Raw genomic sequence first — 72,089 nt, 5'->3', positions numbered from 1 at the left:
AGAAACTATAAAGGTTGGATGTATTGTTGGAGTCACGAATTTAAACTAAAACCTGGAGAGAAGAGAAACTATAAAGGATGGATCTCTTGTTGGAGTCATGAATTTAAACTAAAACCTAGAGAGAAGAAAAACTCTAAAGGTTGGATCTGTTGTTGGAGTCACGAATTTAAACTAAAAAATGGAGAGAAGAAAAACTATAAATGTTGGATCTGTTTGTGGATTTACTAATTTAACCTAAAATCTGGAGAGAAGAAGAACTATAAAGGTTGGATCTACTTTTGGAGTCACGAATTTAAACAAAAACTAATAAGAATAAAAAATAAAGGTTGGATCTGTTGTTGGAGTCACGAATTTAAACTAAAACCTGGAGAGAAGAGAAACTATAAAGATTGGATCTCTTGTTGGAGTCGTGAATATCAACTAAAACCTAGAGAGAAGAAAAACTATAAAGGTTGGATCTATTGTTGGAGTCACGAATTTAAACAAAAAACTGGAGAGAAGAAAAACTATAAAAATTGGAACTACTGTTGAAGTCACGAATTTAGACAAAACCTGGAGAGAAGAAAACTATTAAGGTTGGATCTATTGTTGGAGTCACGAATTTAAACTAAGAACTGGAGAGAAGAAAAAGTATAAAAGTTGGATCTATTGTTGGAGTCACGAATTTAAACTAAAATCTGGATAGAAGAAAAACTATGAAGGTTGCATGTGTTGTTTGAGTCACGAATTTAAACTAAAACTAGAGAGAAGAAAAACTATAAAGGTTGGATCTGTTGTTGGAGTCACAAATTTAAACTAAAAACTGGAGAGAAGAAAAACTATAAAGGTTGGATCTGTTGTTGGAGTCACGAATTTAAACTAAAAACTAGAGACAAGAAATACTATAAAGATTGGAACTACTGTTGGAGTCATGAATTTAAACTAAAAACTAGAGAGAAGAAAACTATAAAGGTTGGATCTGTTGTTGGAGTCACGAATTTAAACTAAAACCTAGAGAGAGAAGAAAACTATAAAGGTTGGATCTATTGTTGGAGTCACAAATTTAAACTAAAAACTGGAGAGAAGAAAAACTATAAAGGTTGGATCTATTGTTGGAGTCACGAATTTAAACTAAAAACTAGAGAGAAGAAAAAAACTATAAAGGTTGGATCTGTTGTTTGAGTCACGAATTTAAACTAAAAATTGGAGAGAAGAAAAACTATAAAGGTTGGATCTATTGTTGGAGTCACGAATTTAAACATAAACCTGGAGAGAAGAAAAACTATAAAGGTTGGATCTATTTTTGGAGTCACGAATTTAAACAAAACTGGAGAGAAGAAAACTATAAAGGTTGGATCTATTGTTGGAGTCACGAATTTAAACTAAAACCTGGAGAGAAGAAAACTATAAAGGTTGGATCTGTTGTTGGAGTCATAATTTAAACCAAAAACTGGAGAGAAGAAAAACTATAAAGGTTGAATCTATTTTTGGAACCACGAATTTAAACTAAAATCTGGAGAGAAGAAAAACTATAAAGGGATGATCTACTTTTGGAGTCACGAATTTAAACAAAAAAATTAAGAGAAGAAAAACTAAAGGTTGGATCTATTGTTGGAGTCACGAATTTAAACAAAAACTGGAGAGAAGAAAACTATAAAGGTTGGATCTATTGTTGGAGTCACGAATTTAAACTAAAAACTGGAGAGAAGAAAAACTATAAAGGTTGGATCTATTGTTGGAGTCACGAATTTAAACAAAAACTGGAGAGAAGAAAAACTATAAAGGTTGGATCTGTTGTTGGAGTCACGAATTTAAACTAAAAATTGAGAGAAGAAAAACTATAAAGGTTGGATCTATTTTTTGAACCATTAATTTAAACTAAAATAAGGAGAGAAGAAAAACTATAAAGGTTGGATCTCTTGTTGGAGTCACGAATTTAAACTAAAAACTAGAGACAAGAAATACTATAAAGATTGGAACTACTGTTGGAGTCACTAATTTAAACTAAAACCTAGAGAGAAAAAACTATAAAGGTTGAATCTATTGTTGGAGTCACGAATTTAAACTAAAAACTGGAGAGAAGAAAAACTATAAAGGTTGAATCTATTGTTGGAACCACTAATTTAAACTAATGTTTGGAGAGAAGAAAAACTATAAAGGTTGGATCTATTGTTGGAGTCACGAATTTAAACTAAAAACTAAGAAAAGAAAAACTATAAAGATTGGAACTACTGTTGGAGTCACGAATTTAAACAAAACCTGGAGAGAAGAAAACTATAAAGGTTGGATCTATTGTTGGAGTCACGAATTTAAACTAAAAACTGGAGAGAAGAAAAACTATAAAGGTTGGATCTCTTGTTGGAGTCACAATTTTAAACTAAAAACTGGAAAGAAGAAAAACTATAAAGGTTGGACCTGTTGTTGGAGACACGAATTTAAACTGAAAACTAGAGACAAGAAATACTATGAAGATTGGAACTACTGTTGGAGTTATGAATTTCAACAAAAATTTGGAGAGAAGAAAAACTATAAAGGTTGGATCTCTTGTTGGAGTCATGAATTTAAACGAAAACCTAGAGAGAAGAGAAACTATAAAGGTTGGATGTATTGTTGGAGTCACGAATTTAAACTAAAACCTGGAGAGAAGAGAAACTATAAAGGTTGGATCTATTGTTGGAGTCACGAATTTAAACTAAAAACTGGAAAGAAGAAAAACTATAAAGGTTGGATCTCTTGTTGGAGTCATGAATTTAAACTAAAACCTAGAGAGAAGAAAAACTATAAAGGTTGGATCTATTGTTGGAGTCACGAATTTAAACAAAAAACTGGAGAGAAGAAAAACTATAAAGATTTGAACTACTGTTGGAGTCACGAATTTAGACAAAACCTGGAGAGAAGAAAACTATAAAGGTTGGATCTATTGTTGGAGTCACGAATTTAGACTAAACCTGGAGAGAAGAAAACTATAAAAATTGGAACTACTGTTGGAGTCACGAATTTAAACTAAAACCTGAAGGGAAGAGAAACTATAAAGGTTGGATCTGTTCTTGGAGTCATGAATTAAACCAAAAACTGGAGAGAAGAAAAACTATAAAGGTTGAATCTATTTTTGAAACCACTCATTTAAACTAAGATCTGGAGAGAAGAAAAACTATAAAGGGATGATCAACTTTTGGAGTCACGAATTTAAAAAAAAAAATTAATGAGAAAAAAACTAATGGTTGGAACTGTTGTTGGAGTCACGAATTCAAACAAAACCTTGAGAGAAGAAACCTATAAAGGTTGGATCTATTGTTAGAGTCACGAATTTAAACTAAAAACATGGAGAGAAGAAAAACTATAAAGGTTGGATCTATTATTGGAGTCACAAATTTAAAATAAAAACTGGAGAGGAGAAAAACTATAAAGGTTGGATTTATTATTGGAGTCACGACTTTAAACTAAAAAATGAGAGAAGAAAATCTATAAAGGTTGGAATCTATTGTTGGAGTCACGAATTAAACTAAAAACTAGAGAGAAGAAAAACTATAAAGGTTGAATCTATTTTTTGAACCATTAATTTAAACTAAAATCTGGAGAGAAGAAAAACTATAAAGGCTGGATTTCTTGTTGGAGACACGAATTTAAACTAAGAACTGGAGAGAAGAAAAACTATAAAGGTTGGATCTCTTGTGGGAGTCACAATTTTAAACTAAAAACTGGAAAGAAGAAAAACTATAAAGGTTGGAAGTGTTGTTGGAGACACGAATTTAAACTGAAAACTAGAGAGAAGAAAAACTATAAAGGTTGAATCTATTTTTGTAACCACTAATTTAAACTAAAATTTGGAGAGAAGAAAAACTATAAATGTTGGATGTTCTTTTGGAGTCACGAATTTAAACTAAAACTAAGAAAAGAAAAACTATAAAGGTTGGACTACTGTTGGAGTCACGAATTTAAACTAAAAACTGAGAGAGAAGAAAACTATAAAGGTTGGATCTGTTGTTGGAGTCAAGAATTTAAACTAAAAACTGGAGAGAAGAAAAACTATAAAGGTTGGATCTGTTGTTGGAGTCACAAATTTAAACTAAAATCTGGAGAGAAGAAAAATTATAAAGGTTGATGTATTGTTGGAGTCACGAATTTAAACTAAAAACAGGAGACAAAAAAATTTTAAAGGTTGCATCTGTTGTTTGAGTCACGAATTTAAACAAAATTGGAGAGAAGAAAAACTATAAAGGTTGGATCTATTGTTGGAGTCAGAATTTAAACTAAACCTGGAGAGAAGAAAAACTATAAAGGTTGGATGTATTGTTAGAGTCACGAATTGAAACAAAAACTGCAGAGAAGATAAACTCTAAAGGTTGGATCTGTTGTTGGAGTCACGAATTTAAACTAAAAATTGGAGGGAAGAAAAACTATAAAGATTGGATTTATTATTGGAGTCACGACTTTAAACTAAAAAATGGAGAGAAGAAAATCTATAAAGGGACGAATCTATTGTTGGAGTCACGAATTAAACTAAAAACTAGAGAGAAGAAAAACTATACAGGTTGAATCTATTTTTTGAACCATTAATTTAACCTAAAATAAGGAGAGAAGAAAAACTATAAAGGCTGGATTTCTTGTTGGAGACACGAATTTAAACTAAAAACTAGAGACAAGAAATACTATAAAGATTAGAACTACTGTTGGAGTCACTAATTTAAACTAAAACCTAGAGAGAAAAAGCTATAAAGGTTGAATCTATTGTTGGAGTCACGAATTAAACTAAAAACTGGAGAGAAGAAAAACTATAAAGGTTGAATCTATTTTTGGAACCACTAATTTAAACTAATGTTTGGAAAGAAGAAAAACTATAAATGTTGGATGTTCTTTTGGAGTCACGAATTTAAACTAAAAACTAACGAAAAGAAAAACTATAACGATTGGGACTACTGGTGGAGTCACGAATTTAGACAATAACTGGAGAGAAGAAAACTATAAAGGTTGGATCTATTGTTGGAGACACGAATTTAAACTAAGAACTGGAGAGAAGAAAAACTATAAAGGTTGGATCTCTTGTGGGAGTCACAATTTTAAACTAAAAACTGGAAAGAAGAAAAACTATAAAGGTTGGAAGTGTTGTTGGAGACACGAATTTAAACTGAAAACTAGAGACAAGAAATACTATGAAGATTGGAACTACTGTTGGAGTTATGAATTTCAACAAAAATTTGGAGAGAAGAAAAACTATAAAGGTTGGATCTCTTGTTGGAGTCATGAATTTAAACTAAAACCTAGACAGAAGAAAAACTATAAAGGTTGGATCTATTGTTGGAGTCACGAATTTAAACTAAGAACTGGAGAGAAGTAAAACTATAAAAGTTGGATCTATTGTTGGACCCACAACTTTAAACTAAAAACTGGAAAGAAGAAAAACTATAAAGATTCCATCTCTTGTTGGAGTCATGAATTTAAACTAAAACCTAGACAGAAGAAAAACTAATAAGGTTGGATCTATTGTTGGAGTCACGAATTTAAACAAAAAACTGGAGAGAAGAAAAACTATAAAGATTTGAACTACTGTTGGAGTCACGAATTTAGTCAAAACCTGGAGAGAAGAAAACTATAAAGGTTGGATCTATTGTTGGAGTCACGAATTTAGACTAAACCTGGAGAGAAGAAAACTATAAAAATTGGAACTACTGTTGGAGTCACGAATTTAAACTAAAACCTAAAGGAAGAGAAACTATAAAGGTTAGATCTGTTCTTGGAGTCATGAATTAAACCAAAAACTGGAGAGAAGAAAAACTATAAAGGTTGAATCTATTTTTGGAACCACTCATTTAAACTAAGATCTGAAGAGAAGAAAAACTATAAAGGGATGATCAACTTTTGGAGTCACGAATTTAAAAAAAAAATTAATGAGAAAAAAACTAATGGTTGGAACTGTTGTTGGAGTCACGAATTCAAACAAAACCTTGAGAGAAGAAACCTGTAAATGTTGGATCTATTGTTAGAATCACGAATTTATACCAAAACATGGAGAGAAGAAAAACTATAAATGTTGGATCTATTATTGGAGTCACGACTTTAAACTAAAAAATGGAGAGAAGAAAATCTATAAAGGTTGGAATCTATTGTTGGAGTCACGAATTAAACTAAAAACTAGAGAGAAGAAAAACTATAAAGGTTGAATCTATTTTTTGAACCATTAATTTAAACTAAAATCTGGAGAGAAGAAAAACTATAAAGGCTGGATTTCTTGTTGGAGACACGAATTTAAACTAAAAACTAGAGACAAGAAATACTATAAAGATTGGAACTACTGTTGGAGTCACTAATTTAAACTAAAACCTAGAGAGAAGAAATACTATATAGGTTGGATCTATTGTTGGAGTCACGAATTAAACTAAAAACTGGAGAGAAGAAAACTATAAAGGTTGAATCTATTTTTGTAACCACTAATTTAAACTAAAATTTGGAGAGAAGAAAAACTATAAAGGTTGAATCTATTTTTGTAACCACTAATTTAAACTAAAATTTGGAGAGAAGAAAAACTATAAATGTTGGATGTTCTTTTGGAGTCACGAATTTAAACTAAAAACTAACGAAAAGAAAAACTATAACGATTGGGACTACTCTTGGAGTCACGAATTTAAACTAAAAACTGGAGAGACGAAAAACTAAAAATTGGATCTGTTGTTGGAGACAAGAATTTAAACTAAAACCTGGAGAGAAGAAAAACTATAAAGGTTGGATCTGTTGTTGGAGTCACAAATTTAAACTAAAATCTGGAGAGAAGAAAAACTATAAAGGTTGGATCTGTTGTTGGAGTCATGAATTAAACTAAAAAATTGAGAGAAGAAAAACTATAAAGGTTGGATCTATTTGTAAATCTACTAATTTAAACTAAAAACTGGAGAGAAGAAAAACTATAAAGGTTGGAATCTATTGTTGGGACCACTAATTTAAACTAAAATCTGGAGAGAAGAAAAACTATAAAGGCTGGATTTGTTGTTGGAGACACGAATTTAAACTAAAAACTAGAGACAAGAAATACTATAAAGATTGGAACTACTGTTGGAGTCACTAATTTAAACTTAAACCTAGAGAGAAAAAACTATAAAGGTTGAATCTATTGTTGGAGTCACAAATTTATACTAAAAACTGGAAAGAAGAAAATCTATAAAGATTGGATCTATTGTTGGAGTAACGAATAGAAACAAAAAAATGGAGAGAAGAAAAACTATAAAGGTTGGATCTCTTGTTGGAGACACGAATTTAAACTAAAAACTAGAGACAACAAATACTATGAAGATTGGAACAACTGTTGGAGTTTTGAATTTAAACAAAAATTTGCAGAGAAGAAAAACTATAAAGGTTGGATCTATCTCTCGTTGGAGTCATGAATTCAATCGAAAGCCTGGAGAGAAGAAAATCTATAAAGGTTGGATCTATTGTTGGAGTCACGAACTTAAACTAAAACCTGGAGAGAAGAGAAACTATAAAGGTCTGATCTGTTGTTGGAGTCACGAATTAAACTAAAAACTGGAGAGAAGAAAAACTATAAAGGTTGAATCTATTTTTCGAACCACTCATTTAAACTAAAATCTGGAGAGAAGAAAAACTATAAAGGTTGGATCTACTTTTGGAGTCACGAATTTAAACAAAAAACTAATGATAAGAAAAACTAAAGGTTGGATCCGTTGTTGGAGTCACGAATTTAAACAAAACCTTCAGAGAAGAAACCTATAAAGGTTGGATGTATTGTTAGAGTCACGAATTTATACAAAAACCTGGAGTGAAGAAAAACTATAAAGGCTGGATTTGTTGTTGGAGACACCAATTTAAACTAAAAACTAGAGACAAGAAATACTATAAAGATTGGAACTACTGTTGGAGTCAGTAATTTAAACTAAAACCTAGAGAGAAAAAACGATAAAGGTTGAATCTATTGTTGGAGTCACGAATTAACCTAAAAACTGGAGAGAAGAAAAACTATAAAGCTTGGATGTATTGTTGGAGTCACGAAGTTAATCTAAAACTTGGAGAGTAAAACTATAAAGGTTGGATCTATTGTTGGAGTCACGAATTTAAACTGAAACCTGAAGAGAAGAGAAACTATAAAGGTTGGATCTGTTGTTGGAGTCATGAATTAAACTAAAAAATGGAGAGAAGAAAAACTATAAAGGTTGGATCTATTTGTAAATCTACTAATTTAAACTAAAATTTGGAGAGAAGAAAAACTATAAAGGTTGAATCTATTTTTTCAACCATTAATTTAAACTAAAATCTGGAGAGAAGAAAAACTATAAAGGCTGGATTTGTTGTTGGAGACACCAATTTAAACTAAAAACTAGAGACAAGAAATACTATGAAGATTGGAACTACTGTTGGAGTCACTAATTTAAACTAAAACCTAGAGAGAAAAAACGATAAAGGTTGAATCTATTGTTGGAGTCACGAATTAACCTAAAAACTGGAGAGAAGAAAAACTATAAAGGTTGGAATCTATTGTTGGGACCACTAATTTCAACAAAAATCTGGAGAGAAGAAAAACTATAAAGGCTGGATTTGTTGTTGGAGACACGAATTTAAACTAAAAACTAGAGACAAGAAATACTATAAAGATTGGAACTACTGTTGGAGTCACTAATTTAAACTTAAACCTAGAGAGAAGAAACTATAAAGGTTGAATCTATTGTTGGAGTCACGAATTAACCTAAAAACTGGAGAGAAGAAAAACTATAAAGATTGGATCTATTGTTGGAGTAACGAATAGAAACAAAAAACTGGAGAGAAGAAAAACTATAAAGGTTGGATCTCTTGTTGGAGACACGAATTTAAACTAAAAACTAGAGACAACAAATACTATGAAGATTGGAACAACTGTTGGAGATTGCAGAGAAGAAAAACTATAAAGGTTGGATCTATCTCTCGTTGGAGTCATGAATTCAATCGAAAACCTGGAGAGAAGAAAAACTATAAAGGTTGGATCTATTGTTGGAGTCACAAATTTAAACTAAAAACTATAGAGAAGAAAAACTATAAAGGTTGGATCTATGTTTGGAACCATTAATTTAAACTAAAATCTGGAGAGAAGAAAACTATAAAGGTTGTGTCTATTGTTGGAGACACGAATTTAATCTAAAAACTGGAGAGAAGAAAACTATAAAGGTTGGATCTGTTGTTCGAGACACGATTTTAAACTAAAATCTGGAGTGACGAAAACCTATAAAGGTTGGATGTATTGATGGAGTCACGAATTTAAAAACTAGAGAGAAGAAAACTACAAAGGTTAGGTCTATTCTTGGAGTCACAAATTTAAACTAAAAACTTGGAGAGAAGAGAAACTATAAAGGTTCGATATATTGTTGGAGTCACGAATTTAAAAACTAGAGAGAAGAAAACTACAAAGGTTAGGTCTATTCTTGGAGTCACAAATTTAAACTAAAAACTGGATAGAAGAAAAACTATATAGGTTGGATCTATTGTTGGAGTCACAAATTTAAAAACTAGAGAGAAGAAAAACTATAAAGGTTGGATCTGTTGTTTGAGTCACGAATTTAAACTAAAAACTGGAGAGAAGAAAAACTATAAAGGTTGGATCTATTGTTGGAGTCACGAATTTAAAAAAAAACTAATGAGAAGAAAAACTAAAGGTTGGATCTATTGTTGGAGTCACAAATTTAAACTAAAAACTAGAGAGAAGAAAAACTATAAAGGTTGGGTCTGTTTTTGCAACCACTAATTTAAACTAAAAACTGTAGAGGAGAAAAACTATAAAGGCTGGATCTATTTTTGGAGTCAGGAATTTAAACAAAACGTGGAGAGAAGAAAGTTATAAAGGTTTGGTTTATTGTTGGAGTCACAAATTTAAACTAAAATTTGGAGAGAAGAAAAACTATAAAGGTTGGATCTGTTGTTTGAGTCACGAATTTAAACTAAAAAATGGAGAGAAGAAAAACTATAAAGGTTGGATCTTTTTTTGGAACCACTAATTTAAACTAAAATCTGGAGTTAAGAAATACTCTAAGGGTTGGATCTACTTTTGGAGTCACGAATTTAAAAAAACTAATGAGAAGAAAAACTAAAGGTTGGATCTGTTGTTGTAGTCACAAATTTAAACTAAAAACTAGAGCCAAGAAATACTATGAAGATTGGAACTACTGTTGGAGTTATGAATTTAAACAAAAATTTGGAGAGAAGAAAAACTATAAAGGTTGTATCTATTGTTGGAGTCACGAATTTAAACTAAAAACTGGAGAGAAGAAAAACTATAAAGGTTGGATCTATTTTTGGAGTCACGAATTTAAACAAAACCTGGAGAAAAGAAAACTATAAAAGTTGTATCTATTGTTGGAGTCACGAATTTAAACTAAAAACTGGATAGAAGAAAATCTATATAGGTTGGATCTATTGTTGGAGTCACAAATTTAAAAACTAGAGAGAAGTAAAACTATAAAGGTTGGATCTGTTGTTTGAGTCACGAATTTAAACTAAAAACTGGAGAGAAGAAAAACTATAAAGGTTGGATCTATTGTTGGAGTCAAATTTGAACAAAACACTAATGATAAGAAAAACTAAAGGTTGGATCTGTTGTTGGAGTCACGAATTCAAACAAAACTTTGAGAGAAGAAAGCTATAAAGGTTGGATCTATTGTTGGAGTTACGAATTTAAACAAAAACCTGGAGAGAAGAAAAACTATAAAGGTTGGGTCTATTTTTGGAGTCATGAATTTTAGCAAAACCTGGAGAGAAGAAAAACTATAAAGGTTAAATTTATTGTTGGAGTCACGAATTTAAACTAAAACTGTATAGAAGAGAAACTGTGAAGGTTGGATCTATTGTTGGAGTCACGAATTTAAACTAAAACCTGGAGAGAAGAGAAACTATAAAGGTCTGATCTGTTGTTGGAGTCACGAATTAAACTAAAAACTGGAGAGAAGAAAAACTATAAAGGTTGAATCTATTTTTGGAACCACTCATTTAAACTAAAATCTGGAGAGAAGAAAAACTATAAAGGTTGGATCCGTTGTTGGAGTCACGAATTTAAACAAAACCTTCAGAGAAGAAACCTATAAAGGTTGGATGTATTGTTAGAGTCACGAATTTATACAAAAACCTGGAGTGAAGAAAAACTATAAAGGTTGGGTCTATTGTTGGACTCACAAATTTAAACTAAAAACTGGAGAGGAGAAAAACTATAAAGGTTGGATCTATTGTTTGAGTCACGAATTTAAAAAAACTGCAGAGAAGAAAAACTCTAAAGGTTGGATCTGTTGTTGGAGTCACGAATTTAAACTAAAATCTGGAGAGAAGAAAAACTATAAAGGCTGGATTTGTTGTTGGAGTCACGAATTTAAACTAAAAACTTGAGACAAGAAATACTATAAAGATTGGAACTACTTTTGGAGTCAGTAATTTAAACTAAAACCTAGAGAGACAAAAACTAAAGGTTGAATATATTTTTGGAACCACTAATTTAAACTAAAATTTGGAGAGAAGAAAAACTATAAATGTTGGATGTTCTTTTGGAGTCACGAATTTAAACTAATAATTGGAAAGAAGAAAAACTATAAATATTGGATTTATTGTTGGTGTCACGAATTTAAACAAAAAACTGGAGAGAGAAAAAAATATAAAGGTTGGATCTGTTTTTGGAGACACGAATTTAAACTAAAATCTAGAGACGAGAAATACTATAAAGATTGGATCTGCTGTTGGAGTTACGATTTTAAATAAAAACTGGAGAGAAGAAAAATTGTAAAGGTTGAATCTGTTGGAGTCACGAATTTAAACAAAAACCTGGAGAGAAGAAAAACTAGAAAGATTGAATCTGTTGTTGGAATCACGAATTTAAACTGAAAACTGGAGAGAAAGTTTAACTTCAAAGAAACCGAACACACAATATTTACAAGGTTGAAAGATGTGTACCTGATGAAGGTGTTTTATTGAACAACTTTCAGAAGTAGGTTTTTCATCAGGTTATATTTACATGGATTGATACTTTAACAAAAACTGGAAGTGGGTCCAACATGCGAAATGATAAAATGTGTATGGTCATCTCAACAAGACATTGGTTTTTTATTCTGTTTTATTTTTAATATGAAATAAATCTCCTTCACTGGGTTTAATTATCTGTCCTCTAATGACTCATTAGTAAGTGTGAAGGTTTGTGATGCTGAAAACTGGATTTCGATACCCGTGGCAGGCACATCACAGAAATACCAATGCATAGAGTTAAACAACCCCGTATTGTTATGGTGTCATTGAGATTATCTGCCATTCAAATCAGGTCAAGGCCATTGGGTTTTTTTCAGTCTCAACCCTTGGGGAGACTACATATCTTTCTTACCTTCTTTCCCATTCTGTACAGTTGTTCATTTTCATTTCTGTAAATCGTAAAATATTGTATATACACGGAGGACCGGGATTTGCGTGGATTATCTATCGTTCCTAATAACTTGTTTGTTCTGTTTAATTTTACACAGAACAACTAAGAGTACCTGAGCTAGAGTTGTCAGCGCCATCTATCGTATACTCTTGAGCTACTCCCTTCCAACAAATAGAAGAGTAGAGTAATTCGGCGACTGGTGATAATCTGTAACATATTTTATGTAGAGGGTATCTGGGGCATCATTGGTGATGCAGTATCGATTGTAAAAAAGAAAGATGTAGTTAAGATGGAAATATTTCATAAAACACTAGTTTTTAAGGGTTTTGGTTTAATCACACGTCAAAACATGTTCTTACCAAACAACTCGGCAGACTTTGTCGAATTAAATATTTTGTATCTTACTATAACAAATACTTAATAAGATTGAATGATATATGTTCACACAGGAGTGTAAAACTGAAAAAAGTTTACGAACCAATAATTTTATGAAATATTGCGTTTGTTTTTAACGTTAAGCAAAACCATATAAATCCTCAAAACTGGGCCACCGCAAGGTTCTAAGATTTATTATAGCAGACATGACGAATTACACACTCAGACATTAAAGATTTTTTACAGTTGGCTGTGAAAAAAAAAAAAATTAAAATTTAAAATTAGTTTATTTAAAACCAGAAGAAAGATAAACAGAGTGTATTTTCTTAGAAAAATTAATTTTAAGCCCAAATTAATAATTACGTAAGCACTGAATTACGAGATGATAAGAAACATTATTACATGATTTCAGAAAAGATTTTTTGTTTCACTTCACTTAGCAGCCCGCGTCAACCCTCCCCTTTTTTTTAATTTCAAGAAACTTGTTCATTTTTTCTCTATATAAGAATTTTGTCAGATTTATAATTACCAGTCTTAAAACCTTATTCAGGAGAACACAGATTAGTATAGATGGCGCTTCTAGGATTTTTTTATTGAAGTACATTAGGAAACAAAAAATTAGTTTGAGGAACAAATAATATTAAAACGAATCTAAGTGGAAGACACAGTGTAAATAATTTAACTTTTTTTATTAATGAGAGCAAAGTTTTCTAATGGGGATCTGCCCCCCACCTCCAGCCAGGTAGATACACCTGTACTGAGTAGATCTATATTGGTGACTAATCTACTTGTTTCAAACCTTGTGGTGGATTCGAGGGTGCGAAGCGCACGAGTGAAAGAAGAGTATGAAGCCCCAGCCTTTCCGTAAACTTCAACACTTAGGTTTTGTTTGTTTTTTTGAATTTCACGCAAAGCTACTCGAAGGTTATCTGCGCTAGCCGTCCCTAATTTAGTAATGTAAGACTAGAGGGAAGACAGCTAGACATCACCACCCGCCGCCAACTCTTGGGCTACTCTTTTACCAACGAATAGTGGGATTGACTGTCACATTATAACGTCTCCACAGCTGAAAGGGCGAGTATGTTTGGTGCGACCGGGATTCGAACCCGTAAAACCTAGGTAGACGCTGTACTCTGTGGTAGCACGAGAAAGTAGGTTAATTTGCAATCGTAAGGTACTTTTTTATTTTCTGATATCTAATCAGCGTTTGTCTAGTTTTAATATTACGTGACTTTTAAATAAAAACGAATTATTTGGGGGTTGAAGTGAGTGGCTTGATTTTTGGCATTGTTAAACTATTTATGCTGAATAATATTTATATCTTCATTCTGTTACTTTTATAGATACATTTATTTAGACATTATGCATGCTGTATGAGTCCACCACCAGGTGAGGGTAATGCAGAAAAAAATTAACTTTATAAAACCATTCTATTTCAACTATTTGATTTTTATAAGGGTTTTACTATGTTTTAAGCAATATTTCGTGACTTATTCTGTCGCTTTTCTGAATAAATGTGTTTAAACATTAAAGTTTTTGTGTAAGTACATCACCAGGTCCCGCTAATACAAGAAAAATTGTCTTTATAAAATCATTCTATTTCAACTGTTTATGTGTTTAAAAGTTGTTATTTTTTCTGTTTTACAATGAATCTTGTGTTGTATTCGTAGAGTAACGAATTTAATGTAACTAAAATCCACCCATATCTTTTGAATGACAACTTTTACAATATCAAATTAATTAGTTAATAAGTTAGACAACTTAAACAATATTTAGTTGCACATTTTATTTCCAAACTATTTCAGCTATTCCAAGCTAAGAAGTTAATGTTAATGGAGATTTAAGTGATAAATTTATTTGGTGTTTTTTTTTTGTGACAGCTTTATACTCTTTCATTGTAAAAGCGCATCACGTTGAATGTTATCAACGTTAAATTTGTTTTAAGATTTTTTATTGTTTCTTGACTAAGATTTTATTCACTCGGCGGCGACCTATGGCGATATACTTACTTAGGTAAACTTGAATAAATTTTTGATTCGAATCTTATAGTTTTTATTTTAATATTTAAATTCTAAATTAATTATTTAACTCACACTTTCTTGTTAAAACGATCTTACTTTTTCACAAAAAAACACAAAAAGTTTCTAAATTGAACGTATAGAACTCTCAGTAGATAGCAGCACTGTAGCAAAAATTTAAAGCTTTCTTTGACTGGATTATAAGAATAATTTATATAATCCCAAATAATTTTTCTTCAAAAACTACGATACGTATTTTACTTTTAATATATTATTGCTTTAATTTGAATGAAATAAACCTACTTACATGAGTCTATACTTAGATTATAATACACAGGCCTCAAAGTAAGTTTTATTATCTTTTGCGTGTACTGACGTAGTGTAATACTTTCGTTGTTGTTGAATTAAGCAAAAATCTACACAATGGGCTATTTCTAGTCTGCCCACACGGGGTATCGAAAGCCATTTTTCACGTTGGCAGTCCACACACATACCGCTTTGCCACTAGGAGTAATATGTTCGTCCTGATTTTGTAACAAAATATTTATGACCCTAATTTAATAATACCTTATCTTTATTATACCTTGAACTATTATTTTTATTTTAGCATACAATCAAAATTTGTGATTAACCATCAGTTTTGGTAGTAAATAAATAATTTTAAAGTGGTCTTTTTTTTTTTTCTCTCGCTTGTCAGCAAAATTATTTTACGACTAGAACAAATATATATATATATATATATATATATATATATATATATAACTTATCTAAAATAGTACACATGTAGAAAAAGTAATTTCTAAAACAAAAATATGTTATTTTTGCAAACCACGCAATTATTTTTGATACACTGAGACCCGTTACAGTTTTAAACCTAAATCGTTTGATTAAATTAATATAATTGTTGTGTTAAAAGATTGTATTATAAGCATTAGCAATGAGAAATAAATTTACGTATTTTAGGTTAAAACAATTAAAGATTTGAACAAACTGCAGTTGTTTTAGAATTATTGTGCTAGTTTATTTTCCAACGTAATATTTATGTTAAACATTAATTATCACCAAATGACATTAGCATGTATGATTCCGCTCAAAATTTGCATTTTGGGATGTTTTGTTTGCCTCTCTCTGTCAATTTCAGCAAGGGTAGGAATAAATTTACGTAGAAGTTAGGTTAAATCTATTAAAGATTTGAACAAACTGCAGTTATTTTAGAAGCAGTGTGCAAGTTATAACTCCCAAGGTATCCGATATTTATTATTAAGAGCATTTATAAAAATATATACCTGTTAATATATACTATTTGAAATATTATTTAATTAACACTTATTAACACTTTAATGGTACTAGTTGAAAGTTTTGAAACATTCTAACATGCTGCAATTATTTGTTTTTATAAAGTCTTAGTTTAATTATATGAAAGACAATGTTGAAAATTCTCTCAGGGAATTTATTTTCGAAACAGTTTGCATGCACTGGAGACCTTGAAATTATATCAAATTGACGGTACTAGATGGCAGTTTGATTATTTCAAAGGTTCGTGTGCAAAAGTCCCACGTGTGAGGCGCGTTATCAGAAAGTGGCATTTCTTCCATTTTGAGACGATTTCGTTGAGGATTTGTGTGCGATTTCTTCAGGCAGGTAGATAGTTTTATATATTGATTTTACATTCGACAAAGAGCAACAAAAATATTTTTAAGTCGTTTAAATATGAAAAAGTATCTACTGAAGTAAAAATTAAAAAGTTGGCAATTTTGTTTTTATGTATAAACCGTAATTACAACTTAATCGTTTGGAACTGGAACTTTTTATTATATTATACCGATTTGGGCTTCACTAGGCCTATTGACTTTATATTAAGGCTTAACGTTTAAGTGATAGACCTGTAAGTTGTAATTTCTAAGGGTCTTTTGTTCGCTCACTTTTGTTTTGTATAATATACTTTAAGTGATAGCTAAGTTAATACAAGTTCAACAAGACTTAGTAATACTAATGAAATTGAAAGTATAGTATATAGTTTTATATTATAGTAATAATTTAACTATTCACTCACTGTAACTTAGTTTAACGTTGAAGTTAAACGAAAAGGATATTTTTATTTATCACTTTGAATAGCTCCGAATTTTGAATTTTTGGCTGATAATATTACTAAAGCACAGATAGTCCATTGTGTATCTGTGCTTAATTCAAAAAAATGAAACTATTATTAAAATTACTGTGCATTGCATTATGGTTAACACGTTAATTCCCCTTAAGTTAAAGGATGGGTTGATAACTTGTATGTTTAAAATAATAATTACATTAAGAATGTTTTCTAGTTAATGTAAATTTTCGCTTAGTTTTTTAATTAATACACATTAAAAGTAACTTTTTCTTACAATTGTTGATTTTTCCATACATTGTATAGAATTAACCTCTTGCATAGATTTGGCACTGTTTCGATGCAAACTTGATACATTACACTAAATCAGTCTGTATTTTATTCATAATTGATGTGTTTATATTGACAGTTGACAAGTTGCACATTCTTTAGGCCATTGTGGCATTACAGTCATGATTTTTGCCAGGTTGGTGGATCACCATTTTGATAAAGGGACAAATAATATCAAAGCAAATACAGTTGGATGTTTGTAGTTTACATAAGTCTACCCTATACATATGTTACTGTTGAAGCTGTTATGGAAATTCTTCAATTGTTTATCTTGTCAGTAACATGGAGAATCATTTAAACATAACATCAATGAGATATTGGGTAAAGTTGTAATTAATTGATCTTGATTCTTGTCCATACCAGCATCCTGCCAACTCGTGGACAGTTACATTGTGTTAAAAATTGTAAGACAACATTTACATGATATACAAAATGAGCTGAATGTGCATGGTTTAATTCCAGTTTTTCTCTTGCTTCCTGTGTTCTCCAGTTGATAGCTTCCAACCACAACATGCTTCTTTCAATATCTTGACTGGGTATCAAATAGAAGGAAAGTTTGGGTTTTTTCACTTGTTATAGTTATTCGTCATCCTTGCAGTTTTGAAATAAAATATCACTTACAAGTCTCAATAGTGGGCAAGTGTATGGAATGAACAAAACTTCCCCTTTGTCATGCTGTTTGCTTGCTTGGGTTTCTGTGTGTACATTGCATTGTGGGAGAACAAATTTTCCAGATGTTTGACTTATAGAACCTACCATGTCTTTGGGATATAATGTCTAAGGCCTAACAGTAACAAGAAGGCATGGTTATCAGATTTTAAGTAAATCCTGATTTGGAAGCTGACTTGGTGGAAATCCCACACAGCTTATGAAATGAAAGTTCTTGTGTGAACATTTCCTGAATTTACAAAAAAGTAAAGTTCCTGGTTTAAATTATCACTGGTTTGTAAAAGATGTTTTTTTGTTAATGGGACATTCACCTGCCAAACATTTGGCTTAACAGGTTTGTTTTAAAATGGAATTCAATATTAAGCCTTCTTTATCAATGCCTTGTGTGTACAATATGGCATATTTTGTAATAGTATACATTTATAATAGCCTCTATCTGAACTGTTAAGTGAATTTCCTGGTTAAAGTAATTGAAGTATTTGTAAATGTGTGCATGTGTGTAAATAAATAAAAGTTGAATATTTAGTAATAAAACATTTGATTGGTTTGTATAACATATTTGTTATGGTGTTAATATTTTTGTTAATGAAGTGATTATAATCATTTTTGAAAACAGTCATATGCTAATCTTACGTTCCCTTGTGTTTTCTAAATAGAAGTATATAATAGTAATTCATACTTGTATTGCAACTGGCTTGAGAAACACGGGTGTTTAAGAAATGCATAAGCAGTAAATATCTTGATAAAGGAAAAAATAACTTGTTTATAGCATACTATTTTTTTCTTTATCTTATATTAAGTTTTAAGACTGAAATTTGTTAAACCCAACATTTTTGTATTATGTCTTTGCGTATTTTAATGCTAGTCACTAAAGTTCTGTATTATTGCTATCTTGTTAATTGCTGTTGGTATATGCAAGAACAAAAATAAATTCATTGCTTTACCTGTTACACTTGTATATAGGTAAACTAATTCTATTGAAGATGAGACCTGACAGATATGTCATACACTATTAATAAAATGGTCATCTAATCTATCTGCTGAGATGTGAAACACTGTATACAGGCTTTGATGCTTTTAGTATGAGAAACATATCAATATGAAGGCATAACCTGAGTCACACTGGTGGAATGAAAAGATTGAAAATACGTGAGACTTGAGTTATGGAGGACAAGGTGCAGACTAGACATGTATAGTTGTTAATTAGTAGAATAGCTCATATAATGGTTTGTTTTTTAAGTTACAATTGTTTATTAATTTTTAGCTAAACATGGATGTGAAGACTTACACTTAAGTGAACATTCTTTCAACATTGTTTTAATTCTTATTTCTAATACCATTAATCTTGCACTGTTACAGCATTTTGTTGAAAAGAACAACTTGAGGAGTTATTGTAAGCGTCTTGTAACGCTTCCATTCTTATCTTGAAGTTTTTGCTCCAAGTGGAAATAATTCAACTAGTTAATCATTCTGTGCAACATTTCTTTATTTACAAGGTTTCAAAAATTTGGTAAATACACACTTGAAGGTTGAATGTTGCTTAAAGAAATAATTGGCAGTAATTTAAATTATGAAGATAGTTTTTATATTTTTCTTGATGCTGTGTTTCTGTTGTAACATTTATGTAATCTATAGTTATTTTTTTATAAGAAGTAGGTAACTATTTTATTGATCAAATAAAAACATAGCAAAAAATTAAAAGTTGGTAATATACATTTGATTGGTCTTACAAAAGGAATTCTTGTGACTTATTAAAAGGGATTCTGGTTTTTACATTATTTTACTATTTTTGGTTTGTTCTTTTGTCATTGATAGCAGAATTTTAAAATGGACATTAGTTTTATTGAGAAAAAAACCGTATTTGTAATCTTCCAGTGACTCGGTGTAAGCGTGAAGGCTTCTAACTCAAAAATTTGGAGTCAGTTAACCATGGTGGACAACAGAAATAATTATGTAGTTTATTTAATGAGAAGACAAAAATTAACAATTTGTGCCCACAATAAATAACAAGTGAGCGTTCTTTGTTTTTATGAAATGGTATGTTGCAGCAAAGTTTAAGAACTAAAATACATTAAAGGGAGGTATCACAGTTTCAAAATTTTATATTTTGTATTGCAGAGTGCAAAGTAATGCAGCCAAAATGTTTCCACTAAAATCAACCCTCTTTGACAGTTGTATTAAAACAGTATTATGATTTTATATGCATTTATATCTTATGAGAATAAAACGGTGGAGTAGGAGACTTAGTGTTGGTCTAATCTGAGAATCCATTTAAAGATTGTTACCTGAGGCATGTAGATTTAACAAATATTCCTTGGATTTAGTAAAGAGCAAGAGAAGAGCTAATACACATTTTCAAGAAAGTAATGTTAGTATAGGCAAATTCATTATTCTACAGTCCATCATGAGTTCCAGTGAGTGTTATAAGTGCCACCGTACTGGACATTTTGCTCGAGAGTGTACACAAGGAGATGCAAGAGGAAGTGGAGGAGGATACAGAGGACGTGGTGGTAATGGTGGTGGCGGTGGCTTTCGGGGTGGTCGTGGTGCCCAGCGAGGTAAAGAAAATGTTATAGTTTAAGGTGAAGCTATATGTCTACGAATCTCGCCTCTGTTTCAGTTAAATTAATGTACTTCAGAGTTTTTAAAACAAACAAGGGAAAATGTACAACATGGGAATATATTTAGGTAATTGAAGTGGCAGTTTTGTAACTGCAAGTAAGGTAAAGCATCAATTTAAATTTCTCGAATGTCCTTGTACTTGACTGAATAGTAAGATTACTTTCATAGATATTTTTGAGATTGTGTTCTGCACTTAGTCTGTTCAGACATTACTGATTTTTCCTTTTCTATATAGCTTGCTTGTGATTGGCTGTTATAGTTGGGGGACCTTTGTATTACATTTTCTCTATTTTTGTTTACAAATTTGAACTTTTGTTGGGTTGAAAATGATTTTTTACTTAAGTGGCTTTTGTCTGATTTGTTGGACAGGCCAATTTCAAAATACTTAAACAAGTAATAAAATCTAGGTTACTGGAATTAAATAAATCATCTATCAATATCAGAGTAAATTATAGTAAGAAGGGTGACTTAGTTTATGGTTTTACTGTCAATATTAAGATTTGATCCACTGTTTTCATACAGTTAAGATTAATTATTACTAACTTTATTACTGTTATTATTAGTGATTTAATTCATCACATTTTAAGTTAGACAACATTAAAAGAACTTTACTGACATACGTGATTCATCCCTAATGAACAACACTCCTTTTCCTATATTACGTGTAAAGAGATCAAAGAAACTAATCATTATAGAAGAACCTAAAAGGCTTATACAGTTTATTTCCACTATACTACCACAATTTTCATTATATCAACTACAGTACTATCATATTCAAGCATGAAAAGTACATCCATCACTAGCTGTAGCATTAATGTGTATTAGTGTTTTTGTTCACTACGAAGAGGTTGTGTCATTACCATAGCTAATTACCATGATTCATTGCATAAGTTTTGGACTTGGCTCTATATATATAAAATGTGTGACTTGTCTTCAAATTTTCTTATAATTAGGATATCCCAGATTTTCAAAACTACTGAAATATGTATGCTATGACAGAAGTCAGAATAATCAAAAATTATTTCAGTGAGTTAAGAAGTAAATTTACATGAAGTTTCTTTGGTCTTCAATGAGAAAAGAATAAGAAATGCTGAAAACAGCGAAAATGAGAAATTCAAGGTTTCTCTGAGATAGTGAAAAGTGCTTATCAGTTGGTAGTATAGCGTGTGAGGAAGTTAGGCTTAAAAGTGATTGGTACATTATTCAAATGTTGCAGATTGAGAAATTAAACATTTCATATTTATTGGTACGAGTCAGCTATTGAAGAAACTTAGTATTTTTTTTAAAACATTTTTTGAGGTTACTGATTGCGTAGATACTGGTAGTTTACAAAATGTTTTGATAATTAATGGTATATTGAATGGTGTTATAAGTGTAAGTACATTTGTACATAAAATGTATTTTATTGAAAAAGGGTAGGACCAAAGTATCATCATTGTACTTTGTGAAGGGATTTTAAGAAATGCCTAATTGTTAAATATAATCTTGATTTTATATTTTTGTTCATGCTCAATTGTTTTAATTGCACGTGTTAATTATTTCACATTTCAGTTCCTCCAAATATCGTGGAAGTTTTCAAATCGATAAGATAAATAATTGGTCACATAACTCAGTTCTTTTATAAATAATTTGATCAGGTGTACAACATTTATATATATTAAGAAGTCTTGTTACTTATGTTAATAATACCAGAGTTTTGTTTGGTCCAAGTTAATAAAGGAGGCTATTTTTCTTCAAAAAACTGAAACAATTCTTTTTGGTTTAGATGTATAATTTTGTTACTAAAATTATCGTTTTTGTTTTATTAGTTTCATGTTATAGCTGTGGAAGGACTGGCCACATTGCACGAGAATGCAGGGAACAGGATAAAACCTGCTATACATGTGGTAATCAAGGCCATATCTCTCGTGACTGTGAGCAAGATGACCGAAAAGTGAAAGTGAGTTACTCTGATTTTTTTTGATAATTACACTTGGTATTAAGGTATCATTTCAACCTTTTGCTACTTTAAAGATGGTCACTTTATCTGCTATACATGCTTTAACATTACCTTACAAAAGTTTGTATTGTTTGGAACAAGGAGGAAACGCATGTCATGGTCTTAAGACAATAAGTTGTGCTCATTCAGATATCTTGTGAATGCAGAATAGTAAGTGGTTCAAGAGGCACTTTTCTCTTTCATGTCCTCTCCTGAACACCATAGTATTGTTTAGACCTTATATAATGTTTGTTTTAAATATAGTTTAAAGTTTATATGAAACTTACCTATGATATCTGTTATAATTGGACTCGGGTTTTGTCTATTGTGAAATTTGATATTCTTGCTATCTAAATGTACATGCACTTCAATGGATGTAAGGGAAAAAGCAGATATAAATATACTTTAATAGACATTTAGTAAAATAACAACAAATGTTTAAAACTGTATAACAGAATACTGTAGAATAACAAATTTACTGTTAGTGTTGAATATTTGGTTCTACCCAAACCATACGAGTTAGGTGTTATCTCTTTCTCAGATATAGGCTGTACATTTTAAAGACTTAACTAATGTTTTTTTTTAAACAATTATATTTGGATTTCTTTGTGTGTGATTTACATTTTTTGTATTCTAAAATCTTGTATCTGAGGGTTAGGTTTGTTTTGAATTTTGTGCAAAGCTACACATGTATCTAAGGGAGTTGACACAAATCACATGACTAATGTTTTCTGGCTCTGTAAGCTAGTGATTAATAAATGCTAGGTTTTGTCAGTTATTACTTTCAGGAATTACATTTTATAAATCTAACAACCATTTTGAGAAAAATGATCTGTTTAATATTTGTGGTAGTTATTAATTTTTTTCCTGTAATATTAATTACTTCTGTTGACAGTAATATTTGAAAATTTATTATTTATCATCCAAAATAATTCTTATGAAATTTCTTTCTTAAAACATAAAATGTGTGATAGTGTTGAACTACAGACTTCACATTCCTATTTATCTGTTCCTTCCAAAGTAAACCTGGAAATATTAAAGTTTGAATGGGTAACATTTAAAATGCATCTACAATATAGAAATATCACATTGTTGGCCACCTATGGTTCACCAGTTTTATTGTAGCTGTTTAAAGAAATGTCTTTTGTTTCATGAGTGGAGAGAAAATTTGTAAAAGAACTACATGAATAGTTCTTATTAGTGTAAAGTTTACAGGTTATTCAAATGTGTATCAAAACCTTTTGTGCCACTAAGCCTAGTCAAATGTGCTCACTTTATGAACAATTAAAATAACACTGATCAATATTTGAAGTGTAAAACATCAGAATCAAAATCACGAACAAATCTTTAGTTAACTAATTAATTGCAAAATCTGATTTTTTTTTTGTTTAAAAGTTTTTTTCTAATGTTTCTTACAGTGAAACTTTGTGGAGATGCACATTATTAAAAGTAATTTAGTGATTTTTACAATCTACTATGTGAACTTGAGTTGGGTCTCCATTGTCACAGTAGGAGTATAAACCATTGAAAACAAATTACACAAGTTATTGTGTATACAATTGTTGATTTACAGTTTTAAGAGAAACTTTTAGAAATTGCGAGTATACATGTCATTATTGGACAAACAAACATTAAAATATAGTTGGGATGTCTCTTGTTCAAGGTCAACATTTATAAACTGGCATCTGAAATGATACTTGAAAAAACAGTTTGATATAATTAAATAAAACAAAAGAACAATCAAAACTTTTCAAACAAACATTCCTTGATCAGGAGAAATATTACAAAGTTATTGTAAAAGTTCAGTGTGACTTAGTATTCACAGCATTGAAAGTGTTTATAACTTTATAATTTATATACTAATGTCTTAACAGAAGGAATAATACCACAACTGACATTTGATAAAATAATAAAAAAAAGTTTACAAATGTACATATTAATAAAGTTCACTTATTGTTCTGGAAAGTTCATCATGTTCGTGGTACAAATTAAATGTAAAGCATTTTATAGAATATGACCATTTTCAATACTCATGTCCATGCACCATATTTTGGTAACTGCCATTAGTTTAAACAGTTATTATACTTAATGCAGGCTGTATAACAGTTTCATACATATATTGTGGCTTGTTGGCTGGGTCACACATGTTCTGATTAATTTATCATATAATGTTAATGTACTTTAATGTTGTAGTTTAACTGTGAAATGTCATGATAATTTATCTTGGGTACTTGGTTTAAACAATTGTTTTGTTTTCATTTACATGATTATAAAAAATTGGTTTACATATAAAGAGATAATGAAGTTTGAGTCCTAACGTGGTTTAAAGTACATAATAGTTGACAATGCCCTTCATAAAAAGTTTTTACTGTTGTGCCCGAAGCTCAATAAAAAAAAAAGATTTAACTGACCTAAAGGTCAATTAAACTTGATTATTGAGAAACCTAACATCATGATGAGTACATGTAACAATATTTAATAGTGTATTATTCATGTTTGTATGAGTGAACTTTAAATTAAAGGTTTTGGAGAGTTTTAATTGTTCTGTTACAGGAATATTTTTATAATATTTACATGTTTTTAACTTTCATTCAATACTTCTTAATACTTAGAATGTTCCTAAGTTGATGTGAACATTTCAGTGTTACGTTTGTGGCAAGAATGGTCACATTTCACGAGACTGCCGAGAAGGGGACAGGGATGACCGCAAGTGTTACAACTGTGGAGAGACTGGACATATAAGTCGTGATTGCCCAGAAGCAGTTGAAGGTGGTGATGTTGATAACACGGTCTGCTACCGGTGAGTACAGAGCTAAGAAACAGAGGTTTCTGTGATGTCCACACTTGGACACTTTAAAATATAGACATCTTAATAAAGGTATTATCTTTTATTTGAATGTCTTTTTATACATTGTTTTCTGGTTCTCAAATACAGGTTATAACCATGTCAGTGTACTTACTTCTTTAGCCAAGTTATATTTTTCTTTCATTCATTTAGAGTATTTTGGTTTTCTTTCCTTATAGATATAGTTAAGTAGCTGATAATGTTTATCATTTTGTCTATTTTATTTAGTGACCTGAATAATTAATGAAAATATCCAATAACAACAGCTTTTACAGTAACTAAGTTCTGATTTTAATCTTTTTGGCTCATGTTAGATCAGCATCAAATAAGAGTAACATTGACATTGGATATAAATTACCTGAGAATGACCCAGAGCTGTGGGATGAAGCATTGTAATTATTAGAATTAGAACTTAGTGTAAAAGTGCTTTTACTGCAATTTCAATATTATTAGGACCCATCATTCCATGGAGCAATAACAAGTGTTTTAGTTGTTATATATTTCCAAACTACTTGACACGTGAGAGTTTAGCATTTTTAAATGTGCTCAGATGATTTGTTTATAGCTAATATTGTTGAAAATCAGTTTACAACTTCCTTTAATCATAAAATAATCATTTTTGGATGATATTGTCTTAGTTTCATGCTATTAGTGGTTAAAAATCTTTTTTAATATTAAAATTAAGGTACAGTAGTTCAGAAAAATTCGGTGGGTGTTTACACACACACACACACACACACACACACACACACACACACACACGTGTAAGCTTTAGAGATAATAGATTAAGAATGGTAGAAAACTACTTCATGACACTTCAGTGTTAGCACGTTATATCACAAATTATTTGTTTAACTAGCTGAAACTTAAGATGTTTTGGTACCTAGTCTTTGTAATATGTTTTCCCTATAAATATATAACTAACTTGTTAAAACCTAAAAAGAACCTGTAAGTTAATATCTGCTTTTTAGTTGTCAGAATCTTTGATAAAATTTTGAAGTTTCAATCCCCCTTTTTTTAATTTTATCAAACTGGTAAAAGGGATCCAGGGAACAGAGGTAAAAACTATAGGGCTAAAATAAATAATCAGAACATTGCTTTTATAGTATTGAAATAAACATTTTAAGATAATACATACTTTTAAGCTGACCTTTGATGTAAGGCTTTGGGACAGTGACTTAACTATTAATAAGCACCAAAACCAGCTCTTCACCATAAACTTATGTTGGTCAGTGTTTGGTGATTATGGGCAGATGTGATCCATTATTAATTTTTAAACCTAGTGGAAACAATCACAGTATAGAAATGTTGTGAATTTGAAATTATGCATTAAAAGGTGTCATTAAAACATCTAATTGTTAATTGCAGTGGACCCATTATTGGTCATGACAATGCTTGGCCTCATTTTTTGTGTTTTACTGTCCAAAACTAAATGAATGTCAGTGTGCAACTTCACCTCATCCACCATATTTGTCAGTTCTTTTCCCTACATATAATCACGTTAAAAACATGTCAAAATGTTTAAAAAGGGAAAAAGTTGGCAAACCAAAGGTCAATTGAAAGTGCCTTCAGAAACTTCATTGCATCAAAGGATGTTCAGTTCTTTAAAGATGAAACTTATAAACTAACAACTTGTTGGTAGAAGTGTATTGAGCCTAAAGAATTTTATTTTTATTAAATGAATTAAACAACAAAAAGATATACTTGTTTCACATTCTCCTTTAAAAATCTAGCATTTCATATGCAACAGTCTGATAGTCAGACCCATTTGCCAAAACTGCCTCTTTCACAAATTGCCAGTAGTTGTCTCTGACATTTTATCCAATATTGTTTATAAGCAAAAACTTAATCTGTCAAATGATGTATAAAATTGCATTATTTTCAGTACACACTTATCTATTTTATTTTCAGTTTTAAAAGATGTGGTGAGATCTAGAAGGCTACAGAAATATTAAGATTTTTATGAAAAATATCTTCTGCCCATAGATCCTCAGTGTTCATATGTATTACATAGTTTATATTGTTTTGACACTTATTTAGGATTTGTTCTTTTAAATTTTTGGTAACTTTTTTTCATTTGAAAGTGTGGGAACTCTGTTTATTGTACTTTTAAAAAAGTTTAAATACAGAATGAAGCTGTTTATGTGTAAATGTTTTGAATTTATTTTTCTGAACCAGGTGCAATGAAAAAGGACACATTGCTCGTAACTGTCGATCCACTCAAACTGGCAGCAAGTGCTACAACTGTAATGAGTTTGGCCATATTGCCAGAGATTGTGAACTCTAGGCATAACCTCTTCTGCTTACCCACGTCACAGCCTCTTGGTCGTTTAGCACAGGTGAGACTCAGCCTCTAACACGCTAGTTGCAGGCCAGTCAAGACTGGTTGGTTTGTGCTCTGAATGTCTTGAATTTTGATGTTGGTGAGATGTTTATCTACTTTGGATTATCTTCTGTGTAGGTGTTACTACTAGGCCTCCCAGCAAAATATTAGAAATCTTAAGAAAAATGTATATTTTCAATCTGATCCTTTTTTTCTCTTACATTTGCTTAAAATAAGCTTTAAAACCTAAGTGTTTAGCCAAAATAATTGCTGCAGAAGTTTGAGTGCTTTAGTCATGATATTCTATAATTTTCTACCATGCTAAAATTTGTTATTGTAAACAAAGTACTGGATTTCTTCGCAGACGTTTTACACGTGGGTGGTGAAGTTTGCATTTATTATGAATAGCATAAAAGTTGCATATGTCTACATTTTTAGAGAAAAAATTTATTTCAAACAACTTGTTTGCTGTGGCTCACTGGGGGGCCTGTATTACAATTCTCAGCAGAGGTTGGCAGTGAAATCAGTAAAACATTACAGTTTCAAATTGAAAACTATTTCAAAATTTATTTTTTACATATAGAGCATTGATTTTTATTAGCTGGTATTTAAAATGTTTTTGAATTTCTAAATGAGAAAATATTATTGTGGATTTTTTCAAGAAGTATAGTTGATGATGACTTCAGAATATGTTGGAAACCTGTTATCAGAGTGGACTGAGCTGCCCTGTGGCTTTGTCACAGTGAAACTAGTTGGAGTTTAGATGTGTGAAGTTTTGTGGTGAAGGTTGTTGCCGTGGGAGAAAGGAGGTTTAACTTTTTTCCCCCTTCCTACACTTGTTTGGTGTTGATTTTTGTAATTAACTCAGAAATGGCTACCAACAAATTGCATGTAGTCCATAATTTCATGTTTATTTTTTATTTAATCTTAAACAGTATTCTCTGATGGTCTGCTGTTCTTTTCTGTAAGATGTAGTAGACCTTATCTTTGAGTTGTTAGGTGCATATCTGATATTGGAGAGCTGTATTCTCTTACTTTGGAACAGATATTTCATAAGAAGTTGTGTTAAGTGAAAGAACTGAGTATTGTACTATTTTTGATGAATGGTTGACAGGTAATCAGTTGGCCCTGACTTGTTCAATGGTCCTTGTGATTTTCTGTTATGCCTTAATTTTGAACCTGATGTAAAAGAATGTAATGCAAACTGTCTTATTGTATCTTATATTGTTTTAATGATTAAACTTGTTCAACAAATACAATGGAAAAGAAGTTCCAGTTATCTTTTTTTTGTGTGCTAATGGGTAAAAATACTTAGAATAATACTATACCAGTACTATAACTTAAAAGTAACGTATAGCATAGTGTTAAAACAGCTTAAAATTATTTATCACTGAAAGTCCATATTGTTTTGTTATGTCCAGTTCATCTTTATTTACTTAACATAGTAAGTTGTAATAACTAAATGAAAAACTATGATGATGGCTTTCTTCAGTAAATGAACATCTACCATTTGATGTATAAAGGTTATCAAATAATTTGTCAAGTATACCAAATCTAATTTAGATATCTTTAAAAATGCTAAGATAAAGTTGGTTAACACATTTAGAAAACTAATCTTTTTGATTCATATTTTGTTTAACAAAAACATATTTTAATTTTTTTCACTAAAACTTCAAAGTTTAATAAACATGGAATTAGTCAGCTGAAGTAAATTTGGTTAGCTGTTTCATTTTAATTTCAAATGTCTGGTTAGTCAAATGAAGTGGTTTTATCTTTGCTCTATGATGTATTTTTATGAGATTTAAAGTAAATTTGTTTGTTTATAAATTTAATTTTTTTCAAGATTCATTTTATCTTTCAACTTAAAATAGTTTGGTAATAACTGAAAAGAATGTTACATGTCTCAAGTCAAAGTCTACACTTTTTTTAACAGTTTAAATAAAACATTGTGTAAGTTTATTAAAGTTGGTAGTGAAATAGAAACTTTTAAACTGACTCTCAGCAGTATTTAAATAATAAGGAATATTAAAAGTTAATCCAAGTTCTCGTACGTTCTTTATTCTCATGTGATCAATAGATGTAAAAGCTAACTGGGATATTAACTGCAAATTTTAGTGTCGCCAGTTTCTTTTGCCCTGTCTTGTTTGTGATTTTTGAAATAAAGCCAACTTTGGATACAGTTTTACTATTTTCCTTTATGTGAAGAACTTCATGATACTATAGGAGAATGTCAGAAGTTATTGAGGTAGAAACTCGGTTATCTTTTTAATTAAAAATTTGGTTCACTGCTACTTCAAAACATTCTTACCATAGTAACGTTTACCACCAAAAGTTATACTATCTTATGTTGGAAAAAGCATGGAAATTAGCATGCATTTGATTTTTAAATACCATATTACATTGTATGGGGAATATATTCTGGGAAACATGCCTTTCTGAAGTAAAGTGAGCACTGATATTATTTCAAGTACATTACTGAAAATTAACATTTATTTCAGTTTTTTATTTAGTGTTTCTAATACAGCAGCTACAGTAGTTCTGGTCGATTTCTTTGGACAGACTATATGTGAATCAATATTTGAGTCCACTTGTTGATAGTGTGCACAGAAGTACTGTGTATTATAGATTTTCACAGCTGAGAAAAACTTTACAGTTTACTACCAGTCCATAGTAAGTTTTACAGGCTTTAGCCATGAAATTTAAAATCAGTTTATTCAAAAATGCTTTTGAATTTTTAGTTATGTGACTTAGTATTTGTTGATCATGGGATGTATTGCACATGCTCAGAAAGACCAGTATATATAGAATTGAGTTTAATAATAAGAGTTCCTGCTAAATATCCAATCTTATATGGATCTTGTAGAAACCACAATTCCGTAACAGCCATCACTCATACATTTAATGTTGACACAGCCATGTTGGTAATTATAGTTTCAATTTGAGGTTTTCATATAAGGCCCAAACGATGACTTATTATAGAATGTAAATTTAAAATAATGCAGTGTTGGTGGTGTGGATGCATATAGATACACATACACATGTAAAGTTCACTTAGTACAAGGAATGTTCTGTACATTCATATTTCATGCCAAAAATGGAAGGTAACTTCGACTGTGCTCAGGTTATTAGATTTCTTGCTGTTGTAAATATTAACCCATATTTAAAGTAAAAAGTTGGTGTTTTAAAGTACAGTTTTATCCTTAAAAAATGATGGTTAGAATGATTTAACCTTTTCAGTTCACACTTCAAAAAAATATTGGCTAGAAATGAAATTTGCAAAAAGGTTATTGAAGAAATTAATTCTTATTTTATAATTTCTAATTGTATAAAATGTGTAAAGGTTATTGCTTAACAGTTAATTTGTGTTTCTTTCATTAGTCTTAGAACTAACCAAGTGGCTTGCATGTACTCAATGGCTGGAGTTGTCAGGTATCATTACTGTAAACTAAGTTAATTTATTTACACGAACAAAACCACTATCAGTGTTTACATTTATAACATTTGGTTAAAAAAACTACCAATCATTAGGTGTAAAATAATTTTAGAAAACATGACTTCTGTGATGTTGGTTGCAAGTGTTAGACTTGATTGAAGAGTTCAGTAGAATACATCAACCTTTGAGATGTTTGAATGATACTTCAAGCTGCTTGTACAAAGCTTGATTAGATGAAATCGGTTGTGTTTATTAAATGTAGTCATAATTGAGACTATGTAAGTAGAATCATGAAATATAAAAATAAGGTTCAGCTCGAGTGAGGAAGAATTGAATGTGACGTGTGTTAGTTACGCGGTAATATTTAACTTGTGATTTTAGAGGAGATACGTTCACATGAGCGATTTTCTTAACAGCGACATGTTTAGTTTTATCTCGTGAATCAACATGTACCTTCCGGCTTAACACCAATATCGTATATCAGCGGTCTCCATTCGGCTTAGTGCGTATCAATATTATTAGTCGACTGAAATATATATATACAATGAAATGGTCACCTAAGTTTTCATAAATCGTGTGATCATTACAAGAATATCAGGCCAATGGTACTGCACATTCATCGTAAATAGAGAAATTACTAAATTTGATTAAGCGGAAGCCGCCATTGATCAAGTGGAAGCTAATTAATTACTAAATTATGTCTAAGTGACACTAAATGTGTGTGTGTGTGTATAAGCGCAATTCTATTTTGGCACGTCGCTGCTGAGATCCGAAGTTGAAATATGTATCTATATAGTAAATTTTTCTAGTATACTTACTCAACCACATTGTCATCGTGCGCTATTCTTTCCTCATACATTCCGCTCAAATATTTATATTTTCACTTTCTCAATATGTTTACTTGCATTAACGCTGTTCATAATGGCTACAGTTAGTCCAGTTTTAGTCGCGACAGAAAACTGATTTTTGCTGATTTAAGAAGTGTAATGATTTATATTTTATCTCTACAGTAGAGGCTACAGTTGCAAAGTAGCCAGATGGAGACCTCTTCCCCCTAGGCAGTATTAAATGTTGATAATGTGACCATTACAGAAACTGTCACGTCATCCCACTTTTTAGGACTGATTTGTGCTAATGACTCATGTTTTTATAATTCTTGGACGATGAATGTATCTGGGCTTGACAAATGTCTTCTCATGAAGATTTGTTGAATATTTTGCAAACCACAACAGTATGGACAATGTTTGTTATAGTGTGAACCGCCATTTTGAAAACTGGTGACATGCAAAGAAATGGGCACTTACTGGTCAGTATATCATAATTTTCAAGCAAAACTTTACATACAAATTACCAACTTACCACAAAAGTGTTTACATACTAGATGCAGCTGTTGATTCAATCTGAGCCACAAAATCAACGACTATACTATTTTGACCGTGCCGCTTTCCAATGTCCAGGTATGAATCCGAGAATAATTAATAATCGTTACATGCGAAATTGCTAGAAACGAACTTCAGATACGCTTGGCTATGTTTTATAAAAGTGGGATTCAACTCCTCCAATCCAGATTTCTAATTTTGTAAATATCGTGTGTAACCGTGTTTCTTAAATTTGGCAAACATTTCATCTTCATGATGGTAGGTCATAATTCCAGTGTGATTACAATATTTTTAAAGTTACAAAAGCACGTTATTAACATTGTTTATCCTCTCACTAGGGGCACCATAAAATGTAATACCCGTACTACTGATATTTATAATTATGAGTAAGTAAATTAAAAAAAAAGCATAGCATAATCACAGTTGTAGCCATTCAAAATAAATAATGTGGATGTTTAGTGAGCAATTTTCTTTTCAAAAATGATTTAAGTGTGGTGTTAATCCATTCCTTATCAAAGTAATATGAGTTGATAAATTTGCTTCAACCGTGTGGAAATAAACGAAGCCCACAACGCCACTTAGAGTAAATATTTTCATATCTAAATTATATTTAACTAGCTTCGACTCGGTGGCGGCCATTCATGGTGTATTGTGCAATTCATTTTAAAAAAGTCTGCGAACGAACTACGTCTTGCATCCGTTTTTTGACTCCATTATTAATTTGGCCAACTGACGTAATGTTTAAAGCCTAAGGTTCTTGGTTCACGTTCTGCTTATGTAAAAATGTGTTCTGCAGTTTGAGAATGTGCAATCAGAATGACAGTCCACAATTCGATCCTGCAATGACTGTACCAGAAGTGCTATTTGTAATTAGCTGTAATCGGCTTAAAATTGGGGATTACTGTAACTCTGGAAGAAATTCTGTAAAAAAAAAAAATTGTGACAGAATGTAAGCTTCATCACACAGTACTTGTGTTGCTGTAAGATTTCTAAACTAGTTCCACTAATTAAGAAGCGGTATAAATGTATGTACACACATTTATTCATGAATTAGTAGATCATCCATTCTATGGTGCTGATTTTCTATCATTCCGTGATAGAGAAACACCATGTTTTAGTTGCAGCAGGTGATATACAGTATTTCTGAAAACATTTTTTTTTTTCTTGACGAGAAACTCACTTGAAATAAAAATGTATCGCGGAACAGTTGGTATGGGTATTAACAATTTTACTAAAAGCAAAGAACGTTTCGACCTTCTTAGGTTACCAAAGTAGACTTGAAAAAATTTGTATAAATTATTTAAGATATGGATAGTTCATTAACTAACTTCATTTTTTAAACTTTTATATTTGCGCTCTCAAAAGTAAGAGTTGGGCGATCAAGGAAATTACAAATTGTAGAAGTAAGAGTAGTGAAAATGCAGATTAAAACTCTCGATGAGGATGGAAAATATTAGTCCCGTATCGGCTTTCCAATAAAGTTGTGTTAATCTATGTATAGATTTGTTTAATAAAGCGAAAAATTTATTTCAGACACTTAAGAGCATCGTTAGAATATAACAGAACCGTAATGAAATTTTATTTAACGAAACCTTAAGCAAGAACGTTTTTTTCAGAAGTTTAATTGCCGATAGATAGCGCTCCAGTCGGCCAAAAATTCTTTTAAAAATAACACGAGGACTAAAATTGTATCACGTACACTTCTCGTGTTGTTTAAATGTCTTGATGGCTCGCTGGTTAAGACACTTGACTCGTCATCTCAGGGTCATGGGTTCAAATCCCCGTCACACCAAACACGACCGCCATTTCAGCTGTGGGGGCGTTATAATATGACTGTGAATCTCACTATTCGTTGGTAAGAGTTGGCAGGGGGTGATGACTAGCTGCATTTCTAGTCCTACATTGCTATATTAGGGACGGCTAACGCAGAGAGCACTCGTGTAATTTCGCGCGAAATTAAAACAAATCACATATTTTGACAGTAAATTGTGATTCCATTAGAATTAATTCAATTCGAGCTAAACCTCTAAGTTTCCTCGCTATATGTGTACGCACACACTGAAGTAAATTTTTGCCAAAGTTACTTGTCTGGTACATCAGTCGAAAGTGTTTTTTTTTCTTTTAAACATAAACACGAAGTACACAGTTGTAGCTGTTGCTCATAGCATAACTTTTAGCTGAAAACGCCATCTCTTGACAGAATTGAAATTAATTTTAGCTTAGCTATCATATCGTTTCCTCTTTCTAAGCTTAAAACTCGTTACTGCATTTGGCTTCGAACATTTCTCTTTCATTTTCTGTATGTTCGTATTTATAATAATAAAAGAACTGAGTTAATTCTGACTTACTTTCAGAATAACACTCCTGATCAAAAGGAATAACTTTAGTGATTTCACTAGTTAAAGCACATTGCAACATTCCAATTTGTTGTTTTTAATAGAGCGTAATTAGTTTTCAGGTGATTTTTTTTTCGTATGTTCAGAATTCCACCTACCTTCACACTTGTGTTATGAATTGTGCTTTACAGTCAGTGTAGTGTACTTTTTCTCATATGAAGACTACACATAACAGGCATTATACTTATGGAACGAAGACTTGCTAGGACTAAATTTAAAGAGCAGAGCTATTTTTTTGTATTGTAAACTAGAACTCGACTGTAAGTGTCATTCTTTATATATAGAGAGAGATACTCTCTTTAGAAACAGTAACCACGATAAAACTGAAATAGAAACCTTTATAATCCGAGCACTTTCGAAAGGTGGACCTTTCTTCTTTAGGGGCAAACTTTTTGGAGCCATGTGTTTTTAGCACATCATGAATAGACAAGTAACCACATGTTCTGCTCTTCATCTAATGTACATACCTACTTGTCACAAAGAGCCATTATGTTGTGATTGTGATAAGTTATGAGCTGTTAGATGGACTCCACTAAAACAGGTTCAGTGTAATTACACATACCTTGAGTAGCTGAAACATTGCAACAAATATTAACATTATTTAACAAAATATTTTGTTGGCTGGTTGCAAGTTTCAACTTAGCACAAGCACCAACATAACTGTATAGTTGCTAGCACAAACTATGGCTTCTTAACTTACCACAATTGATTCTTCCAATCATAAATTAATACTGTATGACTGTGTATATACATAAACAATTTTAATACAAGGACACAGCATCTAAAGGTAAGCAGATAATGAAAGATGTAAGGTCAAAGGTCACTGAACAGTTTATTTATTCACATTATTAAGTACCCAGTATGCAGATTACCAGAATAATGACATCAAATGTTCATCTGAAAATGTAGTGCTTAGCAACACAAAAATAAAACATATTCTTATGCCCTTGGTTGCAGTGTTGTACATATTTTCAGCTGGATCAGTTCATAAACTAAGACACACTCACAAAATCATTGTAAAGAACATAAGTTTATAATATAAACTAATTAAGTAAAGATAACATTATGACCAAGTTTTGACAGAGGTCATTCATCAAGCTGTATGATTACAATACCTGTCCTTTGTGGATAATACTGTTCCAGTCATATCTAAAAATACACAGTTTTAACTGAAGAGTTGGGATAATGCAGTTCATGTTTGAAATTTACTGTTACAGAAATAGGCACACAATAATTCTGCCTCCATGAAACAACCTGTATTATTCAGGTGGCTGGTCTGATCAAGTCTAATCAGGTCTGTTCAAGCCTGTTGTCTTACATGACCTTGTTCTAATATAAAAGACTGATATATTTGAAGACAATTGTCAGTTCACCATCACTGTTTGGATCCCACAAAGTAAAAAATATTTTAAAATCATTAAAGTTTATGAATGAAGAATGTTCCTTCATAGTCATAATGTGTAGAACATGGTAAACAAAAAACTTTAAAACCACATGAAACCCTTCCATTATAGGATCATACTGCAGTTGGCAGCTATGCTACACAAATAGATGGATCACCCACAGCAGAACACCTTTAGACAATATCGGTGCTTGGAGTAATAGAAACATCGAAGACACCAAGTATGGCCAGCTGCTTCACCTACACTCTGCCTGAAGGATCACTGGCCTAGTGTGAACAGATAGAAAGTGAGGCTTTTTCAGCACTTGTATTTCTTCATCTGATGTTTGCCCAGGAAAGGAAAGCTGGTAGGTCTTGTACTGGAACATTGTGTGTCAGTGCTTTAACTCGCAGGTTTCTATCTTCAGTTAGTAATACAATTTCTCTGTAAAGTCGAAGCGGTGCATCTAGAAGAAGAAGATGTTTTTTTTATTGCTGTGAGAAATGTGTGTTACCATAACAAGATTTATATTCCGATAGCTTTGGACTAGTAAAAACATTAAGAATTGAAAACTTACAACACTGCAATGTTATCTTGAAGCCACATACATTCTTTTAGTTATGTTTACAGATATATGATTTCAAACCAAAATTCCATGATAGTTTAGGGGATGTATAAACATAGTAAAATAAAATAAAAATGTTGTCCTGCTTTATCCAACAACAGATAGAAGCAATCCATTAAAGCTAAAAATTCTGATGTTTCAAAATATTTTTAATCTAACATAATGGATGAAATACATATTACCATCAAATTTTCAAATGTACTTAGTTATCACTAGTCTATTTTTATAAACTTATGATTAACAGAAGTTTTATAAGAACAGTACTCCAAGTCCTCTGGAACTACTTTCTCCATCCATAGATGTGTTGAATCTGTATAACCATGATTAAATATGGTTGTCCAACACCACCTTTACACTGCAACAAGCTTCTGTGAAGGATGGTAACGTTCCAAGTCCTCTGGTACTACTTCCTCCACTTCTGGTTCTGCTCAATCTGTATAGCCATGATTAAACACCATATTTCCATTCTTCAGAGAAGGATGATAAGCTCCATCTGATATCAACATCTTAACAAACTTTTCACTCTTCCAAGAGAACATTAAAGTGACTAAAATGGAAGTCCATGGATGTACAGTCAACTTACTTCACATGTATGTTGAGAATGAAGAGAACATCAGATGCTGTGGATTTAAGACAAGTCACTTGATGCTGAACCACAGGGCTGTAACAAAGGACTGACCTTCAAAAGTTTAAGCCTTTGATAATGCAATTTGCATAACTTACTAATGGTATCATGATAGTCAACAGGTTTATTATATTGATTAAAAACCTTATTTTACAGTTAATTCTTATACATCCTATACCTATACAACCTCCTCATTGCATATCTAAAAGATGTTTAAATATCACTCTATATTGTATATGGTATTACATCTATTTTAACACAAACTGTTGTCAAATCAGCCATGTTGCTTGTGATACTCATGTGTGTGTGCACACATACACACACAGTAACTTTGCTTTGGAAGAACATCCTTCCGTGCTTAATTAAAGGAACAACAGACTACTTCAACAAAGCTTTGTTAAACAGTTACCATTCAAGTCAGGGTAATAAGACATAGCATTTTTAAAATTGATTTTACCATTATTTATTCACATTTAATAAGCATAACAATAAATTATTAGTGTTAAGTGTATATTTCATGTTTCATACACTCAGTATGTTTTATAGAAGTAAAGAATCACATAAATTAAGCATCTGTACTTTATCATAACGGTCTGATCCAATGCACTGAAGGAAATGCCATATGTAACATATTGGTGTGTTTTTACTGTTATTGTTTTTTTTAATACAACACCTTGTTTAAGTAGTGAGTGTTATATGAGTCAAAACACTGAATTTTCTACACAAGAAACATTTAATTTATAACTACTAAACAGTTTCTGTTATTTCTCTTATTAACTGATACCACTTGAATGTTGCCTGGTGAAAATTCGAATGCTCAAAATTATCTTCAAATTCCTGTTAATTAAATAAACCTTACAACACAGCCCTACTATGTTAATGTCATACTTCTGAGACACAGTGTAGAGAATTTCATCTCACATGATTTGTGTTGATTATTTCAGAAAGATAGTGACTAAATTTCACCTGTACTTTATTCTACACATTAGGAAATATAATTCCCACTATACTGGAATCCTGTGGCAACCATAAAGCATGATAAAATAAAATAAAAAACTTAATTCTCTACATCCTGCTGGAAAAACACCATTTGTTTTTCACGAACACCCTAATTGTCTAATGTTGCTATAAATCTATATTTCAAGTTATTTTTCATACATTCTCTCAACTATATGTTTGGAAGCAGCTTGTATACACTTGGTTCATACTTCTTCATAAAGGAAACTATCTTTGTACACAGTTGATTTGGATACAAGTATTCAATCATTTTCTGGGTGGTGGGAGTAAAAAAAGGAGTTCCTGGGTGATCAGACTGATAACTATAAATGTTGTTGTGGCCAAATGCTGTGTAGGTAAATGAGTGTTTATCTTCTCATTCTAGTGCTAGAGATGATCATACTTGAAATTAGAGGGCCACAATCTCTTTGAATATTTCACTATATGGCTGTGATGTAGCCTATCCTCAATGGACTGTACTGTCAGATGGTCAGAACTTTCCTGTGAACCAAATATGTCTGAAGTAGAACTGCATCTCATGTCTGCAGTAATGTGTTGCTGCATTAACACATACAAACCATTCTTTTAAAGTGTGGAGATCCCATCTCATATACACAACTTTTAAAATTGGTTGGCACGTAGATTCAACCATAAACTTATCTAAAACAAACCTTTCAATATGATGCTTTGAATTAAGTCATTAACATTCCTATGAAATGTTTTTAACTAAAGCTTTTCAAAACTGTTTTAATTCAGATAACCCTATCTTCTAACACAATAATTCCACTCCCTCTCTTTAGACACAACAGCTGTAATCACCACCCACATTTACCTGAGTCTCTTGGCATATAGTTTTCTGCTCTATCTTGACAGTAGTGAAGACAACAGGAGAGAATAAGGTCATCATTAGTACACTGAAATAAAAGTTAAGAATGTTAATACATCGATAACAGATTAGCACTTAAGCCTTTAAAGAAAAGTTTCCATAATACCATTTTTATAGAAAGAAAAAAAACAATCCTAATTAAACTGCTTGAAAATGGATTAAGTAATTTTAAAACGAATCATGTGGTTTACCAAAGGTATCTCTATTTGTGTAAACTGTAATTAATGAGCAGTTACTAAGAAAAATAATGCAAATAACATTGTAAGCAAACCTTTTTTTAAATATAAATCTATTGCAACATGTTGCATTTGAAGAATATTCAATCTCAAAAAAACTTATGCTCAACTCATTTACCGACCGATACAACACGAACAGAAGTTCTTAAACGAGGTGAACTAGAAATCAGTTTATACATCCAAAAAGCAACTAAATACAGTTCTTTTTACCTACTTCTGAGAATCAGAGATACTTCATGTTAAAAGAAGTTATAGAATTTCAAATGGCATCATTTATGACTTGTAGAAATATTAAACAAATGCTTCTAAAAACTAAGGACTAATATACTCATTTAATTTTTAATGAGGGTAATGCCCCTTAAACTAATTATCCTAGATGTTTAAGGACCCCTGGGTTCCGAGTAAGTTGAGCATACTTGTGATATGTATATTCCTGCACTTGCATGATGCCCTAAATAAAAACTTTGTTTTATCGATCAATACAGTGTAGCTCATAAACTTAAATTTCCATCCCACTGGTAACTCACATTAGTGTGGAACTGAATAGTAAACAATCAACTATTATTACCAAAGAATAGATTGTGTGGATCTAAATGACGTAACATCGAGCAAAGTCAATTCTATCTGAAACAGACTTACTTTGTTGTTGCTTGTGTCTTCACTACGGAAACTAATGGTGTCTAGAACTGATCCTTTTGACGTCACAGCTCGCAAGTGCTGGTCACGTGCAGCAAAGCTGGACTCCAGGAACATGATGGCCTCATAAGCCATCTTACCAACCAATCGGGTATTATCTTCTGTCTGGTCAGGTGATTCCTTTAACCCTCGACTCAACCCATCCAATTCGTTAATTACTAAATAAAATAAGAAATAATATATTACATTCACAGAAAGAGAGAGAGATAAGGTGAGACAAATCAAGTACACTATGAACTGCATCTGGAACTATACAAACATTGCATACACTGGCAGGTATTTTTAACAGTACCAGAAATAAATTTGGATTATATCTTGAATTACGGTCATATCACAGTTTTGATACGTACCCATTCTTCTAAGTTGGTGATAATTTCATATGACAAGAATTAAGAATTCGTAGTGTGTACTTTGAAGTTAACATGTAACAGTCACTGTCTTCCTGAGACAAAGTTATGGTTATATGTACAACTCCCACACAAATGTCACCTTATAAGACACACACAACACACATCTTGGCAGCAATGCATGTCAGACAGGCTTATGATTTAGCTATTGGATGTATATCCAGTGAAGAACTTCATTCAGTTCATATGTTGTTTAATTAACTTCTGTTTGAGTTGTACAGTTAAAGAAAATCAAATACAATAGTGAGGTAAGAAAGGTAGATACCATAAACAGCACAGTTGTCTCACAACACTTGTATAAGTTCATAAAATAATTTGTGCATGACATGAGTCTTAAACTTTTAATTTATCAGGATATTTAAAAAAATGACTCTATAAATCATTGTTGTCTCCTAGGAGCTGATTCCATTGGCATGAAGTTTACAGTTTAAATAAAACAAGAAGCTATGGGTTTTTGTTAACATAACTTTTTAAATTACAAGTTCTTCCAGCCATTACACACATAGCATTCTTAAATTTATCCACATTTCTTTACGTTAGTTCATAAGGTATGCTCTAGTTATTTCAGGCATAAATATCATAGCAAATCTTTCACTTGTCAATTATCTGTTATACTGTTTATTTCCCAATAAAGTTTACAGAATATGTAGATTATTAATTGGATAATTATCTAACTGGTTTTATTACTTGCAAAAGGCCAGTCACACTGCCTGAAAAATTGGTAAAATTACGTTATTTAAATATATCTGGTTGTTTAGCTATCAAAGTCACCATACATTAAGATTCAAATTTATATAGCTTGTGTTGCTTATTAGTAATGAACCATTTTTAAAAAGAATTACAATTTTTCTATGAGACAGTTAACTGTACAAGGGTTAAAATAATAATATATATATATAGCTACCACATAAAAACAAAAAGTAACCCATCTCTCACCCCAATATCTCAACTGTTTCAGTACTAATACACACACAACTTGCATGAAATAACCACATTTCATACTGCAACACAACAAGACAGTTTACCTTTTTTAAATTCTTCCAGCTATGCACGTGTGCATGTGCACATGGGATGTGCTGTACTTTGGACATATAATTAGATTTTAGGGTAGGTTGGTAGAGATTGGGACACGCAATAAAACTGAACTGAGTATGTGCACATCCCATGCTTGAAATTGATGGAACATAAAAATCATAATAATTGGTTGAAAATCCTCATTACATTTGCTTGGTTGTCAAGGTGACACATCAATGGAACATTACTAAAGTTGTCCAATCAGAACGTTTGGCTATATATTTGTATATTTTAACCCAAAGCATGCTTTAATTTTGAAAATACCCAATATAAATCACGTTTATTCAGCTCAGAAAGCTAACAAAGTCAAAACCAGGAATACAGTGCAAAAAGAAGATTCCAAAATTCAGTGCCTTCACTATTAAAATGAATAATTTGCAGTCATACATTTGAACAAGTAGGAATATGCCTTTAAGAATCAGTTTTTCTCATGTTTCAATTTATATGGATTTATCAAGAAGAATATTTTTGAGCACGACCTAAAAATACACAGAAGTCAACACCTACTAATCAAACAGTATTTAACACAAATGACAATTTAAATGTAAAAAACGTTTTTGTATTAAGTAATTTATTTGGACTATTGCCATGTTTGTTTGTTTTTTCAATGCTCAATTACCTAAGCCTACTACAGGATATAAATTAATTTTAAAAACACAAAAGGAATTTGGTAATATTCCAAATATAGTACTTGATACAAACACAAGTAGTCATGTCAAAAGCCTGAAAAGTAGAAAAAATGTGATTGTGAAATACTAGAAACTGGATAGTCATTCTATACTCACATATTGTTACAAGATTAATCAATGTTTAGAAAAAATATTCATAAAACATTTATTTAGATATAATTGTGAGAAAAAAATGAGAGAGAGAGAGAATATTAATATTGAAAAGCTACGTAAAATACCCTCCAAAACCCAGGTTACATTTATACCCCACATTATAACGTGTGCCCTGGGGATCCTTTCAAGTGGTACAGTATTCATGATTCTTATTTATAACAAACTTTATATATACAAAATATTATTAAATGTTAGCATATTATTTTGTCTTTTATAATTACTAGCAATGAAAATGTGCCTCAACTGAACGACAAAATTAATAAGCAATTGCAGTTCACAAGTATATCAGAGCTCTCTCTCTCTCCAGGCACCTACAAGATGAAATTATCAACCAACTAAATTATAAACAAATTAACCTTGGACTTAATAAATACAATGACCAATACCCATCCAGTGTACCTACCCACAAGAGGGACAACCAAAATAAACTGGGAAACTTTGGCCACTTTACGAATATCTTCCAGGTGGTTGATGAAACAATTGGTGTCTGGGATAAGGTAACGAGGACGGATTTCCACCACCGTAGGACGTTTCTGTCGGGTTTCTTGCAGCACAGCCTGGAAGGAAATACTGATGTTTAAGGACCATCACTGAGAAGTTAGCAATGTTAATACCCATTACAAAACAAAACAAGTATTATTTTTTACTGTTCTAACTATCTATTATAATGTTTACCATCCGACTCTACATCAAATTGGTTGCTCTCATAGGTCACCTGCTTTCTATGAACTGTGTTAATAATCCCAAATACATTTAGAATATGTCTGTATTTGAAACCAAAATAACAACAGAAATTTAATTATATTAAAAGACAACACATCTACTGTTGTTTGCATTACTTTTATTAACCCAAAAGTATTTTGTTTTCTGACTGTACCCACCATAAAATTCTAGCTTCACACTTCACTGGCTTATTCAGAGAACTGTATACAGATTTTCCAAATTTATAAAAAAATAGAACTTTTTGTTACCTCAACTATTAAACTTTTTTCAAACAAATTGAGATGGTTATTAGTGAAAATAAATTATTCAAAAACAAACATTTAAATCCTAATTTTCATTGTCCTTTCTTGTGATATTTATATTGGAAAAGCTAATTTTTCACTGGCCCTAACCTACAATTTTTTTTTGACAAACATGATCCACTTATTAATTTAAGGTGAAGGATGTGGGTCTGTTAGCTTTCCTTACATGAAACTGAACTTAAAGTAACTTGTGAAATACCATGAAAAGCATAAGGTATCTCTATCTTCATTGGAAGAGCATTTATTATCAATCCAACAAACTAGTAACTATGAGTATTACAGTACTTATTGATGTCTAAGAAAGGACAAGTTTAAAATATGTTTGTAAATTCTGATTCAGAATAGGTACAAATAAATGAATTACAGTGCATATGACAAACTGAACATATCAAGCTCTTTTACAGAGGAATAAAGCAAGTCAGGCTTAGAGAATTAACATGTGCACAACAGACTGTTAAATTTATAAATACAAACACACAAGTAACAGATATTTTCTACATCAGCTAGTCTTTTATGTCTACAATGATTTTAATACACAAGTGATTATAACTGATAATGATGACAAAGAATAAGGTACTGATTATCTTGATAATTCCACTAACAAGACACACCTACTGATTACCATGTTACAGGGAAAACAAACAACCATCTAGACATCAGAGTACAGATGGGATTTTTTGAGGGGCAGCACCTTGTGGTTATAAAAAGTTTTAATAATTTCAACATGCCATTAACAATCCTGAAATGTATATCTATTAATTAAACTGTATCAAACTTTTACTCAACTATTAATATTTGTACATCATCTTTATTAACATACATACACAAGATATAAGAGAAGTTTACCATTCAACTTTACTATTTTGTTTTAAGATTTCTTTTTGTACCAACTGTATATTTATAATATTTCATTATGAAACAGATATAATCAACAAATGGCTTATCCTTCTATGTTCTACAACATATGTTATTTGAACAACTGATTTATAAGGAAAGAGAAAAGTACAACTTGCTTTACAAGACTTGCAAGTAGGAAATAACATCAGGAACAAGCACAAGCATTTGAAATGTACTGGACATCAAATTTCTTAATAGAGACAGGTTTATTCACAATTATTAAATCTAATTGCAGCCTGCATAAACCAAAATCACTTGATAAAAGATAATAAATCTGTTACTCATCTATTTTAATCCAAAGCTTGAACAAGCTATTTAAGTTTTTGATACAAAAAACATTCATTCTGACAAATTTTGTGTGTGATAATTTCCTACTAGTAAGAACACAATCTCTGAAAGACCCTACTTGGACTTGAGCATGATGCCTGTCTTGTCTCGCTTTCTTCTTCTTAAGTTCCTCCTTCCGAGACCACAGCTGTTGGATCTCTGTTTCCTGCTGGCTGTTTGGAATGCTGTTTCCTCCTTCAGAACTTGCAGTCCATTCATCAAAGCCACCTTCTATCACAACATCGTCATCTGACTAGAATTACACACAAAAATAAATAAGATATCATTTTATCTTCCAATATTTATTATCTTGTATAACTTTGGTGGGTTCCTCTCACAAAAAATCTTGTGCTCACCATACACAGCGAGTTAGAATTGTGGCACAACACTGAACACTTGGTGAATATCAAAACATTTCTGTATTATGTATCATGTTTTGAAACCTAAGGTTAGAAATTAAATCAAATTTATTTTGTAGTTTAAGTCACTTAACAATTAGAATGTTTTTTCTTGATATAAATCATTGTTCATTAGCAACTGTACTTTCATTGTGGAATAGTTGAGTTTCACGTGAATTCATTTCAACCAGCCATAAGTGAAAACTTCAAAGCTGCTAGTTTTTTTTTTATTAACACTCAAAATATAAGTTATTTCTTGCCTCAGAACTGGTTATCTGCTTTAAAATGTTTCAGAAAAAAGTATACAGAACTGCCCAATACGAAGCTATACACACTTCTTATAAAGATAAGTTTCTGAAACATCAAGGTACTCGTATTTACTTATGTCCCTTCTTTACACAATACTTCCAACATTTAAATCAAGGTGATAGCTAGTACTTACCGAGTCACACGTCTGGTCGTTACCGGTTTCTGTGTTTTCTTCAGAAGAAGGTGTAACAAGAGAACTAAAATGTCGACACCCAACATCAAACTCCAGGTAGGGTGTAGAGATGCCACAGAGGTATTCTCCAAAATACTTAATACAGTTGATCCTAGTACAGTGCATCGCTCGATCCTGGTGTGTGGTTTTATAATTATAATGACACCTTGTTAGTTCGACAAATAAAATATTTGATTAAAGATTCACATAAACCATCACTCAACTTTCTTTTTTTTTTTATAAAGGTCCAATAAATGACTCACGAAAGAAAACATTAAAAGCTGATTTAAAAAAAAATGTTTTCAGATTACAGATAACTTGAGGTATTCTTTAAATTTTCTGTTTTGTGTGTTGATGTAATTCCAGAAACATTAAAATAGCTATGTTTGAGATAAAAAACTATTACAATAATATTCAATTTTGTTTGTCTTGAAAATGCATGTCCACTTTACTAATTAAATTTGTATGTGTGTGCACTTCATTTCAATGGATGTAAGCAAAAGGTAGATTCAAATATACTTTAGAAGACAGTCTGTACAATATATTAAAAAGTAAAATTTTTAAAAAGATCTAACATTAGGTTGTAGAATAACATTATATGTTCATTTACTAAAGTTATTAAGTAGGGTGAAGTTTAGACCTAACTAAACTAAAACATACACAAGTTACAATGTTACTTCATATCTTTATCAAATGTATGCCTTACTCAATAAATACTTAAAGTTATGGCTAAGACAATGTCTGTAATTATAATTGTTTTGTATTTAAAGGAGTTATATTGTAATAAAGACACTGATATGACCATGTTTTGTGGGTCTTTGCAAGTCTTGTAATAATATAAAATAGCATAGTAGAATAATTTTGTTCTATTTTGACAGAATGTCACTACCAATTACTTGGTTAACATAAAACTGATCTACCAACAAATACAGTTTTGAAATTTTTTCCAGTTTTGAAATTATCTAGTATCTAGCTCACAAAGATAACTAATATAATTTTAACTACTGTTACAAAATCATACACATGTATTTGGAGCTAAGATAATCTAATCAGATTGAAATATATTGTCATAAAAAGGCATACCTTATCAAATGGATGTTCTGCATACCACGTATCCCTCGGAGCTTCCAGTAAAGGAACAAAACCACACAAAAGGCCATCTTCCGGAACACTGATCTTTTCGTACTGGTGACCTACACTTACAGAATACGAAACGGTTACTTGTAGTTTTCATACAACGTACAGTGTACTTACTTGAAGTAAATATTGTAAAAATTCTATATATTTTAACTCCATAGGGTTAAATAACAGCAAAAAGCAGTGAGAAATAGAGAAAATAATAATGCAGTAATTTAATTTTATTTCTATTGTTCATTTTGATTTTATCTTTCTATAAATTATTTAACAGTTCTTATAACTGTTACGAACTTTACACAAAACTAAACCTGACACAAACATCTCTAGGTTATGCTTGGCTAATTCTCAAGGCTAACTCATACTGAACATCAGGTTTACGTGACATCGACATCTGAGCCGCTATATTTCATCACTCACACTCATTAAATATAACCATTTATTCTCCTGAAATAGAATAGTCAACTATTTAAAAGCTCTCAAGTTTTGTGTCTCATTTTGAAAATATTACAACTTTTGTAAGTGATTCTATGTGCTAACTACTTAAGCTGGATAACAGTTGAAAATACCGTGTCAATGTGTGCTAACTAATTAACCTGGATAATAGTTGAGAATACCCTGTCAATATGTGCTAACTAATTAACCTGGATAACACTTAAGAATACCGCATCAATGCGTGCTAACTACTTAACCTGGATAACAGTTAAGAATACAGTGTCAATTCTCATTAGTAGAAAGGTATATATTCATTTAGTGTAAAATCTAATATAGTTCCAAAACATATTTTAGCCAATTCACATAAGATTTAAATTTTCTTTACACAAAAGGAACAATTTAATGCACGACACACACCTTCAAACCTATCATTATCTTTAACCACATTAACATCAAGGTCCATCTGTTCAAACACAGTCATCAAATCAGCAAGTTTAGTCCATACGTCACCTTTGCACCTGTAAAGAGATCAAAAACTGTGTTTGTTATAAACAGAGAATAAAGGTAATAACTACAAAACACACAAATTTAACAACGTTTATAAAATAGCAAGTAAAACAAATCAATGACCTCTCAAACATTTTTTGTGCAGCTCCAGTGGCTGTTGAAATCATAATGCTGAAGTGTTTCTAACCCTTGGCTACATCATTACTTTTCTGAACAAAATATGTAACATCTGCTATAAGTTCATTTTAAGTGTCTGGTTTCTTTTACATAATGATGTTTGGGCTCATTGGTTTCATTAGTCTCAGGGTTCTGAAGAAAATGAGCAAAAACAAGGAGAATATTAACCCTGTGTACTAGAAAAACATACAGATGAAACCAATAAAACCCAAATATGAAACAACTGCAACTGTCTACAACATAGATTCAAACACAACTATATACAAGAAGCTGACAGACCGGAAACACATTTTTAACACTTATTTTAACTATTAACAGAATATTAACCCTGTGTACTAGAAAAACATACAGATGAAACCAATAAAACCCAAATATGAAACAACTGCAACTGTCTACAACATAGATTCAAACACAACTATATACAAGAAAAGAAAACACATTTTAACATTCCTTTAGTGACCAAAACAAAACAATAAAAAAAAAATTTTAACACCTAGTTTATTAGTTTGTTCATGAATAACCTGGCATCTTACTCTAATGAATCTAAGAAGAGTTCTCTTGTGCAACAGGGATAAAAAAACAGACTAAGAAAATTCGTTTATTTAATATATTTCAACAAATAGTAGAATTTGGCCATCTCTCTTATAATAGTTTTTTTCAACTATTACAAAAGCTATGAAACCTCAGATCCACAGTTCACCATTCTGAATCAGACGTACCCCATTCTGAAGTCTGTGGCTGCAGGAGGAGGCATCCAAAGATGTTTGTGACAACTCATCCAGTCTGTCCACACCTTTATTGCAGGCAACAAAGGTGAAATGTCCTCACTAACGATTTGATCCGGATATTCCGAGGATTCCATGTGTTCTCGTAATCCCATCACTGCTCTTTCCATTAACAAGGTAGCCATGGCCAGCATGACTTGTAATGCTTGCTCTTGAAGTAGGGATCGACATTGTGGTCCAAGAGAATGGTCTGATTGGTGATAAAAGAAAATATTCAACACAATACTGTGGATTATAAACAATTTAAGATAATTAATATTAACTCAACTAGTGAAAAAAAGGATGAATATTTGCACATTGTTAGGAAAATATGCATCAAAGAGAAGTATTCATAATTGTTTTTAGTTTTACACTTTTTTTTTCAGTTAATTTTAAGTAATTTTTTTTAATATTTTTGGAAATATTTTCTTTACAAAATTTTTCTGAAGATTTTGAAACACTCAAAGTTAACTTTCAATATAAATCATCTGAAGGTTTACAAGATTTGTGAAAATACCAGGTTTGTATATCAATTATGTCTTTTCTTACATGTTGTAAGTTTCAGGAAACAATATAAAGCAACCCCTGCTGTATGTTACCTCAGTCAATGCGAAATTCAGTTACCGTGATTTGGAAAACTGCAACCATTTCCTATATTACACGTGTAATTATTAAATTACTGTGACATCTTTCTGGAAATTTCTGAAAACCTCAAGTTACAAGTAGATCATGTAAATGGCCCTAAATAAAATATGTGCAAATGACAGACTCAATGTGCTGGGACTCGGACGTGATAGCAGCGTGTCTCTGACATACTGTATAATCTTGCCTTCTCTTATTTTATTTCTAATTTGTAAAATTATCCCCCTTATTAAATATGGATAAAAGAAATTGTGGAAAAGAATTTGACAGTAATATTAAAAGGAAAGCAATTACTTTAGAAGAAAAACTTGAAGATATTAAACAACATAAAGACAGTGCTAGGAATGATAAAATCAGACACAATCTGAGCAACGAGTCAATAGTTCACACAATTTTAAGTAAGAAGCACGAATATAAAGATGCATTAGTTTCTCTAATCATGCAAATTACTTGAAAAAGAAGTCCATTAATGACTGAAATGGAATGGCTACTTCATCTTTGGATTGAAGATTGTAACCAAAAGCAAATACCACTTTGCACAAAAAACATTCAAACCAAAGTTTTCAACATCTTTTTGATGCTTAAAGAAAATAAATTTTCAGAATATATGGAAACTTTTGCTGCAAGTTTAGGTTGGTTTGACCACTTTAAACATCGAACAGGATTACACAACGTAAGAATCATAGGGGGAGCTGCTAGCACTGATTAAAATACTGCTGCAAAATTTCTAGAAATTTTTCAAACAATTCTTGAAGACAACAATTACATTATTTAATGTTGATGAAATGGGCCTATTCTGAAAAATAATGCCAACAAAAACCTTTTAGCTAAAGATGAAGCATCTCAACCAGGACAAAGCTTCAAAAGATCAACTTATCCTTTTATTAGGAGGCAATGTAGAAAGAGACTTAAAACTTAAGCCTATGCTACTGTACCATACTCTGAATCCTTGTGCTTTAAAATGGACTAGCAGTCAAACTCTACCAGTTATTTGGTATACTAAGAAAAAAGCATGGATAACTAAAGAAATTTTTGAAAACTGGTTCATTTTGTATTTTTGCCTAACAGTTGAAAAATATTTCAAGAATAATAACCTTAGTTTCAAAGTGACTTTGCTGTTAGATAATTATCCAGGACATCCTACTTCATTGGGAGATTTGAATAAAAATGTTAAAGTTGTGTTTCTACCACCAAATACAACATCATTAGTGCAACCAATGGACCAAGGAACACTTGCATCATTCAAAGCATATTATCTTCAAAGGACTTTTGCACAAGCACTTCAAGCAATATCAGGACAAAATTGAATTTCACATGAAGAATTTTGGAAGAAATACAATATAAAGCAGGCTATTGAAAACATTAAACTTTCATGGCAAGAGGTTACCTCTAGCAATATGTGAGCAGTTTGGAAATAACTTTTGCCCCATTGATCAAATGACTTTCTTGGCTTCAGTCCCACAGACAAAATAATTGAAGAGATAACTGCTATTGGAAGTGGCATAGGTTTCAACATGGATACAGAAAATGTGCAAGAATTGCTTGATTCGCATGTAGAAGAATTAAACAAAAATTATCTTCTTGAACACAATGAGCAACATGCATTTGAAGAAGTTGAAGACAAAGAGAGTGAAACAACTGAAAATACAGCTAAAGAAATCACTATAAAAGACCTCGAAGAGAGATTCAAATTTGTTAAAGCCACCAAGAATTTTTTTATCTAAATGTCGATCCTAAGATGGAAAGAAGCTTAGAAGTCTAGAAGCCCACAGATATTTGGAAAAAGGATCACTAGCTATAGGAAATTGTATAATGTGAAAAAAAATCAAAGTCTGTGCAGTCAACTTTGGTCAAATATTCTTCTAAGATGTAGTTATGATGTAATTATGAAATAAATGAAGAATATAATTATTTTTATTAACTTTTAACAGTTTTGACATTATATGCAGCTAAAACACATTTTATAAGTTTTGATAAAAAACTAAAAGGACGGGGATTCATTGTAATTATTCACAAATTCGTCTTAGGCGAGTAAAAGTTGGGACGAATTAATCACATAAATCGGGGTTTGCCTGTATACACGTTTCCACAACTTAATTTTAACAATGTGTATTAAGTGAAACTTTCTGAATAATACTGTTTTAATTAAACAATAACAACAACAAAAAAAAAAGTCATTTTAAAGCTAAAGTGGAAGTTCATACAATGTGAATTTATAAAGGAATCAGAAAAGACAATTTATGGAGATAATTTAAAAACTATAACAACACATTCTACAATAAACTTAGATAGAAACAGTATTTTAATATGGGTTACCTTTAAGGGAGGTGGTCTGCACAGCAAACATATTAATAGCTAGTAACTGTATGAGCCGGGTGGAACTGACAGGGGCTGGGGTTCGATGTAGTAAAGCTCTGAATTCTGTCAGCATTAAGCTGGTGGTCTCAGTAAATGTTTCCATCCTGTTTCAGTTAGTTATTTCATATCAGATTCCTCAAAATCAACCAATAAATAAACAATTTTCCTCATAATTACTTAATTACGTAGTACACTTTATCTTTCAAAGCAATTGTTTGAGAGAAACACAAGTTAATAAAAATATTAAGTTATCAAGTACTTCTCAAAATAAATGCTTTTCTGTCAGTTTTATTTTATGTAAACAAAACATCTTCCTTGTCTCAAGCTAACCTTATCAAAAGCAGGCTTGACTGACAGTTTCAATAGTAGTTTTTATTCATTATGTGTAAACAAAATTACAATGATTGACTCGTAATATCATAGTTCTGACGTAGTCGCAAGGCGGGAGCACAATTGAGAGGGTCCAAGCACCATATTTGTCGGTGCATTTGTCTGGTTGTTTTCGATGTTTGACAGTGTCAGTTTAACAGAAAACAACAATATGCCGCAAACAGAATGTTGTGGTCCTTTGTGCAAAAATCGAGATGGGCACAGATTCCCTTCTAATATAAGTAAAGAAAGAGAGAGTGTTTGAAAACACTGGATTCTGGCCATTAGAAGAGCTGATCCTAAGGCCAAGTTTCATGTGTGAGAGCCTGGACCAAGCTATGTTGTGTGCTATGATCGCTTTGTACTGACAGATTACTACAGTAAAACATCCTTTTGTAATTACCATTCCAGTATTTCAAAAATAAAAAAAAGACACCCACTACTTCCCCATACTACCTCAATCACCACCACCACCACAGGGGCCGAGGAACACACACATACATACATCCACACACTCACAAAAAATTACAAATACCTACACACACAGTAACACATGCACACCACCTGCCACCATCACTAATCAGTTTTTTTTCCTTCTAGAGCCTTTATGATTTCATATGAGCACAATGTTGTCAATATTTGAAAGTATGACAAGTTGTACATCGTAACATGTACACCTACAAGTGGATTTTAGTGATGCATATTTTTTATAAATAATTCTCTTTCAGGTTATGAACCTCACGCGAAACGTTTGCGACCAAACACAGTTCCAAGTGTATTTCCATGGACGGCTTCACAGGCATTGGAAGCAAAGGAGAGGGCAGCTTGCCAAACAAAACACCTGAATTAGACTGCAACAGTGATGTCAAACCAGAGTTAACCAGGATGTTCACATTCAATCCAGGAATGCATGGAGTGCAAGGTATAATAGCTTCAAAGCTGTGCACACTATGACATCTTTCTCGTGACACACAATTTCTGCTCAATGCAATATATCTTTGTAACTTAACTAAGTAAGCATATTCTGTCCCCAGCATGCTACAATGAATTAATCATTTTCATAATTAAAATACTTATCTATGATAAAACCCCAGCCTTAGTCAGCATAAAAATCAAGAAATGTCACAAGCTCACTATCACCATAAAAGTGACATTGTTTTGTTTAGGCCTAGATGATATTGAAATCAATAATGAAGCCTATATTATCACCCATTTAAAAGTTCATGATTCACTTGAGAAAAATAAAATGTTTCGTAATGCACAAATATAATACACACAAAGTATTTATTTATTAGTTACTTCATGTTCTTAAATAAGTTACATACAACATGTAAGGACCAAACGTGTATTTACCCGGTAATAGTCCATGTCCAGAGAAGGCAACAACAAACAAGGTGAAGGACCCTGAGGATTGTGCTGCCACTATGCGAATGCGAAAACACGATAGTTATGAGCTTCCCATTACATTAGTCACGAGTTTAAAATACATTAAGTTTAAATGTCATTTTGTGTGACATATAAGAACCTTTTAAAATAAAGCTAAAGTGTTTTAGTAATTTCTGTGTTTACAAAAAAATTAATAATTATGCATATATCTGTTTCTTAAATAAAAAAAACATTTTTCACAAAAAACAACAGTTTGTAAAAAAACCTATTTTCCAAAACATATATATATCTCAGTAATTTGAAGATATAACAAATATTTCCACCTAAGTCTGTCCGTTACTTTATAAAACGTTTCATCAATATGCAATTACTGATTTTTCCAACTTACCCAACTTTAGTGAACAGTTTGCCATGGACATGAAGGAAAGTTAAAACAAATCTCTTGTTGAGCTGTAAATACAAATAAAATTTATAAACCATTAATCACTAGTAGTTTATTATTAGACACCTATGACATGTCTATTATCATATGACCTCCATGGAAATACACCTCACAGCCACTATAACAAGAAATATTATGTTAATTCTTTAATTTTATATCATAAAAGTATTTAGTAGAATGTTTAGTATATACAGTTATATTACTTATTATTATAAAAATTATTTCATTTGCTTAGCAGATGGAACCAGAATTAACCTAAATCTTCTAAGCTGATTTAACATTACAAAATATTATTGGATTTACAACTGAAAATATTGTTAACAGTAAGGGTACCCAAATGATGAAACAAAGCATTCTATTCTTCATAAGTAAGAATGAGTTAGAGAAAAGTATATTTAATTAGCTTTAATATAAATAGGTTGTCTCCCTTAATTACAAATTAATATTATACAAATATATTATTAGAGATGAGCAAAAACTTCTTCCGAGGTCTGTTTTTGTATTATTTCAAAAGCTGATAAAAAAAGGTTCAAATTTAGTTAATAAATTTATTTCATGTTATCTGATAGACAGAGGATCTTATTTGTAAACAGTCAATGTTTTAATATTCTTTCACGTGTAGAAGGTGAAACTATTAACTACCAAATGAATAACTCTTCTTCTTCCAACTAACATACCCACCCATAGACAACTGTAAATACAATCACACATTTGTAAATGTACCTGAAAACGAGAAGTCACAGAACCAAATAACTTGTCACAAAATAACCACCTCTAGCTGCAGGGCTAGAAAAATCTACAACTTACTTTCAACCCAGTTTAGAAGTAACAAGAAAAATCTTACAGAACTAAAGTATGTGTGACAACTATAAACTCTAATAAAACAAGAATACTTTCAGAATGTATAAAATACACACATGAACTTTTATGATAATTCAAAACCAAAATTGAATCATTTTTCCCTGACTAGCAAAATAAAGATTACATTATAAACGACATTTGAGAACAAAAGATATGAAAAGACGGTTAGTATTAACAGTAGATCAGTTAAGAAACTTCTAACCCAGAAAGGATTACTTTATTGTGACAAGGTTTAACTTTACACACATCTACAGTTGACATCTTGTGCACTTCATCCATTTCTTCTTCCTCTTCCGTCTTGTTGGATCTCTGGAAACTCGATCCATCTGAACGAATCCATATTTCACATCGCTCCTCAATAGGATCTTCTTCATTCTTCCTTCTTTCCTTCAGTTGTCTCCGTCCAAGTCTCTCTTCTTCCTGCTTTTTATCCATGTGCTCAAACTAGTACAAGAGATTATAACACAGGGTACAACAATACACTCAAAAGTATCAATGTTTCATATGACTATTAAAGAGGCAATGTCACATATGTGTTACCAAAAATACTGTATAATACAAAATAAACACGCAGTTTGTTTGTTTTGAGTTTCGAGGAAAGCTACACAAAGGACATCTACACTAGCCTTCCTTAATATAGCAGTGTAAGGCAGTTAGTCATCACCATCCACCATCACCTCTTGGGCTACTCTTTTACCAACAAATAGTGGGACTAACCACCACAATATATTGCTACCATGGTTGAAAGAGTGATAATGTTTGGTACATTTGAAATTCAAACCTTAGAGTACGAGTCAAGCATCCTAACCATATGGCCACCCAGTAAAGAAACATACCATGTAGCCTATAATAAAATAGTTTGAAATAAAATGCAACAAAAAATTTCAATATATAAAAATATAAATATAACCAATATTAAGCCACTGCCCAGTGAAAGGTTACAGCCATTTCTTCCTGTTACGTTCATCAGTGTTTTATTTGACACCTTTACAATGCTCCATAACTTGTTAAAAATTACAATATTCTTTGCATTAATGCTTAAAAACACTACACTGCTCAAACCCTAATATTATTTTTAGGCTTACTATCTAGTTTTTTATACTTTTTACTTCTATTTCATATAAATAGGTAACTTATATAAGAGCTGTAACAGTTTTCAAGTACATTATAAACTAGACGTATTACCAATCCTCTGAATGGAAGTTGGGTAAATTTGTGATTAATGAAAAATTGTTTTCCTTATATGTAATTGTAAAAACACAAAATGTCCATAAAACTGAAATGTTTAATTTATCTCTCCACGGACCCAACAAACCTTCATGCCAAATTTGGTGAAGAATCATCAACAGGGGGCAAAATGGTGGTAAGAAATGCAAAAATTCCCATAAATACTGCAAAACTAAAAATTTGTATCTGGAACCAATGAACCTCCATACCAAATTTGGTGAGGACACATTTACACAAAGTAAATAGTGGTAAAGCATGCTCATTTAAAAAAAAAAAAAATCATCTGTACACACCCCACATGGACTTCATGAACCTTCATACCAATCAGCCCACAACCTGTAAAGTAGTTACACTAGATATACAAGACAGTAGCATTATATTTATACAGAGTATTATTACTTTAGGTTTCATAAAAACTAGATTTTGCTGCAAATATTAAATTACACGACTTAGAATTGTTTTTAGCTTTAAAAATACTTCAACATACCTTTTTTCTGGCTTCATCAAACAGTGATAATAAACTCTCCCTAGCACTCAAGAATGGGTTACTGGCAGCTAAGCTTCTCATGTAGAAATAAACTGCATCAAGTTTCCTTCGCTGAACATTCAAGATAAAATATAAAAATTACAATAATTAATAAGGGCAAGGATAAATAAATGAAAGATGAAACAAAGATTATGAAAACAACTTTCAGAAACTTCTAAACAAACAAGTGATATTTTGATATTAACTCCAATTAAAATAAATGCTACCAAAAATTAAATTTACCATATAACTGATACACCCACAAAAAAATTGTTAAACCTATTATTTATTCATTCAAGAAATATATTTTAAATATACAATGAATGACATATCTCCAGAGTTTAATACAAATAATACAATACAGATAACATCAGTTTTTCAGCTCACCGTGTAGAGGGCTAAAATAGCCAGCTGGTTGTATGGACGGCCATTTTTGGGAAATATCTGCTGAGCTTTCAGATACCAGCTAAGTAATAAAAAAAAGAAGAAAAATTCCTTTAATAATTTCCTATCAAATGATTTTTGAAATACTGATTACAATTTCATAGTAATTATATGTGATCCTATTAAAAGAATGTTTTTTATAATACAATGTCAAGATTCACCTCATTCTTACATCTAAAATAATATTTCCTCTACTATACATTGTTACTAATGCTAAAGATGACAAAGTGAAACGTAACTTTACATCCTCATAATTTCAACATTAACTTTACTAGTGTTATATCACTGTCAAAGGTAGGATGCTTCTTCATCAAAACCATGTAAACAACAGTTATTTTTTCACTCATCACTTGTACACTTAGCTATTATTTTAACAATTCTAACCTTTCACAGTACCATCCTCACTGGACAACATCTAAAGTATTAGTTTAGCATACAAATGAGAGTGTACATATTTTCAAATGCAATTAAACAAAAATGTGTGATAAGTCCATGAATGTACCTTTGTAATAATAACACACATAAACCAACACAGTAAACTTCAGAACTATCACCTACAAATCCAACAAAAAACGTTTGTATTGGTTACACAATTAGTGTGTTATCAGTATTTATTTGTTTGTAATTAAGCACAAACCTACAAAGTGGACTATTTGTGCTCTGCCCACCATGGGTATCGAAACCCAGTTTCTAGCAGTGTGAGTTTGCAGACACACTGCTGTACCACTAGAGGGCATGTTGTCAGTAGAGTACAGAATTATGTTTCTGAATATTTTAGCAGTTAATCAGACACTATCTGCACTAGTGATTTCTAATTTTGAGCTGATGTTGCTGTTGTTGTGAGGGAATGCAAGCAATAGAATAGCAGACCCATAGTCCAACATGCTTGGCCCTACATTATTTTATCTGTTTCAAACATTTTATCAATTGATAAAGTTTAAATTACTGTATCTTTTTATCAATAGTCTGTATCCATTTGGGTTACACCTGTTTTTCATTCTGATACATGCAGATATTGTAGGGAGGTAAGAAGTATAGAAGACATAAGGTTAAACAGAAGCATCATCAAAGATAAGAGCTAATAATTGTACATGTGGTTAAAACAAGCAGAAGAAAACCTACAATCCATATCAATTTACACGATATCCTAAGTATGCTACTGACCAGAAATCAGTTCTGCTAGCAATCACTGAACACCAAAACCCCTAAAATCTGTAGCTAATGTTGCACAAGCTCAAGACTAGAAAACTCAATCAATGTGTGCTTACTTCTAGTTTTTAAAAACATAGGCACCATACCCACCTCCGTGCTTTTCCATAATTGTTGGCACCAGTAGCCTGGTCTCTGTATCGTGCAAGATCACCAAGGTAAATCAGTAATTTCTGTACACTAATAAGGATTACATTATTTGAGGCATGAAGACCGTGTCCATTCTTCACATCCTCTGATTCCATAAGTTGGTTAAGATTAAAGCCAAATGTTTCCTGTTGTTTCTCCAACAAGTTTTCATAAAATACAGTGCCCTAAGTCACACAAGTGATAATATCAAGAGAAAAAAACAATTTATATTTATGTATATATCGTATATTTACTGTAAAATATCAAACATGCACAAAGAAGTCATATGCAAATAAGATCATTAGAAAATTGAAAACTTTAAGAGGTTTGGGCTCTTTTAGTTTTTTGTTACTTGTTTTCTTTATTTCACAATACTCTATAATATTTCCTTTAGGAGTTTTCTCTTAAACTCTTTGCTGTCCTCACAATGACCTTCCCATTGGTATATTAAACCATTTACTGCAGCTGTTTACACATATGGATCAGACTTTCTCCTAACTTTCACTGCAGCTCTGCCTTATGTGGAAATTTCATTTTTAACTTTCCCACATGAACTGAAAATGGATATTTATAAGGATTGAGGCACTCTCTATCCACCCAGACATATTACTACCAAACAATGGGTTAATAATCTTTTGCCTTTTCTCATCAGTACCCCTTACAAAGCCAATAGCAATGACAGCTGCACTAAATGGGTGAAACTATACCACAAACCGTTACATCCTGGAACTTACCTCGTCAACAAGACTAATGAGAGTCTTTTTGGTTTCTTCTCTGGTTTCCTGTTGTTCCTCCATTTGTTTACGCAACCCTTCAATCACCTGATGGAATGCATGTTTCCATAGCAACTGCTCAATGTTAGTTTCAGCACAATACCTCGGATCTGCCAGAATTATATTTTCGTACCGTAACTGAAGTTTCCAACTGTAGAGAAAAACAAACAGAAACTTCAAAAATATCTTAATATTACATGTGAGAAAACTTGTTGCAGGAACACTTTTTACCAAGTGCCAGTATTTTTTAATTTCTAATAGTTCTTGTTTTATTTTTACAAAATTTAATCTTTTATTTAATTCACTTGAGTTAAAAGTAACATTATGATGTACCATGTCAAAATCATCCTGTGTAAACCTTATGAGTCTTGTCTATAACAGAAAATCTAAACTGGTGGGGTATGCAGCTGTACTACACAAGCTTGTATCTTTCAACAAATTACATGACAACCACTACATAAGTATTGTATTTATAATATGAAATCAAGCTTCACTTAACTCTTTCACTATGGGTTCATCTACACATTTGCACATGTTAAGTATTTGTATTATAACTTTTGATACAGCATGTGTATCTTCACAAAATGTGTTAGGCTTTTAGTAAAAATTACAAGTTTTGTATATAAAAAATCAGGTTTTTTTAATGAACTACTTTTACTGAAGAGTTGTGAAAATAGTCTGTTTGGTCACTAGTCTGAGTACAAAGTTATTTCATGTTATGATTAAAAACTATTCTTAATCCCAAAAATCTCAAATATTTGTATTACCTATAAAACTTAAATACATTTAAAATGTTTGTTTTTGTTATTTTTTATACTCTAACTATATGGGGTCTGTCACTTGACCAACCTTCTAAACATAACAAATTAAGAATATAAATCATGCTTTCTATCATGCTAAAATGACTACATGTCATAATACAAAAATACAAATGTTTAGTCTAAGTAACTTAAGTCTCGTACTGTTACATATATTTATTATCTTTTATTATACTGACCTTTCAGTCATGTCTGGCTAACATTACATAACTTGTATTAATGTGGTGCACATGCACTCAGGTCATGTATCCAGTAACATAAGACTAACCTTTAGTCTTCCCTGTGTTTTAGTGCACTAGTATTTTGTAATATACAGCCACATTTCAAATATTATACACATGTTTATAGATTATTATTATTTAAAAATAAATTATTAAACTTATTTTTATTAAAATATAGAACAGTAAATCAAACAAATATCTCTTTGTATGACTATTGTACTTGATTGTTGCTGGATGTAGGTTGCTAAGCCTTTTAAAATGTTACACAGGGAGGTATATCAAACAAATATATATGTAGTTGAATAACCAAAAAATCATAAATAACTACACTGATACCACAGAATTCCGCGATGATTTATTAAGCTTAGTAACTAAGATGTATTTAGATTTTAAAAATATGAAACTTCAAGCAGACTAAAGACTATTGGTTATTCACATGATATACTGTTGTAAGAGTATATAAGGGACTGTTTCAAAAATTGAAAGAGTTGAATTGGGTCATCATGTTTGATTCAGTACATAAGCCATACTTCAGCAAAATGAAAAGTTAATAGGTTTTTACTTTATATTCTAGCTTGATAATATTAGTAACTTGAGTTCCTAATTTGTACAAAACTACATAGTATTTTGACATCACAAATATCTAATTTAAACAATGCTACATTCAACAAACCAGTCACTGTAATCTATATTTAGATGTGTTCTTTTAATATTTAAAAAAAATAGCTCATATATAATACCATATTACTTAAATTTAAGATGCCCTATAACTTAAGATGCACCCCACTTTTAAAAAGGAATTGTCAGGAGAAAAAAAATTGGATGATAATTGGAAAAGAGTAAATGTGTTTTAAAATATTTTATTAACAAATCAAACACATTAATAATGTATTTAAATTAAAATATAATAAAAGATATATAAATTATACAGGAAATTACATTAACGTTTTTCCTGGTCTCTTTATTTAATCAAAGTTACTCCAATGTTTCTTCTGACTCACTGTTATATTTTGAAGTTGAAACATCTTCATCACTTGATTCACTATTGTCTCAAAGAATGTCATTTTGCATTCCACCTTACACATCTTCAAAATCGCATGACAATTTTTAACTAATTGGTGTCCTTTTTCATAATGATAAACCTTCTCTTTTCACAAATTTTTCAAAATAGTTATAACTAGCCTTGAAAGAAGTACAACTGTTTTCTGCATAATAATTTGCTTTTAACAGTAAGGCTTCTCTCATTAAATTTTACTTGCTCACTGTATACTTTTTACCAGCTGCATGATTCCTAATCTGTTCAGCAGACAAAATAACTTTTCTTTAAAATTCAGCATCATAGGTAAAATGCTTTTCTATTGGTAAAAAACACAAAAAATAATGTCCAAACAACAAGAAGGTCACACAAAACCTGAGGACGGTGACATCCAACTACACCACTAGAGGCACTGACATCAGCAAATTTGATGTTTTGTATGTGTTTTTAGTCTTTCTAAGCTAAATTCTTTTTAAATTACAGTTCAATCTGTTTGTTAATGCAGGATTTATTTCAAAAACCTTTGTTGTTTGAAGAAAATTATTTTTTGAGACTTTTAAAGAGTGAAAAATAATACCTCGAATTTAAGATACCCCCTAGCTTTCAGTTCAGAAAAAATGTGAAAAAAGGCGAGTCTTAAATTTGAAGTCATACAGTATTAAATTTTGAATTATAATCTACAATTGATTTCAAATTTATTGACAAATTCATAAAATAGTAGTTCAAAAACATTTTGAATGCAAGTCAACAAACTTGATGCAAAAAGATTAAACAAACTTCTATAGGTATCTTACCAAATAATACCCGAGCTACTAAATTAACACCACAAGTTATCACTTTAAACATCATGTCCATCTTTATACAAGTAGAGAGAGAAAGGAACTAAATGTTTAGTAAAATGAGGCTTCATCTAAAACTGACCTTTCTGCTCCAGATCATTTTAAAATATAACCTTAATTTTCTATTTTAAGTCTTGTTTGCCATCACTTTCATCAATGATGGGTTTTTTACCACCCAACATCACTTTCATTTATTTTTTAACCCTTTGAGGTTTAATTTAATCTAACCAATTCAAAAATATTTAACTCAAACATTTTAGACTCAATAGTTTACCATCTACTTAGTGCAAGTGATGCAAAAAAGAATAAAATTCAAATTTTCATTTCTTTAAAGTTCCAAAACGTTTTCTTTCTAAGCAATGCACTTGTAAAATTTTATCATTCCTGTAGAATAACTTTAAATTTGCTAAGAAAACATCAGATTTTTTAAAATTTCCAAACATTTCTTGTCTTTTCCTGTTTAGCTTTATGTACACTTTTCTGATGGTATCACCACATGGTTTGAGGAGTAACTTATGCTTTTATTGTAAAGTTGCTAGTCAGCTCTTCTCTAGAATTGATTTATAGTTCAACATAAAGTTCTGAACCAGTCATGAAATTTTTATGGTTTCTCCAGACATTCTTTTCAGTTGCTAAAATGATTACGTGTTAATTTATATCTTTGTAAAAGCTACAGAAATTTTCTCCAATGAGAAAACATGATAGAAGTTTAAACTGCTTTAGTAAGTACATTAGGGAACAATACCATACTCTGATAACTGAAATCCTTATTTATGTTTTTTAAATTCAAACATACATAAAATAAAGTTAACTATTCTTAAATGCAGTCATAATATTTTTTAAATAAAAACATTATTGTTACCTGTGACAGTAAAACATGGCTTCAATACACACAATTAATGGGAATTACTATATAATGGTGATCATGTGGTTATTTCACTATCAGAAATGTTCATATTACACTTGAAAAGATTTTCACCAAAACTTTTCATATTTTTTTATTTAAAAAATGTGCAAATGTTGACCAACAGTAGGAACACTGATGGTATTAGTTAATATTGTACAATGTAGATTTAGATGCCAAATGAATGTGTCAGCTCACCGGCACTGTCCAAGTAACTTGAAATCAACATTTTCCAATCCTCTAGACATATATGATGCCAGTTCCCTTTCTAACAGAGAAGCATCTTGAAGATTTTTTTCCACCAAAGGTTTTAATCTACAGAAAAGCAAAATTGTATCATACTTTATCAATTAATTGTAAATAAATTCAAAGAACACTTAATCACAATTTCTTGGAGTTATTAAATGTTTTAATGATGTATGGATTATTTTGCCTTGTTTTATGTGCATAGAAACTTGAAAAATACTTTGACATTTCAAAATAATAAATTTCCAACAAATAATTGCTTTTATGTAAATAGTTTTTCATACACTTTTAATACAGAAACAAGTTATTCTTCTGTTATCTCTTGAGAACTATTTGTGACATTCATTATACACAAAATGTGCAGCATTCTACCAAAAATGGGTAATTACCTTGATTAATCAATTAATTGTAAGTACGGATTACACTGATTAATGTTATGTACAATAAAATATTACTCAAAATTATATTAATTAATTTCATGAAAACTAAGTTATGCATCATCTGGCTCAAAAGAGAATCATGTTTAAAGGTAATGTTACCATTTTCAATTATTTTACAATCATTTATATCAGTTGATTAATGTGACAACTCACAAAAATAGTTATCAAAATTTAGCTTTCTGATTATTTTCAATTGTTCTTATTATCCAAGTTTCACAAGAATAATTAATCAGTTGAATGTAATTGCTTAGTTAGCCCAACAATCAATCAATTAACAAATTCCACTAACTGCTCCATCTTCAATAAAGAAAAAACAAAAAGGAAACTACATAAAGACAAAACTTTAGAACAGTGGTTCCCAAACAGTATGCTGTGAAATTTAGCAAGTGTGTGGCATTGAAAATGCTTATTATCCTAACATAGGGCAACGTAGAATAAATGGGAAATTCTCATATGCATGGTGACACTCTAATGTCCTCTTTTCAAGTGCTGGGTCAGAGGAGCATGCTGCCAAGTTAACATTATTTTCATAGTGTACCATGAACACAAAAGGTTTGGGACACACTGCCTTAGAGAATCAAAATGAGAGCACTTGAAAGCACAAAAATCATTTAGAGTAGGAAGACTAGATATTATGGTCATACAGAAGTCACACACAAAGTGTGCCAAATCATTTTACATAGATAAAAATAAAACTATATTATAAAAAAAAGAACATTCCAAGTTTGAATAAGCAACAGGTTTTATCACACAGTATTACCTAGTATATGGTGACAATCTCTGACCTTACACAGCATCATGCCCCTTAATCACCATTACTGATTGATCAAATAACCATTTTTTATTCTTTATCCATCTTACTATATCCATCACTTTTTAAAGGTGAGTGGAAACTGATTGTATTTCAAAATAATTTAGCACATTTAAAATTTAATAAAGGAGTCAAATAAACATCTTTATGGTACAGTGATGTAATCTCTGTTGGTACTACTGCTGCCACTGTAGTATTATTCCTTACTAAAGAAACTACTTTCAACACCATCCTTGGTTTACAAAGCTCCAATGTTGGTACATATTGTGTTAAAACACTGTTGTTTTATTTATTAATCTATGTGTGGATTATACCAGATGTACTTCTGCAGAGTTCCTGAAAGTGATGTTTCAAGAGTAAATAAATCAAGATTGGGATTAATAAAGATTTTTATTTCTTGCTTTTGAAGTCCACACCATGCTGTTTTAGGCTTATAGAGCACTTAAGTCATTCTGTGATTCATGTCATATGGGTCTTTCGCTTGTACCACAACAATATAGATTGCATTATTAAGCATCCCTTATGCAACATCATCAGTCATTTTCTGATTGACAGAAAACACACTACTGTGTAATGGTGTGAGTGGTTAAAATGTGTGACCCTCCAAAGAACATTCAGCTCCCTTTCAAAGAAACAATACGTACTTTAAATATTAAACAGAAATAAAGTGTCTTATTTATCATGAAACAAAGTGTCTCCCACCTGTATAAATTAACAATAAGTAAACAATTAAAAACTCAGTGTCTGTGTTCTTAAGACTGGTGATTCTGTAAATCCACATGGTTTTGTGTGTGTGTGTGTGTGTGTGTGTGTGTGTGTGTGTACACTTTTGTGTTAAAAAAACTTTCTCCACAAGTTTGATTTATTTACTTACTGAAAATTACTGTACTTTCAAAGCCTGCTGGTTCTTGAAATTTCTTAGAGGTTTGGAGCCTGTGCTCCAAAGATTTTGGACATTCTACTAACATGCCACAGATACAAGAATTCAGAAGCATGAAGAGAAAGAATAAAACAAGTTTGGAAAGTGACCAATAAACCAGACTTCTGAGTATCCACACCATTAAAAAAGAAATTCACGTTTCCAAACAAACAAACAAAAAAAAAAAGGGGAGCTGAATTGTCCAGTTTCTGCAAACAGGTAGGAGTATATGATAAGAGACAACATGAACTTCCAGACCATTAATTTTGAAACCAAGTGACAAGAGAAATAAACTAGGAATCCACAAAATAATAACAGAACAAACTCATCCACTCAAAGAACAATGCAGTTAATAGAAAACTATCTAAAGTACAGACTGAGGTAAATAGAGGAATCAATACAAAAACACAAAAAAGTCTAAGTATTGTAAAAAAAAAATGGTCCCAAGAGCAACAAATTCCAGCTCTTAACCTTAAACGGCAACCATCATCAATTGATGCTGCTACCTACAACATTCCCACTGTTTAAACTCATTGTCCAAGACTAAAAAACAAGAAATAACAAATTCAGAAACATCAGAAATCTTACTCTTACGCTAAATTCATTAAAAACCAAAAAATTTGAAATCCTCATTTTTAAATATATATATTCACAGGTATAGTAAAACAGAGAAGTTTATATGCAAAAAACGGCTCGTTTTTTGCATATAAATTTCTCAACAAGTGGGTTTCTCGACATCACTGAAAACAGAGAAGTGTAGGAAATTTAACCAACAATAAACTGGATTTGAATCACCTCAGAAAACAATAATACTTAAAATGGTTGGTAAAAACAAGATACAAGAAGACAAGGAACAAGTGTCAGCTTTGGAAGAGACAGGAACAAAGAATTTGCGATTAGAAAATAACCAAAGAGAAAAAAATAGAAGTCAAACAAATATTACAAATTCACAAAGTTAAAGTTTTAAAACACCTATGGACAAAGAATTGTTGTATATCATGGTTAATGAAAGTATAGTAGTCCCTGAGATGTATTTACTAAAGAATGTAGAAACATTAAAGTACTACAAATGGTATAAACCTATATGCCAAGAGGGTACCAGTTGAAGAAGCTTCCTTGGGTAGAACTAAGGGCATTGTGAAACAACAAATTAGAAATATTTAAGAACAATATTTTATTTCTAACTAAATGCTAACTTTTATGCTGTACGTATTTGAAATATTTTTTTCTAAAGCTAGAGGTGGTATGACATTCCACTTTTTTGTTAAGTGTTTCCCTTAAAAACAAAACACAGCACTGTAAAAATTAAAATTTAAAAATAGTATTATTCTCAAATACATAGTACTACAGTTTAAAAATGTTTGGAACAAAATACATAATTTTAAGACCTTAAATAAAATATATGTTAGTTTACCTTCTATGACTATCTTGCATGAAAGATTGCTCCACTATTGGTGGAAACCCAGCTGGTGAAGAAGCTTGTGGATAGGTATTCATAGCTGTAAATCCATAGGGGCCTGGAGGATGAGGTACTAAAGAAAGATGTGCTGAGGAACTAACTTGACAGAATGGAGTTGGAAAAGGAACATTTGAAAATGGTACCGTTTGTGGCACAGAATCCATCAAGTTTTCAATCCCACTGACAAATGGGATAGCCTGTGGCTGGGGTTTGATGACAATCACAGGTTTATTAGGATTGTTCGGATTAAACAGATGTTTCTGGACAACTGGAGTAGGTTCACCATCACTAGGATTCTCCAGAGTACAAGGATATGGAGAAGGCATAGCAGGAGGAGAAGGGGATGAATTTGGAAGTTTAATGATTCCTCCACCCCTTGCTTCATGATTATCTGTATGATGAGTTCTATGTTTTGAAGCCTCCCTCATCTTCTGAAACCGAGGTGGAAGGTTGGTCTGAAAATCACTGTCATGATGTAATCTCTTGTCCTCCTTTATATGACTACTAGTAATTTCACGAGTGCGGTGATGCTTTCGGCTCTGTCTGTTACTGTCATCTCCAGGTGTATGATGGTGATGGGTATTCAGTTCATTTCTTGACACTATCTCTTTCATAGGGTTACCTTCCTGATTCATGGTTCCTGCTGTCTGACTGTTCTTTGGGTGATCTTTATCATGAATTCTCTTATACTCTTCTACAGCCTCACTCCAGTTTTCACTGTAACAAAATTTATCATCTAAGCTGTTATTTAATGTTTCTTTAACATTTTCTCCATCATAACATGATTTTGAGTTTAGAGTTTCTACTGGATTAGATATCTGTTGTTCAATCCGTAAATGGTGAAAGTCACGTGCCTTGTCCAAATCACCAGTGTGGCGAACATCTTCTTGGCTATATGCCCTCGTGGGAGCAATTATTTTTTCTAGAGGAATCAATTCAGCATCCCAATCTTCTAATTCAATTTCCTGAACACTCAGTGCAGATGCTCTACCACCAGAACTAATCTGTTTTAATCTTTCAGGAGACTTTCTGTTTTTTAACTGAGCATGCTCAGGTGACTTCACTAATTTCTGAGAACTTCCACTGTATCTTCTGTGATGGTTTCTCAAACTTCTCTGGGACTTTTTCTCATCACTGTAACTCTCCCCTTTGTTTTCAACACCAGAATGATACAGAATATTCTTATCTGGTGGATCTTTTGGGTGTTTAAGACCAGAAGATCTCATATCTCCATTGGCTACTTTCTGAATACCTATTGGTGGTTTTGACAAGTTAATATTCACATGTCTCTCTTCAACAATTGATTCATTTTCACAGTTCTCTAAGCTATTGTCATCTTTTGTATGTTTTTGCAAACTTTTACTAGGTAACAAATAGTTGGAAGAGCTCTCTTTCAAACCACTGCCACTAATAGTTCTACCACGTCTGTGTCCCTGTTTCAAGGAATGTCGGTAAGTTGAAGATTTACTTTGTCTTACTTTCTCCATGTCAGATGTTTTTATATCTGATCCTTTAAGAAAACTTTCTTTTTTCTGTGTTTTATTTTCTATATTTGTTACAACTTCTTTGTCTTTAACCTTCTCACCTCCTTCCTGTAAAGCTGTAACTTTTGCCCTCGGAACATAGACCTGTTGATCAGGACGTCTTGGCCTCCCTTTTTTAGAATCCACATCTTCAGGAATATGTTTTTTTGATGCCATAGAGTCATGCAAACTTAAATCTGTTACTTTTCTTTCCAGTTGTCCAGACTGCCCTTTATCATCAACACAAGAGGTTGGACTTGGCGTACATACGCATCTTGAACCACTTGAGGACCCTCCGTCAACTGGGCTGCTGGTTCTATTCTCGCCATTTTTTGTTCCGTGTTTACCACGAAGTCCCATACCAGGCCTATAGATCTCCATTTCTGGGCGTTTCACCTCCTTTTTTACCTGTTTTCCTTTATCCTCGATGCTTTCCTTTCCCACACTGGTGATGTAATTCATATTTTGAAAGAGACTGAAATAGATAAAAAATTTAATTCAAATATCGAAATTATTACAGATAATATAAACTTTTTATACATTACATTGTACACCTACTGGTATGTAAGCCTGTAAACAAATATTGGCAATAAGAAGAAAAATTTGAAAGAAGCACATCTAGCATGTGCACTTATATAATAATAAAATGGCATGTATAATACCTAATACCAAAAGTGAAGTCATAGATAAAATAATTCTGAAGATGCTTGTTGCTTTATAGGCCATGATCAATATAATCTATTCTTTTATGTGATAAAATAATGAGCATAGACTGTGTTGTGACGAATTTGCTATTTGATTCATTAGAAGCACCCTCAGCAGGATGTCAAATATCATAACTACTACACCTTGAATGGCATTTTACTTTGTCAATTTGTGAAACTGAACAGTCTTTTTGTATTGTCAGCTCCAATGACTTATTTTGAAAGTTTCTTGTCTTGGTAGTGCCCAAGCCATCATTCAGAATAATCTGTTTTGAATAACCTCTGCTGTGTCTCACTGACGTGATACAGAAATACAAGATACGTATATTTCATCCACAAGCACTTCAGATCTACCTATGTACAATATGACGAACAAATTGAAATATTTTCACAGAACATTATATATATGGTTCTGCTACTATAATATGCAACCAATAAAAGTATACAATAATTGTACTTATGCCAGTTATATGTCATTAGAATTATGCATACACAGTTGCACATTTTAGGTCTATTTTGCGTAATTCTGTACGTAAAGTTCAGTTTTTAACACTCACATACACTTAATTTCTCTACCCATATTTACAAACAGAATCCTTTTTAACAACCTCATAATTAAATGAAGTTTTAAAAAGACTAAACCTACTTTACTCTGTTTATTTCTGAGTTTTTATGTTAACTGTAATTGAAATGTTTATCCACATGTTGTGAATTTAAAAAAATCCTCAATACAATTGAGATAAAGAAACCTTATAGATTTATACAATAATTAACATTTATAAACATTTTGACATATTTATATCTACAGTTTCAAAACAATAAGTCACTAGTTAGCTTCACTGAGTACTAAAGTTAATATCAACAAGACTAGTTTAGAAAACACAAGTATTCTGTACAACTAATTACCAAGCTAACACCAGACTAGTTTAGAAATCACATACATTCTACAGATCTAATTATCAAGCTAACATCAGACTAGTTTAAAAAGCACAAGTATTCCACAGACTTAATTACCAGGTATACTATAAAGCTGACATTAAATAATATATAAATAGTCTAATAAGTAAAATGTTGAAAAAATTAATGTTTCTATGGAATTGTCATGACCTTACAACAAAATACCTTTATGAGGCATAAATACTGTTTGTTAAAACTGTTTAGTACAGTGACATCCAATAAATAAATAAACATAGTCCAGACATGTTGAAGAAATACATACTTCTGTATTACACTAACATATGTCTTCAATATGTTCAGTGTTTTGTTACATTGTTTTATTATTAAACATGTTATCAACATTTACCAGTAAATGTCAAGAGAAGTTCTAAGAAAAGGCCACCAAATTAAAACTGCATGTTGTATGTGCATAAAAACTGAGAAATGAACCAATTCCAATAATGAAAAAGTTTCACATGAAAATTTACCAAATAACAAATTAACAGAAATTTTGTCTACACTTTCCAGATTTGACCTATAGTTTGTTATAATAATACTATAATTAATATTAGTAAATGATCTAAATGAATTTTACATTTCAACCACGACTTCTGTGTCAAAATGTCAAATTAATTTGTTTTTAAGAAACATAAAACAAGTATAAAAATCACAAGTATTAATACCAGGTATAAAACTACAGTATAAAAATAACTTTAAAGAGCATTCTACAGTTGTTAATGAAGAAAATTCACCATTCTGGTTTCTTCTCAAGTTAATATAACATGAAGATGTACTTATAAATTTGAGTTAGATTATTTGAAGATTTTACCTCAAGATAAATTTCTGTATACAGGTTTCTAATACAAATATAAAGCATCAAGTCTTGAACTGTAAATCAAAACTCATTAACCTAAAACTAAAAGAAAAAGTGGCATTGCCTCAACAATGTATTAAATGTTGTTCTGACATTCGTTATTCAATCTTCATGTCAAATGGTCAAAATTACAGTATACCCAAAGTAAATGGAAATTAGCTAAACATTAACTAGTTTACCTACCCTCTAAAGATCATAGTCTGTACTTTTTTTCATGTATAAATAAGAAATATAATACTGCATTTTTTTGTAATGGTTTGAAATTCTGCTTTCAATTTTTAAAATATAAAAAAATAACACTCCATTAAATTTATAAATTAGGTTATGACTTTAGTATAGCCTAGTATTAACATTCTTATTGGTAATTAACTTGTATTAATTACAAAGTTTTGATAACCATCAGCCTCTATAATTTTAAGTCTCATTTCAGTTTACCATGTGCATACACGCACTTATGATTAAGCGTAACAGACTTCGACAAAACGCCTTCCTAATAATTTCTTAGTTTAAAATTACTTAAGCCTACGCAAACCACTGACATTTAAACTAAAAGTACACTTTAATTCACGTTTACCAGGAATGAGCATATTATCTTTTTGAATTGTCATAAAAATATAAAAAATTCTCACTTCTGCTATCAATAAAATAAAATATATTATTATCACACCTGATTTCTTCTTTTAAACTTGATAACAAATTATTACTTTTTTTTAAACAATTAACTACAAGCTTTCCTTGCTCGATGCTTGAAACCTGTTGCTGAAAGGGCACCTAGTGGAAGAGTGAAAAAGTAATGTTTTTTGTGTTTTTTTATTATTATTGAACAGTTAGAGGCTGGAGACAATATTACTAATTTTATTAAGTTGTTCTGAAAATACAGCTATATAACATAAGGTGAAATAACAATTTAATAATAAAATAAAGCAAAATATTTGAAAAAAGTGTTGTTTTCATGTAGTTTTTCTTTGGTCCACAAATTGCAAGCAAACCTACAAAGTAAGCGGTTTCTTTCTTTATATATTTCTAGAAATATGGCAAATATTTATCTTCTAATGATAGAAATAAACCAAAAACCCCGCAAACCGAGCGCATTCGAAAGGTGGATCTTTCTTCTTCTGGAGTAAACTGTTTGCCTGAACAATAAAGATCAACCTTTCGAAATCTTCAGGTTATAAGGTTTTTATTTCATTTCCATCAAGACTACTCGAACCTGCGTATTTTTCTAACATTATAAATATACTATAATGATTATATTCTCTCTTGCCAGGAA

At 31.3% G+C, this 72,089-nt stretch overlaps 2 protein-coding genes across 10 annotated transcripts; one reads left to right on the top strand and one right to left on the bottom strand.

The window, feature by feature from the left end:
• Nucleotides 1-16,222: 16,222 nt before the first annotated feature.
• Nucleotides 16,223-36,906, top strand: LOC143244229 (uncharacterized). Of its 9 annotated transcripts, none has more exons than XR_013024976.1 (6): nucleotides 16,223-16,374; nucleotides 20,232-20,391; nucleotides 22,264-22,394; nucleotides 25,076-25,233; nucleotides 27,457-27,617; nucleotides 36,324-36,906. XR_013024976.1 is itself a non-coding variant. In XM_076488511.1 (5 exons), exons 2-5 carry the CDS (start codon nucleotides 20,238-20,240, stop codon nucleotides 27,563-27,565), a joined length of 552 nt encoding a protein of 183 aa, XP_076344626.1. In that variant the 5' UTR covers nucleotides 16,224-16,374; nucleotides 20,232-20,237; the 3' UTR covers nucleotides 27,566-29,780. The 9 variants fall into 9 exon arrangements, 4 of the variants coding, with proteins under 4 accessions (XP_076344626.1, XP_076344629.1, XP_076344628.1 ...); XR_013024975.1 differs by lacking the exon at nucleotides 36,324-36,906 and adding an exon at nucleotides 28,267-29,780; XR_013024974.1 differs by lacking the exon at nucleotides 36,324-36,906 and adding an exon at nucleotides 28,264-29,780.
• On the bottom strand, nucleotides 35,617-71,608 carry LOC143244228 (telomerase-binding protein EST1A-like). The gene is made up of 19 exons (XM_076488510.1): nucleotides 71,487-71,608; nucleotides 66,738-68,780; nucleotides 63,106-63,222; nucleotides 59,051-59,240; nucleotides 58,281-58,501; nucleotides 56,922-57,000; nucleotides 56,496-56,606; nucleotides 55,028-55,225; nucleotides 53,867-53,928; nucleotides 51,682-51,827; nucleotides 48,679-48,934; nucleotides 47,693-47,793; nucleotides 46,790-46,899; nucleotides 45,668-45,841; nucleotides 44,907-45,080; nucleotides 42,982-43,135; nucleotides 40,199-40,413; nucleotides 39,270-39,351; nucleotides 35,617-36,657 (listed from the first exon to the last, which is right to left on the bottom strand). The coding sequence occupies exons 2-19, from the start codon at nucleotides 68,765-68,767 to the stop codon at nucleotides 36,527-36,529; spliced, it is 4,551 nt and encodes a 1,516-aa protein (XP_076344625.1). The 5' UTR covers nucleotides 68,768-68,780; nucleotides 71,487-71,608; the 3' UTR covers nucleotides 35,617-36,526.
• Between the last annotated feature and the right edge of the window lie 481 nt (nucleotides 71,609-72,089).

Source organism: Tachypleus tridentatus, chromosome 2 (genome assembly GCF_004210375.1).
Source record: "Tachypleus tridentatus isolate NWPU-2018 chromosome 2, ASM421037v1, whole genome shotgun sequence".
NCBI lineage: Eukaryota > Metazoa > Arthropoda > Merostomata > Xiphosura > Limulidae > Tachypleus > Tachypleus tridentatus.
Note: the sequence above shows the minus strand (reverse complement) of the source record. Positions and strands in the feature narration are given on the sequence as shown.

Bases quoted from the DNA above. Each gene is read 5' to 3' on its own strand.
- LOC143244229 (XM_076488511.1), top strand. From the start codon at position 20,238: ATGAGTTCCAGTGAGTGTTATAAGTGCCACCGTACTGGACATTTTGCT. The intron at 20,392-22,263 runs GTAAAGAAAATG...TTGTTTTATTAG, and splicing joins TGGTCGTGGTGCCCAGCGAG to TTTCATGTTATAGCTGTGGA. The intron at 25,234-27,456 runs GTGAGTACAGAG...TTTCTGAACCAG, and splicing joins GATAACACGGTCTGCTACCG to GTGCAATGAAAAAGGACACA.
- LOC143244228 (XM_076488510.1), bottom strand. From the start codon at position 68,767: ATGAATTACATCACCAGTGTGGGAAAGGAAAGCATCGAGGATAAAGGA. The intron at 39,352-40,198 runs GTAAGTCTGTTT...CTTTTATTTCAG, and splicing joins AAGACACAAGCAACAACAAA to TGTACTAATGATGACCTTAT. The intron at 36,658-39,269 runs GTAAATGTGGGT...TTCTTCTTCTAG, and splicing joins CTATATGCCAAGAGACTCAG to ATGCACCGCTTCGACTTTAC.